At 40.5% G+C, this 72,089-nt stretch overlaps 1 protein-coding gene across 1 annotated transcript; it reads right to left on the reverse strand.

The window, feature by feature from the left end:
* Positions 1 to 17,914: 17,914 nt before the first annotated feature.
* On the reverse strand, positions 17,915 to 40,898 carry LOC127571789 (uncharacterized). Its single transcript, XM_052018494.1, has 5 exons — positions 40,756 to 40,898; positions 30,903 to 31,259; positions 26,926 to 27,099; positions 24,310 to 24,350; positions 17,915 to 19,569 (listed from the first exon to the last, which is right to left on the reverse strand). Exons 1-5 carry the CDS (start codon positions 40,832 to 40,834, stop codon positions 19,426 to 19,428), a joined length of 795 nt encoding a protein of 264 aa, XP_051874454.1. The 5' UTR covers positions 40,835 to 40,898; the 3' UTR covers positions 17,915 to 19,425.
* Positions 40,899 to 72,089: the final 31,191 nt, after the last annotated feature.

A 72,089-nucleotide genomic window follows, 5' to 3' on the forward strand; every position in this document is an offset into this window, starting at 1 on the left:
ACTACCCTAACCTGGACATACTTCACTGGTCTTCCATGGATGTGAGCCGACTGGAATTGCATTACTGACAGCACAATGGGAGTACGTTCAGCCATGGAATGTAGCAGCTGAAGAAGATCAAAGCTTCACCACTATCCCCTCAACCAGAGATGGGTGATAAACAGTCCTGATGCAGGGTTTCAACCTGAAACGTCAACAATTCCTTTCCTCCCACAGACGCTGCTTGACCTGCTGAGTTCCTCCAACAGATTGTTTGTTGCTCCAGATTCCAGTGTCCGCAGTCTCTTGGACAATGAATGTCAGCTTTGTCAGCAACATCCTTATCCCATGAACAAATTATATTTCTTAAAAAAAAGTCCTGCATTTCATTTTCTTATGTTCTCTCATCCTCTGTTGTATAATTTTATGATTTGGGAAAATAGGTTTGTTGAAAGAAAATGACACACAATGTGACATTTGGATCTGAGTGGAGCTGAAATATGCAAATTTGCTGGACATGGAACCTATTTACTTATCTATTTTAATTTTATCAGTAACTTGTTTGGTGTGGTTTAAATCTCTCATTGCTAGTAAATTTTGGCTAAAGCACAAAGCTGCTCACATTTCCAATGGTATCACACAAAACAAACACATAGGAAGGAAATGAAAACAGGAAGAAGACATTTGCTCTGTTGGTTAAGATCACAAACAGAGGAAACAGTAGAAACAACTTAAGCGTGGCCTAGATAAAAGTCTAGCTTGTTAACCACAGAAAGATGATAAATACTTATATTCGAGTTGATGTCTGTTGGTAATTATGTGGGTAAATGGAAAAGCAACATTGAGTCAGCCTGCTCTTATTTACAGGAATGATGTTGAAAGTACTTGCTGCTGAGAGGATTATTCCATCACTTCATTAAGTTCTGCATTAAATAATCAATAAAAACTTTTGTTATGTAGATCTTGTAGTTTTTAACTTCAATACAAATGAGAGTTTGTTTCTGCATGATTGCACAATAACCTGCTGTAATGGTTTATTCATCTGTCCCGTTGTATTCTGACTGCCTGACTCTATACACAAGCATCCACACATCAAATGCACGCTAAACAAACAGAGCCTGGAATCTCAGTCTAAGTCTGTTTATTCACTGCATCTGGGACATCCTTGGTGGAGCTGCCACCATTTTGGTTATCAGTCAGACCGTTTGTGCACTTCTGTAGTATAACCTCCACTCCTGTGGTATAACTTTCTACTAGAAAGAAATAAGTCTGGTCCAAGTGCATCACAATTCCATTTACTCACCAATAACCTGTTCACCAGCTCTGGGTATGGATTTCACCAAGGCAATTCAGCCCAGACCCCGTCACAGCTTTCATTCAAACATGGACAAATGAGCTTGTGGGTGAGAGTGAATGCACTTAACATCAAGATGGTGTGACTGTGTCACATCAAGAAGTCCTGATAAAACAGAAGTCAATGGTAATCTAGTGGAAAACTCTGCACTGGCTGGAGTCCAACCAGGTACAAAAGAAGATGATTGTGTTTGTTCAAAGAGAATCTATTCCAGGCCAGGACTTTCCTCTAGGGGCAGTATCCCAGGCCCAGCTATTTCAGCTTCTTCATCAATCACCTTCTCTCCATCAAAAGGTCAGAATGAGGAAACTTAATGATAGCATGTTGTTCAATTCCATTTGCAGCACCTCAGGAAATGAAGCAGTCCATGCCTACATGCAGAAAGAACTAGACAACATTAGACATGGACTAATAAACGCAAGTAACATTTCTACTACACAGGTGCCAGGCAATGATTATCTCCAATAAGAGAATCTAACTTTGACATTAAAATCCTGGGAGTTACTATTGACCAGAATTGTAACTGGACCAACCACATAATTATTGTGGCTACAAGAACTGGCCAGAGCAGGGAACCTTGCAACAGGTGACTTGCCTACTGACTTTTAAAGCCTTTGAACCATCTTCAAGGTACAAGTCAGTGGTGTAATGGAATACACTTTCTGGATATGCAGTTCTAACAACACTCTAGAAGCTCAATACCATCCACAGATAGCTTGATTGGCATCATCCATCACCTTAAACATTCACTTCCTCCACTAAAGGAAATGTCCCCAGCTGGAGCTCCGCAGGTTGGAGTCACCATAAAGCTGAGAACTTCATGGATAGCACGTATAGAGAGATGGTCACACTACAGTTTAAACGCGAGCAGACTAGGTGGAGCAGGCAGATGGTGCATGAGCCCTCTGTGTTAATCTCATTCACAAATTTTTCCTTTTGGATATTATTAGGGGTGATGGTTCCTCAAAGGAGTCTTGTTGGAGGCAGAAGTGTAGCACCATCAGTGGCTCAACTGCACAGGAAGGGAGGAAGATGAGTGAGAGAGCACTAGTGATTGGGGATTCGATAGCTGGGGGAACAGACAGACATTTCTGTGTCTCAGAAAGGGCCACAGCATGGTATTTTCTCCCTGCTACCAGGGCCAAAGCTGTCACTAAATGGCTACAGAGTATCTTGAAAGAGGAAGATGAACAGCAGAAGTCATTGTCATAGAGAACGTAGGTTTCGAGTAACGGAAAAGATGTTCAGAGGAGACCTTCATCCAGAGAATGGTAGGTATGTGACATGCACTGCCTGAGAGGATGGTTAAAGCTTGGTCACTGACAGCATTTAATAAGTGTCCAGATGAACACTTGAATCACTTAGGCACAGAGGACTATGGAAAATGTGCTGAGCAATGGAGTTAATACAGAAGGGTGGTCACTGGTCAGCGTGGACGAGTTGGGCCGAATGGCCTATTTCCTTTCAATGATTTATTGTTGATATTGGTACAAACATAGATGGAGAAAGAGATGAGGCCCAGTTTAGGAAAGAGGTTAAAAAAACAGGGCCTCAAGGATATTAATCTCAGGATTACACCCAGTGCTGTGTGCTAATAAATGCAGAAATAGGAAGATAGAGCAGATGAATGTGTAACTGGAGAGATGGTGCAGGAAGGAGAGAGGTCTTTAGATTTCTGAGGCTTCGGAACCATTTTCTGGGGCAGCTGGGACAGGTTGCACCGCGATATGACCAGGACGAGTATCCTGGTGATGGGTTAGGAGGGCATTGCTTGTACCATTAGGGTAGACTTTAGTCAGTTTGGCACAGATTAGGAACCTCAAAGGGAATTCAGAAGGGAGAAAAACAAAGCAGGAAAGGCAAGTTAGAAACATATTAAGTGAAATTAGTAAATGGCAAAAACTAACTCAGGCAGCAAAGGTGGTTAAAGTACAAAAAGGTTTTAAAATGACAAAATTAAAGACACTGTATATTGAGTCTAGCTTCACAGATAGATATACAGTACAAAACTGACTTGATATGCTATGGGACCAAGGATCTAGGATGATCTATATCCCAGAGTTTTGAAGGAGGTGGGTTTATCGATAGTGGCTTTCAGGGTCCTGTAGAGTCTGGAATTGTTCCTGTGTATTGAAGGATAGCAAATATAGCCTCACTATTTAACAAAGAAATGGGAGAAAAAGCAGGGAACTACTGACCTGCTGATCTAATGTCAGTGGTTAGGAAATGTTAGAATCTATAATGAAGGATGTAATAACAGAACACCCTGAAAATAATAACAGAGATGAGAAGATAAGTCATGTAGAATTAATCTGCTGGGTTTCTTTAAAGAGGTGACTAGTCGATTAGATAATGGAGTAACAGTGGCTGGGCTGTATTTGAATTTTCAGAATGTTTTTGATGACGTCCCATACAAGAAGTTGGCCATCAAGGTTAGAGTGCATGAAATCAGAGTAATACACTGACATGAATAGAGAATAGGTTATTGGACAGAAATCAAAGAGTGGGAATAAACAAACTGTTCTCAATTTGGCAGGCTGTCACTAGTGGTGTACTGTAGGGATTGGTACAAACGCCCTAGCTATTCACCATTTATATGAACAATCAAATGTCATATTTCCACGTTTGCTGATGATATAAACTAGGTGGGATGGTAAGTAAGGAGAAAGGTGTAAAAAGGCTTTGGGACATATGGACAATCTGAGTGAGTGTGTGAGAACATGGCAGATGGAATATCGTGAAAAACTAGGAGGGCATTTGCTTTGGTGAGTACAACAGAAAAAAAAAACAGAGTACTTGTTAAATGGTGAGGGATGGGATAATGTTGATGTTCAAAGGGACCTGGGCATGCTTGTACACAAGTTACTGAAGGCCAACATGCAAGTGGAGTCAGCATTTAGGAAGGCAAATGTAATGTTAGTCTTGGCAACAAGATGGTTTGATTACAGGACTAAAGAAATCTTATTGTAAACGTATAAGGTCTTGATGAGTCCTCACCTGGAGGACCATGTACAGTTTTGGTCTCCTTACATGAAAAAGGATGTATTTGCCATTGATGGATCACAGCAAAAATTGACAAGACTGGCAGGGATTCAGGGTCTGTCATGAGGAGAGATTGAGTAGACTGAGATTACATTCTCCAGGGTTTAAAGTAATGAGAGGAAATCTCATGAAAATCTACAAAATTGTAAACTTCGCAGGTAGGGAGGATTTTTCTTCTAACTCTTAGTCTAGGACCATGGGGCACAGTTTGAAAATAGGTATGAACCATTAAAGATCAGATGAGGAAAGAATTCTTCACTCAGAGGGAGGTGACCCTTTGGAATTCTCTACCCAGGAAAGCTGAGGAGGCTGAGTCATTTAGTTTATTCAAAATAGTGATTGATCAACAGTGATCAAAATTACTGGAATCAAGCAACAGGACTGAAACATGGTGCTGAGGTAGAAGATTAGTCATGAGCCTCTAGGTTGCAGCTTGGTGTTGTGCGAGAGCAGCTATCTCACAATTCCAGTGACTTGGGTTCTATTTTGACTTCTGTGTAGAACCTAACAACAGCACATCCTCCCTGCGACTGTGTGGGTTTCTTAAAAGTGTTCCAGTTTTCTGCCTTATCTTAAATATTGCTGATTGTTAGGTGCATTAGCCACTGTAGATTACTTTAAGTGTAGGTGGGACATTTAGTACTGGCTGTATAAAAATTTCCTTCAAATAAATACTGGGATGATTATAGCCATTGTCTTTCATTTCTGAGATGAACTCCATTCCTTAGCCTCTGACTTCATCCTTCTCCTTAGTAATGCTTTGAGGTTGAACCACATATTTACAATCCTGAGACACAAGAGATTCTGCAGATGCTGGAATCTGGAGCAACACACACAAAATGCTGGAGGAGCTCAGCAGGTCAGGCAGCGTCTATGGAGAGAACTATTTATTTCTCTCCATAGATGCTGCCTGACCTGCTGAGTTCCTCCAGCAATTTTTGTGGATATTTACAATCCTGGTGTCATATGGTGCCACTCTGGGCTTTTGACCAGATGTCCCTTCTATTACCAAGAAAAAAGTTTTTACTTGACTTACCTTATTGGTCCTGTCCATGCCTTTTGACCTTTAACCAACCATTGCAGCCTAGTCCTGGCTGGCCTCCCTTGTTCTATTCTCCATACAACTGAAGTCATCCAAAACTCTGCCATCTATGATCACACTCACGTTAAATCCCATTTATTCAGTACCCTTAGGCTGTCTGACCTGCACTGGCTTCCAGTTAAGCAACACCTTGAAATTCTCCTTCCTGTTTTCCCATCCTTCCATGGTTGCTTCCTTCCCAACCTTACAACATTTTGAGATATCTATTCTTCTCCAATCAAAAAGATGCTAGTGTCTAGAACTTCCACCCCCCCCACCCCAAGCCACTCAACCACTCTACCTCCCTTTTCTTCTTAGAGAAAAGCCTATTTCTTTGACCAGAATTTTGGTCACCTGCATTCAGGTTTGATAATAATTTGAAACTTTTGCTATGTTAAGGGTAAATGTAAGTTCTTGTAAATAAAAGAGACTGCAGATGCTGGAATCTGGGACAAACAGAAAGCTGAAAGAACACAGTGGGTCAAGCAGCAGTTATGGAGGCAATGAAGACAAAAGGCGTAAAGGGGCGAGGCGAGGTAGGTGACTTGAGTTAAGGAAGGGGTATGAGTGCGGTTTCCTGTACTCGGTGTCAGATGTGGGAGTTCCCGGAGTCTCCCTGCCTCCGGGAGGGCTACATCTGCAGCCGGTGTCTCGAGCTGCAGCTCCTGAGGGACCATGTTAGGGAACTGGAGATGCAGCTCAATGACCTTCGTCTGGTCAGGGAGAATGAGGAGGTGATAGAGAGGAGTTATAGGCAGGTGGTCACGCTGGGGGCATCAGAATCAGGCAATTAGGTCACAGTCAGGAGGGGGAAGGGAAAGGGGAAGGGGAAGAGTCAGGTACTAGAGAGTACCCCTGTGGCTGTACCCCTTGACAATAAGTACTCCTCCTTGAGTACTGTTGGAGGAGACAGCCTACCTGGGGGAAGCAACAGTGGCAGTGTCTCTGGCACAGAGCCCGGCCCTGTGGCTCAGATGGGTAGGGAAGGAGTGAGGAGGGCACTGGTGATAGGGGGTACTATAGTTAGGTGGGCAGACAAGCGATTCTGTGGATGCAGGAAAGAAACTCGGAAGGTAGTTTGCCTCCCAGGTGCCAGGGTCCGGGATGTTTCAGATCGTGTCCAAGATATCCTGAAGGGGGAGGGAGAACAGCCAGAGGTCGTGGTACATATTGGTACCAACGACATAGGTAGGGAAAGGAATGAGGTCCTGAAAAGAGACTATAGGGAATTAGGAAGGAAGTTGAGGAGCAGGACCTCAAAGGTAGTAATTTCCGGATTACTGCCTGTGCTAAGTGACAGTGGGTATAGGAACAGAATGAGGAGGAGGTTAAATGCGTGGTTGAGAGATTGGAGTAAGGAGCAGGGATTCAGTTTTCTAGATCATTGGGGCCTCTTTTGGGGCAAGTAGGACCTTTTCAAAGAGGACGGGTTGCACTTGAATCCCAGGGGTCCAACATACTGGCGGGGAGGTTTGCTAAGGCTACTGGGGAGAGTTTAAACTAGAATTGTTGGGGGGTGGGATCCGCACTGGAGAAACTGGGGAAGAGGCGTTTGGCTCTCAAATAGAGGAGGCTAGGAGTATGTACCATAGGCAGGTGATAGAGAAGGGACGTGCTCAGACAGGCTTGAGATGTGTCTATTTTAACGCAAGGAGTGTTGTGAACAAGGTGGATGAGCTTAGAGCTTGGATCAATATTTGGAGCTATGATGTGGTGGCCATTACGGAGACTTGGATGGCTCCGGGGCTGGAATGGTTGATTCAAATGCCGGGTTTTAGATGTTTCAGGAAAGACAGGGAGGGAGGGAAGAGAGGTGGGGGAGTGGCACTGTTGATCAGAGATAGTGTCACGGCTGCGGAAAAGGTGGACGTTGTGGAGGGACTGTCTACAGAGTCTCTATGGGTGGAGGTTAGGAACAGGAAGGGGTTGATAACTTTGCTGTGTGTTTTTTATAGGCTGCCCAATAGTGACAGGGTTATTGAGGAGCAGATAGGGAAGCAGATCCTAGAAAGGTGTGAGAATTACAGAGTTGTTGTGATGGGGGATTTTAATTTCCCAAACATTGATAGGCATCTCCAGACAGTGAGGGGTTTAGATGGGGTGGAGTTTGTTAGGTGTGTTCAGGAAGGGTTCTTGACGCAGTATGTAGCTAGACCTACAAGAGGAGAGGCTGTGCTTGATTTGATATTGGGAAATGAACCTGGTCAGGTGTCAGATCTCTCAGTGGGTGAACATTTTGGTGATAGTGATCATAATTCTATCTCCTTTATGTTAGCACTGGAGAGGGATAGGAACAGACAGACTAGAAAGGTGTTTACTTGGAGTAAAGGGAATAATGAGGCTCTCAGGCAGGAAATTGGAAGATTGAATTGGGAACAGATGTTCTCTGGGAAAAGTACAGAAGATATGTGGCAAATATTCAGGGGGTATTTGTGTGGAGCTCTGCACAGACATGTTCCGATGAGACGGGAGCCATATAGGATGCAGGAACCATGGTGTATGAAGGCTATAATAAATCTAGTCAAAAGGAAAAGAAAAGCATACAAAAGGTACAGAGAGCTAGGTAATGTTAGAGATCTGGAGGAGTACAAGGCTAAAAGGAAGGAACTTAAGAAAGAGATTAGGAGAACCAGAAGCGGACATGAGAAGGCCTTGGCGGGCAGGATTAAGGAAAACCCCAAGGCATTCTACAAGTATGTGAAGAGTAAGAGGATGAGATGCGAAAGGATAGGGCCTATCAAGTGCAGCAGTGGGAAAGTGTGTATGGATCCGGAAGAAATAGCGGAGGTACTTAATGAATACTTTACATCAGTATTCCCCACGGAAAAGATCTGGGGGATTGTAGTGGGGACTTGCAGCGGCCTGAAAAGCTTGAGCATGTAGATATTAGAAAAAAGATGGTGCTGAAACTTTTGGAAAGCATCAAGTTAGATAAGTCACCTGGACCGGATGAGATGTACCCCAGGTTGCTGTGGGAGGCGAGGGAGGAGATTGGGGAGCCTCCAACGATGATCTTTGCATCATTGATGGAGACAGGAGAGGTTCCAGAAGATTGGAGAGTTGCGAATGTTGTTCCCTTATTCAAGAAGGGGGGTAGGGATAGCCCAGGGAATTATACACCAGTGAGTCTTACCTCAGTGGTTGGTAAGCTGATGGAGAAGATCCTGAGAGGCATTTGGAGGGGAACAATATGATTAGGAATAGTCAGCATGGCTTTGTCAAGGGCAGGTCCTGTCTTACAAGCCTGATTGAATTTTTTGAGGATGTGACTAAGCGCATCGATGAAGGGAGAGCGGTAGATGTAGTGTATATGGATTTCAGCAAGGCTTTGATAAGACACTCCATGCGAGGCTTATGGAGAAGGTGAGGAGACATGGGATCCAAGGGGACATTGCAGTGTGGATCCAGAACTGGCTGGCCCACAGAAGGCAAAGAGTGGTTTTTGAAGGGTCATATTCTGAGTGGAGGTCAGTGACCAGTGGTGTACCTCAGGGATCTGTACTGGGATCCTTACTCTTTGTGATTTTTATAAATGACCTGGATGAGGAAGTGGAGGGGTGGTTTAGTAAGTTTGTGGATGACACGAAGGTTGGGGGTGTTGTGGATAGTTTGGAGGGCTGTCAGAGGTTAAAGAGGGACATAGATAGGATGCAAAGTTGGGCTGAGAAGTGGCAGATGCAGTTCAACCCAGATAAGTGTGAAGTGGTTCATTTTTGTAGGTCAAATATGTTGGCGGAATATAGTATTAATGGTAGGACTCTTGGCAGTGTGAAGGATCAGAGGGATCTTGGGGTCCGAGTCCATAGGATGCTCAAAGCAGCTGCACAGGTTGACTCTATGGTTAAGAAGGCATATGGTGTATTGTCCTTCATCAATGGGGGAATTGAATTTAGGAGGCGAGAGGTATTGTTGCAGCTATATAGGTCCCTGGTCAGACCCCATTTGGAGTAATGTGCTCAGTTCTGGTTGCCTCACTACAGGAAAAATGTGGAAGCCATAGAGAGGGTGCAGAGGACATTTACAAGGACGCTGCCTGGAATGCAGAGCATGCCTTATGAAAGCAGGTTGAGGGAACTCGGCCTTTTCTCCTTGGAGAGACGGAGGATGAGGGGGGGGAACTGATAGAGGTGTATAAGATAATGAGAGGTATTGATAGCGTAGATAGTCAGAGGCTTTTCCCCAGGGCTGAATTGGTGGCCACAAGAGGACATAGGTTTAAGGTGCTGGGGAGTAGATATAGAGGAAATGTCAGGGGTAAGTTTTTTACTCAGAGAGTGGTGGGTGGGTGGAATGGGCTGCCGGAAACGGTGGTGGAGGCGGATACAATAGGGTCTTTCAAGAGACTGTTAGGTAGGTACATGGAGCTGAGTAAAATAGAGGGCTATGGGTAAGCCTAGTAATTTCTAGGGTAGGGAAAAGTTTGGCACAGCTTTGTGGGCTGAAGGGCCTGAATTGTGCTGTAGTTTTTCTATGTTCTATGTTCTAAAATAGACTAGATGCTGGAATATGGAATGACAAACAGAATGCTGGAAGAACTCAAGGGGTCAAGCAGCATCCGTGGACTCAGTGATTTTTTTCCAGTGGTTTATTTTTTGCAATAAGTTGCATTTTAAACAGATTGAAAAGAGAAGCAATGAAGTTACTTGGGAGCTTATGACCAAAGCAAAAAATGTGCAGTTTGATTATATCACCCATCCAGTCTGTTTCCTAAATATGATGCCTGAATTCTCATGTTAAAGCAGTACCCTATTTCAATGCACTATCACGGGGACTATGCCAATCACGAATCCCATGAGTACATAGACTTAGAATAAATACCTTTTCCTGGCCACCAGTGGGTGCATGTCTTCCATTTAACGTGTTTTTTTCATCTTAGAAACTGAGCTGCTAAATTAAAGTTAGCAACATTTAGCAAATTATTTAAACAGATTCCTAGTTTCTGATTGGATGGTGAGCTATCTTTTTATTGGAAGGATGCAAAATCCCATCTATCAACCAGACACCTTGAAACCAGTGGATTACTGTCAATCCCCACTTTCTCCTCAACCTAAAACTAACTTGTGTTCTCACTTCCCCAGTTCTGATAAAGGATCTTTAACCTGAGACATTCACTCTGCTTCTCCTTTGACAGATGCTGCTTGACCTGCTGAGTATTTCCAGCATTTTCTGTTATTTTATTTCAAGATCAGAAGTAGGGAAAATCCTGGAATTTATTATTAAAAAAAAGTAGTGGCAGGGCTCTTTTAAAATAATAACGGGATTGAACAGAGCCAAAGAGGACTTATGAAAAGAAATCAGAGTTGTTTTCACCTGTTCACTAGTTAACAACCTCAGAACCCCAACAGATTTGTCAAATTGGTATTTTGGGAATTTTTTCTTGGTCTAATATTCAAGGAGAAAAAGCAATTCATGAAAATTTATTGGGAATAATCAAACTCAAACACAAGTACTCAGAATTGACAACAGTAAATCTCTTGGTCATCCTTTCTACTGAGGTTATTTAGCCTCAACAAAGATAATCAAGCCTTTGGAATATCATGTTCTGGTTCATGCTGGCTACTGTGCTGAAGAAAAAAAATGATTGCTTTTTCAGCCAAAATTTTGCATGTAACTAATTAGATTCATAGTCACTCCAATGAGTCAGTTGTGGTCACTTCAGCAAAATGTAAAAGTCAGCTATTTCATATGCATGTTTTTAAACATAACTGTACTGCAAAGATTTTTAGCACAATGTGTGATGATTCAGTTCAGAATTGCCATTGATTATATTTGTGGTGTGAGCCTCATCACATGCTTTATTGTTGGAAACATTAACAAGCGTGCAGCTAACAACTGCTGCAAGTATGCAAAGGCATATTGTGGCAATGATCTGTGGACAATATTGGTTTAGCACCATCATTGCTACTTTGGAGCTCAACACTCCAGCTAACACATTTTAACCTTCAGGAAGGACCCCAAATAATGTTATATAAAGGGACATTTAACACCTTTCAGTTAACCAGCTCTTTGATTATTGCTTGCTGTTACTATGATTGTCAGAATATTTTCTACACTTAAGATTGGTAAAATCTACAAGGTGTGGCAATTGCCAAAGGACTTTGTATTGACTTCAAGGCTTATGCACAAGCCTACTGCACCTAGACTTTGGTGCATTAAAAGGAGGAACAGGAATAGTAGTTGGAGTACAGTTTGACTGGGAGATTCAATGGAAGGCAACAGAGCAGGGAAACTGTGGAAAAGGAAGCTTCAGAAGTGGGAAAAGGGCTTTTAGAAGGGGTCATATGCTCCCATGATATGTAGGGAGAAATTCTCTCATCAAAATCTTTTCGAGGTATCTGCACTTCAGTAAGAACATGTTCTATCTGCTCCAACCACTACAACATTCTCAGAGGAGAACTGCAACGTCAAGGTGACCATGACCATTAATATGAATCCTTCCAGGCTGACGCTGGAAATATTTGCAGCATATTATAATTGCTATGTGCCATTGTGTAAGTGAGGTTATGTGGAAGTGTTCAAGGAGAACTGGTTATACTTTATTCCCTCTATCCAGAAGATAGCCAATAGAGTGAGTATGTGACTTTACAAGGATGGCAGGTTTACCTACGGTGCAACCTGCAAGTATTTTTCCGGGTACCCATGTCACTTCTAAGAAAGTGATTCCATGCCCTTGAAGTCCATCTCCTTTGTCACAATGGGCAGGTCACCGCCTGGCATATTGGCAGCAGTCATAATGTTTTCATTGGTAGAAGAGGACAAATAAAACTTCCAGAAATATTAGAGAACCAGGGACCTAGAGAGAATGAGAAACTGAAGAAAATAACTATTAGTCAAAGAATAGTACTAGAGAAAATTGTAACCTTGAAAGTTGATAAATCCCAATGAGTCCCAATGATATACATCCCAGATTCCTGTGGATTGGAGGGGGTAAACATGACCACACTATTTAAGAAAGGAGGGATAGAGAAAATTACTGACCTGTTGGCCTAATGTCAGTAGTAGGAAACTGCTGGAATGGTTAAGATCGAATAACAGAGCACCTTGAAAGAGAAATCATGTTTGACCAATCTACTGAAGTTCTCTGAGAATGAGACTAATAGAATTGATAAGGAGGAACCAGTGAATGTGGTATATTTGGATTTTCAGAATATGGATTTGGGGATAATTTGCTTAACTGGACTAAAAATTGTTTAACAGACATAAAGCAAAGAGTGGGAGTGACGAACCTTTCTCAGGATACCAGGTTGTAATTAGAGAGGTACTGCAAGGAGAGGAGGTGACATTGAAACACAAAATGATTACATGGGTTTACAGGCTGAATGCAGGGAGGATGTTTCCCTTGACTGAGAGGTCTAGAACCAGATGTCGCAGTATCACAATGTGGGGTAGACCCTTTAGAATTGGGATGAGGAGAAATTTTTTCACTCAAGGTGGTGATTCTTTTTTATTCTGTATCCAGGGGGACTGTGGGGCTTAGTCACAGAATGCAGAGATTTATATTAATGGAATTGAGGGATGTTAGGATACTTCTGGAAAATGGTATTGGGGTGGAAGATCAGCCATGATCTTGATGAATGTCAAAGCGGACACTCCTGTATCTATTTCTTTTGTTCTTATTATTCGGAGTCCAGTGCATTTAAGAAGCTGCTACCAACTAAAGGGTGGCTACAGGGTGATAAAGGCAATATGCTGACAGCAAGTCTCACAACTCCTGTACATAAACCACACTTCAGAAACATGCATCCAACAGAAATAATGCTGTCAAATGAAGTGTGATTGAGCAAATCCTTGGAATGTTGAAACAATGATTTCATTGCCTGGATCACTCTGTAGGAATCCTGCAGGACTGACCAAGTGGGAGTCAAGTTGACGGTGGCACAATATCATCATCTCGAAGTCATGGCTCTTCCCAATGCCTGTAAGACAATTAGCTGAGCAGAAGGAGGAAGGTGAAGAGGAAGGGTAGGGCCAGCTCCTTTATGACCAGGCTTTCCATGAGTGATTCACATTGCTGTCTAGCTCAGATCAAAAGAAAAACCCAGCTCAAAAAAAGCATACTGAATCAAACTGATATTTCAAAGCATGACGCGCAGCATAGAAGTGGCAAACTTCTCAGAAATAACTTACTTTGTGGGCAAGGGGAAAGCAATGTGTATTGTGGGCCAACTTTCCACCACACTCATCCGTCTCTGTACCGTTCCTTGAACTTTTCATCACAATGTTGTTTGATCCATTTGGTCTATTTCAAGTGTAATTTTGAAAACCTCAATAAAATTTTTGCAATACTGTATTTCCAAAAGGAGAAATTCTTTCATTTGCTTCATGTAACTTAAATTTCTTACAGCCAGAACTTCTTTGTGGCCTGCCTCAGTATCTGTCAAGGGCCATGACATCTTTACTGTGATTAGCCATTCAGACTGTGTTTGTTATTGGAGATAGGGTCTTGCTGACATACTAAAATCTAGCTGCATAATAAGGTCTCAAAACAGGAAAGATAAGTACCTAAGTCATTTTGTTGGCACACCCTACTCTCATCCTGCCTGGAAGAAGAACCTCATTGAAACCACAGCAATCTCAAACAGGAAGCATGTTTGTTACGAATTTACTAATTAACACAAAATGTAGAAAAATTTCAGTGGTGGTGGGTGGTGGGATTTCCACATGTTGGGTTGTACTGTTTTTACAACAATGGAATCAATTTTGTACTCTCAGTTGTCTGGGCTGATGGTTTCCTAGTCAGCTCATTTGAATATTTATTAGTCCCTCATAAAATTGGTGAATCTGCTAGGGTGCAAATGAAATTAGAGGCCAGCCTTAGAGATTTGCTCATTTGGCAGTCTGGGTTGACTGCCTACTCTGTGTATCTTTTTGTGCCACATTTCAAGCACACTTACTCTAGGAGCAGGTTGATGCAGGCAGCATGCCAGAAGTATCACCTATGCCTCTGAGGAGAAGTGAGTGCCAATTCTCATACTATCTGCAGGACCACGGACAAAAAAAATGTTAAATGAACTTACCGGGGTGGATATGCATTGATCTGACCCTTAAAAACATTAGTAAATCCAAATAACTCCCCAAACAACCCCACAACATTCATAAGAGGCAGAATTTAGTGAAATTCGAATAGACTTTTAAAGATTTAGCATTCATTTCAAACCAGCTGTGTATTTTACTAAATGTTTTGGGTGCATGTTTCATGCTTCTTTGGAATTATTTCTCTATAAATTAATAAATCTATTAGTCTTAACCTAATCAAAGCATTTTGATAGCATGGATGAAGCAATCTGACAGTATTTTTAAAAAAAATGAAAAAAAAAATTATATGATATGTAATCTGGCAAGGTATTTATTATAAACTATAGATTATTGAATAATAAATGCACTTCTTTTCAACACGTCCATCATTTGTAACCAATAATGAATGTGATGGGCAGAATTATGATATAACCAGCATGCAATATTTTCCACTGGGAACATAATCGGAATAACATAGCATCTGGACAGTAAAGACACCTACATTAGACTATTGTTTATTGACTACAGCTGTGCCTTCAATACTATAATTCCAAGCAAACTCATCATCAGACTCCGAGACCTGGGACTCAACACCTCCATCTGCAACTGGATCCTTGACTTTCTGACCAACAGACCGCAATCAGTGAGGATAGGCAGCAACACCTCCAGCACGATTATTCTCAACATTGGTGCCCCACTAGGCTGATGACTACGTGGTCAGATTCTACTTTAACTCCATCTACGAGTTTGAAGATGATACCAGTGTAATGGGCCATATCTCAAACAACGATGAGTCAGAGTACAGGAAGGAGATAGAGAGCATGGTGACAATGATGTCATGCCAACAATCTTTCCCTCAATGTCAGCAAAACAAAAGAGCTGGTCATTGACTTCAGGAAAGAGGGCAGTGTACATGCACCTGTCTACATCAATGGTGCTGAGGTCGAGAGGGTTGAGAGCTTCAAGTTCCTCAGAGTGAACATCACCAGGAGCCTGTCCTGGTCCAACCACATAGACACCACAGCCAAGAAAGCTCACCAGTGCCTCTACTTCCTCAGGAGGCTAAAGAAATTTGGCATGTCCCCTTTATCGTTCACCAACTTCTATCAATGCACCATAGAAAGCATCCTGTCTGGATGCATCATGGCTTGGTATGATAACTGCTCCGTCCGGGACCGCAAGAAACTGCAGAGAGTTGTGGACACAGCCCAGCACATCACGGAAAGCAGCTTCCCCTCCATGGACTCTCTCTACTTGCTGCCTTGGTGAAGCAGCCAGCATAATCACAGAACCCACCCACCTGGGACATTCTCTCTTCTCCCCTCTCCCATCAGGCAGAAGATACAGGAGTCTGAGGGCACATACCAACAGGCTCAAGGACAGCTTCTATCCCACTGTTATAAGATTATTGAACGGTTCCCTTATATCATGAGATGGACCCTTGACCTCACAATCTACCTTGTTATGACCTTACACCTTATTGTCTGCCTGCACTGCACTTCCTCTGTAGCTGTGACACTTTACTCTGTATTCTGTTATTGTTTTTACCCTGTACTACCTCAATGCACTGTGTAATGAATTGATCTGTATGAACCGTATGCAAGACAAGTTTTTCACTGTACCTCGGTACAAGTGACAATAATAAACCAATACCATTACCAATACATTTTTCTTTATTTTATAATTATTAGCCTGCATTTATGATTAAAGCTAATGATTGCACAAGTGTCTCATTAAGTCACCAAAATGCCTTTCTGTTGTTTCACAATGCTAGGATATGCATCGTGCAGCCAAGTTCACTTGGTTCCAGCTCAACAGGTAATCAGCAAAAATGTGTAACATTTGGGGAAATAACTGTAGTACTTTGGGAGCTGCTGGAAATATTTATATCACATCAAGAGAAAATACATTTACATTGTTTTTATATAGTGAATAAACTTAGTTTCTCTCTTACGGTAATCTTGTTTTAAAACACCTTATACCACAGACCTTATTGCTGATGCAGCATCAGAGATTATGTAGAATAGTACTGTGCATATACTGGGAAACAGAAGTGCAGCAGGTTTACATTGGCTGGTCGACTGAAACTCAACCACAAATGTGAGGCTGTGCAACTACTTCAGATGTTTATCTAATACACCATATGAAACAAATGTTCAAATCTTAGCAAATGTCACAGTATAAAGAAGAGTTTGATGTCAGAGTCTAAAGAAGAACAAGGATAAAGTTTAACATTGTCAAGGCTGGAAGATGGGTAGCAACAGATTAGCTGGCTGTCATACAGCCAGTCTGATGTACCTGTCAGTACTTCCTTCTCCTCCCTCCCTCCAACCCCTCCTCCCACTGTCATCCCACTGCCTTGTCTGAAATGACTCAGCCATTTTGGGATGTAAAGGTGGAATTGTTTAAAATGATGAAAGGAATTCATAGTGCGGATGCAGTGAAACTATTGCCCAAGGAGAAAAAGCCAGAATAAAGTGGGATGACCTTAAACTTAAGTCTAGGCTATTCTAGATAATGTCAGGCAATACTTCTTCATAGCAGAAATCCTGAATTCCTTTCTCCAAAAAAAAACTGATTCTAGGCCAATTGAAAATTTCAAAACTTTGGGACCAATTAAGTTTTATTAAGCAATGATTACAATAATTACACAATGGGTACTTGGAGGTGAGATACAGTTCAGCCACAATGTGGTTGAACAATCCGGAATCATTTAATTCTTTCTGGGAAATATGCATTTGGAAGACAGGAAACTTACAGCTGTAAAGCTGTAGGCTGTCACTTGTACGTTTAGGACTGCCGTCAGTGGGCATTCAATAAGCAGGTCATAGAAGGCATAACAATTCATGGAAATTTGAAGATTGATTTTTAAATTGCACAACTGAAGAGTCACAATTTCCTCACTAGAAAGAGTTAGAAAAAAACTGCTTAAAATTTAGTAAGCAAGTTCAAGTTAGGTATGGTAGCACAGTGCCTAAGTTGCTAGATTCACAGCCAAAACTCTAAAACATTAGAGATGAGAATCAGAGTGAGTTCAGATCCCATGGGAGCAGCTGGGGAATTTAAAATCAAATAATTAAATAAACCTAGAATTGAAAAAATCAAGTCTCAGTAATGGTAACCTCAAAACCAAGTGATTGTTGTAAAGCCCATTGCTAATGTTCTTCAGGGAAAGAAATCTGCTGTCCATACCAGTCTGGCCTTTATGACACTCCAGGATCAACAATGTGGTTAACTCTTGACTGCCTCCTCAATTTTGGGGAGATTAGGGATGAAGGATAAATCAAGCATTGCCAATACCATGAACAAATAAATAAACTATACAAAACACCATGGAGACAAAAGATTTTCATCTCAAATAAATTTAATGATGGAAAGATGTTACATTGTTGCATCAACATTTTCCCCACTGTATATTTAATAAATAGGCTATCTTTTATTTACATACATTTCTCAGAACATTTGGTACGACCTTCCAAGATTTGATGAAACCAGGATGGATGGATTTGTGAAAAACCATTCTGATCTAATGACTTCCAAGCACAACAAGATGTTTCACATTAGACTCAAGGAAGTGAAATGGTGCACCATTAGACTTTAGACTGATCTAATCCATAACTCAAGCTCCCAAATACAAAGATCTCTGAATTTGGATCTCTTGTATTATTAAAATCTTGTAAATCAATTTTGATTTGTACTTTAAAAAAGTGAACATGTGAAATCATAACCATCTGGTCATGGGGTACCTCTTTGTAAACCAGACACACTGAATCGATTGCTGATGTCCATGGACAGATATTTCTATTGCAGTAAGTATCAAAAGGTTTGAATCCTAATGTGACTCATGTCTTATAGAATGTAATTAATTAATTAACACAATTAACACATGTTTTGTAAGAATTGCAGTCTATACTGGCAGCAAGTGCAATCTGAAGTATTTTGTAAACATGATCCTGTTGGTCATGTCAATAAAGACACTTTCAGAAGAGCTATAGCTTATCAAGCGTAATCTCAAAACCCAGGCACCTGGTTCCATATAAAACACACACTCTAAAACAGGCTAACAATAAACTGCATTAATTGACTTGATTGAATCACAAGGTTTTCAAAGCACAGATACAATCCTTAAAGGTGTGGGCACCTGTAATATCAATGTTGAATTTCAGAATATAATTTTACAGCTTACAAGGTGCAGGTACATTTCCAGTATTATTGTGTGAGACACCTGAATGTGCTAAGGTGTTGTAAAGTAACTGGTATCTATTACAATCTAATATGTTCTTCACATCGCAGGTTAAGTGAAGAATATTTTAAATATCTGACATTGCTGTACAAAAATGCCATTCAATTTTAGAGGCACTACAAATATGTGCAGTGTTATCGATAGAGATTTTAATCCATAGAAATAAAATCCAGCACCCATTCTATGAGATCATGACTAACATGAGCAATGTTTAGAGTCCATTCAGAGCTAAGGATGGGGAAGGTTGGTAGCAGCAGACCTTGCAGTGCTGTACGTTCCATCTGTCTGTGAATGAATGATGTTTCAATGATATCATCTTGAAGCTGTCGCTAAAGAATTTGACATGTCCCTCCTGCACCTTCTGAAGGCTCCCTCTTCCCTCCAGGATCAGTTAATTGTTCTCACCTCAGGAGGATTGTACGATGAAGGATCTTTGACATAAAATGTTAAATTTGTTTCCTGTTCCACAAATTCTGTTTCTAGTATTGTCCACTTTTATATAGGATTGTATGGGTTAGGTATTTTCTCCCCCAGTGGTTAAAGTCTCATTCTCGGCTTAAGTTGCGATGTTTGAGTAAAAGGGTATAAGAGAAGGTCATGTGATTATATAATGTGATGTCTGAGACCTCACAAAGCTAAGTAGTCAGGAGTCACTAAACCAAATGCAGAATTCTCTCTGTTATCACTAGCAATTTTCTGCCCTGGAGTTTGCTATTGAGGGGCAAATATAATTGTAGCATAGTACGAATCATCAGAGGCGACAGAAGTTGTTAGATTCTGCCGAATATTTTCCTCAGGGACCTGGAGTACAGCATAGTCGATGGAGTACACGGTGGAAATGGGATCGCTCTGTTTCTGAAATACAATTGAAAGAAATTGAATATGAATAAGAATTGCCTTTAGTTAGTGCATTGCACCAGAAGTCTGTAGTTCCTTTTCAATTGTTTGCAAATACTATCAGACTGAAAAGGCTTGTTGTGTTTGCAATAGAAATATCCATTGAGCATTTTGGGGTGCAATTCTATTGCCACTTCTACTTTATTGCAAAATGCTTTTAACAATGCATTGAGTTAAGTTAGCATCTTGTCAGTACCCTGATTCCAGAATGCACCATTGTCAAGTCCTGAGTGATCTCCTCACATCACTTAGATCTGTCATCAACTGGACTGTAATAGACAAGAGTCTGGGCTGGAAGGAGATCTATTGCACCTCCTGGGACTTCCTCAATCTATTGCACCTCCTGGGACTTCCTCAACCTCTATCCAAGAAGAAGTCGTGGTTCAAGAAGAGAACTGAGCACCACTCTCGAAGGGCAGTTATGGATAGGCAATAAATGATGGCCTTTCCACTTACACTCACACTCTGCAAAAATAAATATAAATAGACTTGCACAAATTTTATCCAAAAGACAAATGCTGCAGATGCTGGAAATCTAAAATGAAAACAGAAACTTCTGGACGTTCAGCAGGTCAGACAGAACTGATGAATTACCATTGACCCGAACCATTAACTGTTTTTTTTTCTCCACAGGTGTTGCTTTGCCTGTTGCATATTTCCAGCACTTTTCTCCTTTCATGACTAGACTATATGTTTGGATAAAGACCTGAGTAGAAATGGGGCTGCATATAATCTGAGCCAGCCTGACAAAGTGTTGACCAACTCTGGGATCAGTGTACCAGTCATTTCCAGGGTGGGCTCCAGATATCAGGACCATTACTAATAGGGTGCTGGCCCATTGGAGAGAGGAGGGAACTGGCCTAATTAACAAGACTTATGGAAACTTATAGAGAAAGGCTTTGTTATTTTTGTGTCTGGAGGACTGTGGTGAGCCTCCACATTCACCAGTGCAACAATGGAGGTTGTGCAGTATGAAGTAAAGCAGAGGAGATAAACACATCACTGTAGGTCCCACAGAGAGTTAATGAAGTTTGAGAAAGGAGATGTCTGCAGCAACATTGCCAACTCCCCTTCTCTGACAACCCAGTTCTGAGAAATATACAACAATCTTATCAGATTAGAGAAAATAAGAATAACATTTGAAGCAGTTTTGCCACTGTGACTTCCTCTAACTCTTTGTTAAAATACTTGAACTGCTTAACATCACAGATGCTGAACGGCATTCAGTTCCTTCTAATTTTCTTTTCAATTCACTTTTCAGGATCTGGGCATTGTTGCCAAAGTCAGCATTTATTGCCAATGAGAACATGATGGTGAGCTGTCTTCTAGAACTGCTACAGTCATTCTGGTGAAGATGCTCCCACAGTGCTGTTGGATGGGGAATTCCAGGGTTTAGATGAAGAAGGAATGGAAAAATATTTCCAAATTAGGATGGTGTGCATCTTGTAAGGGTGATGGTGTTCCTGTGCACCTGCTGCCATTGTTCTTCTTGGTGGTAGGGATTGTGGGTTTGGGAGGTGCTGCAGGAGAAGCTTAGACAAATAGGTGTGGTGCATTTTGTAGACAGAACACATTGAGCCACTGGGTAGTGAAGGTGGAGGTAATGGATGTTTAGGGCAGTGGACGATGTACCACTCAAAGTGGCTGCTTTGTCCTGAACATTGACAAATTACTTGCGAGTTTTTGAAGCTATACTTGTCCAGGCAAGTGAAGAGTTTTCCAACACCTTTCTGACTTGCGCCTTGCAGATGGTGCAAAGGCGTTAAGGAGTCAGGAAGTGACTCACTTCAGGATTCTCAGCCTCTGACCTACTGCTATAGTCACAGCATTAATTTATCAGGTCCAATTGAGGTTTTGGTTGATGGTGATCTCCAGGATGTTGATCGTGGGGTACTCCATGTTGGCACTGTTATTGAATGTCAGGGCAGTTGGTTAAACTCCCTATTACTGGAGGTGATCATTATCTGACACTCTTGGGACGTGAATGTTACTTGCCACTAATCAACTCATGCCTGAATGATGTCAAGGTTTTGCTGCATGCAGGGATGGGCTGAGGACTTGCAAGTGGGAACACTTTGCAAACATCAGTGAACATCCCACTTCCGACTTTATGATGGAAGGAAAGCCATTGATGAAGCCAGGCCTAGGACATTGCAGTGGGAAACTCCTTATGTCTTGTATCTGGAATGACTGACCTCTAACAACTAAATCATCATCCTTCGTGCAAGTTATGTTCCCAACTGTCACAGTGTTTTCCCACTGTTTCCAATTGACTTCAGTTTTAGTAGGGGTCTTTAATGCCACACTCAGTCAAATGCTGCCTTGCTATCAAAGGAACTAACTTTCACCTCACCCCTGGAACTCAGCTCATTGTTCCTTGTTTGGAGCTGTGTTGTGAAGACGTCTGGAATGGAGAGATCCTGGTGATGCCCAAATTGGGCAATGGTGAACAGTTAATGGTAAGTAATTGCCATCTAATAGCACCATGGAACAAAACCTTCCTTCACATTGCTGATGATTAAGGATGGAGAGATAGTTAGGGTGGCAATTAGCCAGATTTGATTTGTACTACTTTTTGTCAATTGGTATGTTCCTGAACAATCATAGAACATAACAGAACAGTACAGGCCCTTCAGCTCATAATGTTGTGCCAACATTTTATCGTGCTCTAAGATCTATCTAACCCTTCCCTCCCTCATAGCCCTCCATTTCTCTATCATTCATGTGACTATCTATGTAATCCTCACAATATCAGGCAGATAGATACCAGTGTTTAATTTGTTTTGGAACAGCATGTGTAGAGGTGCAGCTAATTCTGGAGTGTAAGTCTTCAGTACTACAGTTTTGGTTTTGCCTGGTCCTATAGCCTTTGGTGTGTCCAGCGCTTTCAGACATTTCTTGATATCACATGGAGAGAACTGAATTAGCCGAAGACTGACTTCTGAGATGTTGGGAATTTCAGGAGGAAGTCAAGATGGATCATCTACTCAGCACTTCTGGCTCAACATGTTTTCTATTGCTCTGGTCTTGACTTTGGCACTTATATGCTTGGATATGCCATTGCTGAAGTGTAGGATGTTCTTGGGGCTTCCTCCTTCGATTAGCTTTATTCATCCAGAAAGGTCTCACATCTGAAATGGTAGTATCCAAATGTTTCTCAAATTATTCTGGATTTAAACCTCTAATCCTCTCCCTGGAAGTTTATTCCATACTTTGATCACTCTTGAAGTGTGTTCTAAAGTCAGCTCATTTGATCTGGGAGGGCTGAGCTGTTTAAAGGAGGTCCACAGATGTCAGCAGTAGGCATGCAGGGATTTTTTCTTAAAGCTTTTGTTCAGGAGTTGAGAAGCATAATTTTATTACATATTGCTTTCCTTCTAAACTCTGGTGGAAAAGACCACAAATTCTACTTAAATTATGTTCACTAAAATACAGGTGGTAAATGAGTCACAACCAACCACAAATGATCACAGCCACTCCACAGAGATTGAACTCATTGCTGTATACTTAGCTGTCGATACTTTATTGTGTCAAACTCCATGCATTATTTGAAATCAAAATGTTCTTTGATTCCTTTAATTTCTGTAATACTGGTAAGAAACTGATTAAAATGGGATTTTTTCAATCAATTTTTAACTTAAGCAATTTAATTTGCTACTTCAAGAACATTTAGCCATGGATATTATGAGGTAGAATTTCTGGACAGGCACAGTAGTGCAGCAGTTAGCATAACGCTTTACAGCACCAGTGACCCGGGTTCAACTCTGGCCACTGTCTGTAAGGAGTTTGTACGTTCTCCCCGTGTCTGCGTGGGTTTCCTCCGGGTGCTCCGGTTTCCTCCCACATTCCAAAGACATACGGGTTAGGAAGTATTGGACATGCTATGTTGGCACCGGAAGTGTGGTGACACTTGTGGGCTGCCCCCAGAACACTCTACGCAGAAAGATACATTTCACTGTGTGTTTCGATGTACATGTGACTAATAAAGATACCCTATCTTATCAAAAGAAAGAAATGCAGAAAAACTGACTGCCAATTTCCATACAAGGACGTTGTACAATCAGTAGTGTGATCATACCCAGATGTGATGTTGGTTGTGGAAAGAACATTGGCCAGTATTTTGGGGAAGACTCCTCTGCTAGTTATCAAGATGAAGCCATTGGATCTTTTACATGGCAGGATGTTATTGGAAGGACAACACCTCAAACAGTGCAGCATTCCTTCAGCCCTGGAGAGGAGTATTAACCTTAGATTTGTGTTCAGGTCATTGGAGCAGGACTTGAAACCACAAACTTTTGACTAAGAGGTGATAATGTTACCACTGAACCACAGGTGACAATGACAAGGACTCCCACTTATATACTGTATATGTACACACACGCGTGAGCCTTAAATTTGTGCATCTACCTTGTCCTTAACAATAAGTGCACATTAATGCTATTCCTCATGATATTGCGGGTGTGGACACAATGGGGATAGGTTCCAGCTTGAGTAGCCCAGTGTAAATGGGGAGAGTAACAGTCTGAAATGACTATCTACACCATTTACATGGTATTCCAACCCAGCATTCCCAAAGAGACACTTTAATGATGGTCTGTGTATTGCTTTCTCTTTTCCTCTCCCTCTCCCTGCCCCTCTCTCCTATTCTCCTCATGATACTTTCTGATATTATACAATAATCATCTGAAAGGTATTTACCTGACAATTGGTATTCGCTGTAGGGGGACTGGCATCTGGATCTATAAAGGGAAAGAGAATTGTAAAATACTTCTTCAAAAGCTGGGTATAATAGAACATGGAGGACTAACCATCTCCAGCCATTATCTAGTGCCAGAGCATTTGTAGAAATCTCCTGTAAAAATAAAGCCCCCAACACATGTAAAACTGAGTTCCATCCCATCCAATTTCTGCAAGTTTAGTAAGTGGTCACCTTTAACACCAATACCTTATTCCTATATTTGGCAAGGTGGGTTTGTGTATAACATTGCTGATCAGGCATTAGACTTTTTATTTTTGAACAAGTTGTTTGCAGAGCTTTGGAAAAACTGAATAAAGAAATGATGGGGCACTGTTGAGGTCATCTTTCTTGCTCTGTTAGAAAGAATAATGTGGAGCACTCTAACATCTTTAAATCAGAATGAGGCAGCTGAAGTGGAATCAAAGCACAAGTAAATATTGAGGTTAACAAGGAACTAAATTAACATATTGTCTTTGCTACAGACTTACTGGAAGCTAATATCTCATTTCAGAAATGATGGTCTACTTTTTAATCATTATTCATTCTCAATATTCAAGGAATTCAGAACATAATCACTCTAAAAAACATTGGGAGAGACAATAAATTTATACCAGCTGCATGGTTCCAATGTGAGGTGCTGCTAAATTCTTCGTATATATTTTGTAATGTTTACACTTATGAGAGTCTGAGACTCATCAACAGTGATGGTCATTTCAAGCTCTGTAAACAAACAGAATAAATTAATCTCTGTGTCTATCTTTATATTTTTGTCAGACTAAATTTCTCAATCAACTGGTTTGCTGCATTAGTTCAGGAGACTGTATGGAAAATTGTTTTAATGAATGGTAATTATTTATTAGTTAATTCAATGCGGGCAACACAGGCTAGTCCAGCACTTATTGCCCATCCCTTTTTGCCCATTAAGCTGACTGGCTTCTTAGGCTATTTCAGAGGGGTGTAAAGACTCAGCTGCATTGCTGCATCTGTCTGAGTCATGTACAGATCAGACTGGGTGAGGGTGGAATTAGTTAAACAGATGTGCTTTTATTGCAATCCAGTAGTATTTTTTAAAATAATTCTTAGTTCATTTATATTAGTAATCCAGAAACCTGGTGTCAGTAAGAAAGTTACAATAAAATTGTCAAAAGCCAACAAATTTATTAAAGTCATTTTGGGAAAGAAACCCAACTTCTTTACCTGGTCTCTCCTAAATGTATCTACAGTCCCACACTGGCATGGTTGATTGCCCTCTGAAGTGTCTTAGTAAGGCACTTGTTATATTGGTAGCTGTTCATGGCAAGTGGGGTTGAGCAATAAACAATGACTTTGCCAGCAATGTCCAGGTGCCAAGCATGGATGATGGTGAACAATGGAACAGCATCTGGGCCTCATAATAACTCGTTCATTTTGTCAGATTGAAACTAGTTTTCATTGTAATTTAATCTGTCTGGGTAGAAATAATTTGGTTCTGAGGAAATTATAACTTCAGGTTGTTTTGTGTTTTAGTTTATCTTCAGTGGCATTGTTGGTAATTTTAGGATCTTCTTTAAATCTTTCCTTTTCTACCACTTGCCCCCCTGATGGGAAGGATGATTTATCCAAGGTCTGTGCCAGTCTCATTCTGATTGCAAAAACAGCCCAAGCTGATTGGCTCCTAATTTTAGAACATAGAACTTAGAACAGTACTGCACAGTACAGGCCCTTCTGCCCACGATGTTATGCCGACTGATATAAACCTACTCCACGATCAATCTAATCCTTCCCTCCTACACAGCCCATAACCCTCCATTTTTCTTACAACCATATGCCTATCTAAGAATCATTTAAATGTTCCTATTGTATCAGCCTCTAACACCACCCCTGGCAGTGCGTTTTCATCCTTCTTGCAAGGAAGAGCCTGTCTTCCTCCATTGAGGTATGACCTTCCTTCTTTCTTTGTTCTTTCGTTTCTTTCTAGATTATATTAAGTCTGGTGTGGTAGTCCCATCTGCATTGGAAAGTAAAGGGACTGGATTATATTTACTATATGTATCTGTAAGGGGCTCCAGTCAAAAATATTTAATTGTTGGTCTTTGCACCAATAATGCAAAATGTTCAAGGAGAAATTTTTAAAATCAATTCGAGGAAAGTCTTTTGCTTTGCATGATTTATAACTAAAAGTTAGGTGATAAAGATAAAACCTGGCCAAATGTGAGCTCTTTAAAGAAGCTTTTCTACAACATATAGCAACAACATCACTGTCTGTTTCTTTAATTTTTAATGAAACAATGTTAAACGAATGATGCAAATGAACGCTATAGATAATGCGAATACATTTGATGGGGACTGTGTTCATTTATGTCAGGACAAAAATCTGCAGGAAACCTGGGAACGATAAATGACCAAAGATAGTGGGGAAAGTAATTGGCATTCCATTCTGCTTTTTCATCAGTACAATATAGCTGCTGGAATTTATTTGTGCAGACAATACAAAATAGACAAGATGTGTATCAGAACAAATTTTTTTAAGGCAATGAGCAGATTATTTACTTGAGCTGTTGAATTAGTTCAATAGAAAAAAAACTTATGCAACTCACCTTGTTTTTTTGGTCGGTATCTGATTAAAATGAAAATTAGTAGACAGATGATGACAAAAGTAGCTATTACTGTTGCAAGGATTATCTGAATATTTGCTCCCTTTTGCAGGAAATCTGTCACATTATTCGTGCTGTTCGTACTGTTTCTTTGTTCTGGAACAGTCAGCCGTCCCTCTACAAAAAATGAACAATTTCTCATTTCATTTGATAACAACAGCCTTATACTCAATTTATAATATTCAGTAGATTGAATTTAATTCATGTAATGAATTTCATTCAAACTGTAATCCCAGTTATCATGCCCTATTATAATTCAGCCTGATACTAGCATTTATTTACCTGGAATTGAAATTGGATTTGATTAACTTGTATCGTTACTTGTAATATTGGGATTGAATATTTAGTTAACAGTAAATTTAAATATTTTTCCCAGAACTTCCAGCAGTGACCTTAATGTGAGCGGGTATTGTAATGGTCTCTGTCAGGAAGAAAGGAATTGATAGAACTTATATTCAGTGATTGTTTTAAGCAATATATATGGGTAGTTGGAAGCAGATCAGATCAGAACAGATCTAGCTGGGGAGGAATAGGGATAAAATAATGAAGAGAGGGCAATGTAGAAATAAAAAGAAATTCCAGATAAAATGCCATTGAGGAATTTTTTTGACTGCATTAATGGACATACATTTGAAGAATATCTTGATTGATAATTGCATTCTTCATTTCAACATTTCCAACTTAATGAAGTTTAATTTTTCTAACTGCATTTTCTATTACAAATATTAAAGCAGTTATATAAATTCCTACCTGCACCATTTAACTTACTAATAATTGCAATAGAATATCTCCTGTGGGAACCTATGTAAGTAAATGAGCAGGTGCACTGAAAATAGCATTCTCTGAGGGAATTAAACCTATCAGTGTTTGTTTACTTGTACTAGTCCTTTAATGATGTTCAAATTAGAATGGGTGACCAGTTAAAGTGACATGCAACTGGAAGCTCAAGATGGCAGTTGTGGCAGAGTGCAGATGCTCGACAAGACAGTTGCTTAATCTATGCCTATGTAGAGGAGGCTGCATTGCGAGCATTGAATGCAGGTTGGAGGAGGTTCATGTGAATCTCTGCCTCACCCGGAAGATCTGTTAAGGTTCCTGGATGGTGGTGAGGCAGGAGATGAAGGGATAAGTGTTGCACCTCCTCTACAGTGGAACAACTATTTTGCAGAGCCAAAGATTATAATCACATTCCTGCAAAGCAAAGACTGCATGTTTTGAAGGAAATGCATGACACTTTGTATTCAGGTGAAGGCTATAGCCTGCAGATATTATACATGCTTATAACATTGAGCTTCCTTTGTTGTAGTGCTTCCTGTTACATTATAGAGATACTCAAACAAGAAAATTTTAGCAAAATACTGACAGCTGAAAAAAAGTCTGAAGGTTTGGAAAGGCTAAATTTCTCCCGTGATTGAGCTTTTCGTGGAAACTATCTCCCTTGCAAGAGTATCCTGGAATTTGATACTTGAATAAAATGTAGGCTCCATTATTAGCTTGTTCAGTCTAATTCTTCAATTATCTGGCATTTTTATTTTTAGCTAATAGTATTTACATTGACAAGTCCTATCTGTTTGATTTTTGTTTTAAGCCATAACATGTACTATAACTCATAGAATAATTGACAAGTCCAAGTTATATAGCATATAAATGCAATTTTCTACAAGTGGGTATTGTGTCTAGTTAAGAATTTATGTAGTGTGCTGGGAAACTCCTTTACCTGTTATTCTACACAGTGTGTGGTTTGAAAAACCACGGAAACTGCTCTTTCCTTAACAAGGTTCGAGGCAACGTTAGCTCATTAACCATTTTTGTACTTTAGCCCACGTATGTGAACTAATGAATGGAATATTCATTGAGAAAGAATGATTCTGGAGGATGTTTACTAAGATATAGTACACTGACTTATGACTCACAGCCTCCCTTCACAGATTTATAGATGTATCTAATTATTAATAATCATGAGTAATATCTTCAGTGAGTAATGTTAATTTAAAGTTTTCCTGCTTGCTTCTCATTTTCAATAAAGCCATTTGCCTGACTTACATTAGTGTACAAAATAAAGGGACTTGAGGGTGGTGGGTATATAGAATAAGCTGTCAGAGGAAGCTGTAGAGGCAGGTATAATTATAACATTTGAAAGACATTTAGAAAGGCACATGGATAGGAAGGGTTTAGAGGGATACGGGACTAGCTTGGGTAGACAACTTGTTTAGCATGGATGAGTTGGGCCGAAGGGTCTGTTTCCATGCAGTATAATTCTATGAAAATCATTGCTTTCTCGTTGATTGAATATTTTGGACCTAGTATTCAATTATTCTTAAACAAAGGAGAGTAATACCACTTGAATTTTGGGAAGAGTTCTCTGCATTGTGTATGGATTAATGTATTAAAGCAAGAGGGAAGGCCTGTTAAATTTAGTAATTAGAATCTTAATAAATAAATAGCTGGTTGTTTAGTCAGCCAAAAAATATGGAAGGCCATGTTATTTACATGGCATTGCTCCAAGGAGACTGGAAAAGATATCATTTCTGGCTAGACTCTGGATTGGGGTAGTGAATCTGCTCTTTGTAAAAATGCTCTAGATTACTCCATACAAATGGTTACTTTATCTTTAAGGATACAGACCTAATCTAGGAATCCAATGTGACAACCAAGGATCGTGCATGTACTAAATACTCAATATAATGGGTGTTGGAGTTTGCTTTGAAATGTTGTTTCCATTGGCTCTGATAGAAACAAATTTCAGACAAATTACTATTGTTCCACTGGTAAGAGGACCACACCAGAAGCAATTTCAGTCTGTGTATTTTAATTAAGTTATTAAAAAAGTCAGCCTAAGCCAATGAATGTAATATGTTTGTCTTGACAAGGTATTACCTCAACAAACTCCTTTAATTGTCCATGTGATACAACTTGCTCTTTGTTCCGGAGCTAGGTCTATCCCCAACTAATCCCAAGAAGCACAAAAACCCATGTCCATTTTAATAAACACGCGGAATTGAATACAGGCGTCTGGTCAAATCAGGGTATTTTTAAAATTATTTCTATAAAATGAGTCATTTGTTCTTAGAAATGAATATAACCCAGGAGGAATATTAAGTGGAAACATTAAATAGATATTGACAAATCCATGTCGTAACATGTACACTTACTTCAAGAAGATTTAAGTAACATTTTTGAATTGATGCAAGCTTTGATTTCCATCCTAGGATCTCATTCTATATATATTTCTCTCAAAAATTATGAAAAGAAACTCTAACATGTATAAATGAGAAAAGCTTATAACAGTAAACCTGTAAATATTAAACAGTGGAGATAATTGCCCCAAATTTAGAACAGTCTGGAGAATATCAATTGCAAGTAATAACATGCTTTTTACAATATTGCATGATTTCAAACAATCTGCACTAACCTCGGGGACATTCAAGAAAAGGATGAATGTAATTTAGCAAATGACTAAGTGCAATTTAGTAAATAATGAAAGAAAAGTGGGATAACTAATATGAAGCAGAGTTTAACAAAGGGTTTGAGAGGAAAAATGACTACATTAAAACTCTTACGATTTAATTTGAACTTCTTTATCTAGCTATAAAGCTCACTGTATGGTTGTGATAAATTTTCGCAAATACTCCTTCTGATTACTAGTGGAGTTGTTAATAAAGTTTGTGTGTAACTTGAGCTCTCTTTTCCACTACTTTATCTATGATACTTTATCTTTGAGTAATGAATTAAGAAAGCAACCAGTCTACTGGATTTTACTCTATGAACTGCAAGATATGTTAAACTGTGCTCAGTGGAATTTAAACCATAAAATAAATCATCTTGATAATTTTTATATCTTTCCTCAGTGATAACCTTGTAGCAAGATATGCAAAGATTTATAAACAATTATGAGATACTTGAAGCAGCTGTAGACATACCAGTAAAGGTAACAGTGATGTTTGTTGCATTGGCTTTGCTAATTTCCACACCCTCAGCAACTGAAAGCAGCTCACAACCATACATTCCAGAGTCATTTGCCTTCAGTTGCTGAATTGACATTTTTGCTGTGTAGTTGCCATCATCCCATGACAAGCAAATTTGGTCAATAGCTGTGAAGTTTCTTGTATTTAGATTGATTTCTCCAAGCTTGTTTTTGTCCTTCCATGTGTACTTATACCATACCAGATTCATATTTTCATTTATTCTTTCTTTGGAAAGATTACAGAAGATAGTAGCTGATTCTCCATGGTTCTTCTCAATGGTCGCTGGGTACTGCCACAGAATAGGTGATTCACCTACCAATAAAAACAACATTCACATAATGAGAACATAGAACAGTACAGCACAGTATGGGCAATTCGGCTCACAATGTTATGCCAGCCTATATAAACCTACCCCATGATCAATCTAACCCTTCCCTCCTACACACCCCATAACCCTTCCTTTTTCTTACATCCATGTGCCTTTTAAATGTTCCTATTGTATCAGCTTCTACCACCACTCCTGGCAGTGCATTGCAGGCACCCACCACTCTTTGTGTAAAAAACCTACTTCTGACATCTCCCCTAAACTTCCCTCCACTGACCTTAAACTGATGTGCTCTGGTATTGGCCATTGCCGCCTGGGGAAAAGGTGGTGTCGTCTGCTCTACCTATCCCTCTCACAAAAATAATGAGATGAGGAAGCTCAAAGACCTTCCACAAATGTGGTCAATTAGCAGCCCAGCTAAATTAATTCAAAGAATAAATTGATAATCAAATTAAAAAAAAAGTAATGTGGATGACTACCAGAAACAATTGTCCACTCTCTGACTCATGAAGCAGGTTATTTCATACTTCTGTTGGCCAGATTAATTGTTTCCATTGATCTCTGCAGTTTTTTCCCTTTTCTATAAATCAAATCAGTTCTTTGAATACAATGAAAGTCCTGTACGAGATATGTACTGTTGGATGAAAATAAAAAAAAACTGCAGATCCTGGAAATCTGAAATAAAAGCAAAAAATTCTGGAAATACACAACAGTTCAGTCAGATTTTGTGGAAAGAGAAACTGAATTAAATTTAAAGTCAAAGACTCTTCATCAGATGAGAGAAGACAAGTTAGCTTTAAGTTGCAGAGAGGGTGGGGAAATGCAGAGGCCAAAGACAATATCTCTAAAAGGGTGAGATCAGGGTTGCCATGCAGATAAGCTATAGACGGAGTCATCCATTTGATAGGTTAATGAGGGCAGTTAGAGAGAGAGAGAACATGAACAAAGGAACATAAAACTGTGATGTGAGGGCAGTTAGAAAGAGAGAATACAAACAACTTAATGGAAAGATGTATGAAATGCCCAGATGATGCTAATGGAGGTGGATAAACTGAGCCAATATTATGGGTGGATGCCTACAACAAAACTGGCCAGTTTTGATACAAACAGAGAAAACAAGTTATTTGAAGTTGTAGAACTCGATGTTGGGCCCAGGTGGCTGCAAAGTGCTCACACGCAAGATGAGAGGTTGTTCCCCTGGCCTGCATTGGGCCTCAGTATAACCATGCAGGAGGTCACAGTCAGAAAGGTCAAAGTGGGAGTCAGATAGAGAATTAAATTTGGAATTGATAAATTGGTTTGTTATTTTCACTTGTACTGAGAGACAGTGAAAAACTTGTCTTGCTTTCCCTTCATACAGATCAATTCATTACACAGTGCATTGAGGTAGTACAAGGTAAAACATTAACAGAATGCAGAATAAAGTGTAACAGCTACAGAGAAAGTGCAATGCAGGTAGACAATAAGGTGCAAGGTCAAAATGAGGTAGATTGTGAAGTCAAGAGTCCACCTAATTGTGCTAGGGAACTATTTAATAGTCTTATAACAGTGGGATAGAAGATGTCCTTGAACTTTTCAAGCCCTTGTTCCTTCTGACCAATGGTAGAGGGGAGAAGAGAGAACGTCTGGGGTGGGTGGGGTCTTTGATTTTGCTGGCTGCTTTATTGAGACAGCGAGAAGTATAGACAGAGTTCATGGAGGGGAGGCTGCAGTAGGAAGCAAACAATAGAAAGCAAGACTAAAAGTCATGAGCAATAGGAAGATAATATTTCTCCAATATATCTTTGGCCTGAAATGTTAACTCAGTTCCTCTTTCCACAGATGTTGCCTGACCTGCTAAGTGTTTCTAGTATTTTCTGTTTTACAATACAATTCAATTATCCTCATTTTCCATTCATTTTCAAAATGGATTTGTATTGTAAAATTGGCACTGGATGTAACATGCACCTTTAAATAGGTATATATGAGAAATACTACTGAAATATGTGAGGCTGATTTAAATACTTTTTCTGTAAAAGTGCCCTTTAATGTTAAATAAAATACATTCTGTTGAATAAAGATTGAACTCAGGCAATACACTTTTGAATAGTCAAGTGGTGCTGTATGAGCTATGTTTTTTTTAAACTTCATGGTACTGTTGTTAAATGACTAAAATTATCTGGAGAACAACTGAATGACATTTCCACAGCGGAGGGATTGCTGCTAGCTTTTACTGGTGGAGCCATGTTATTTAAAGTGTGATGCAGCATGTTTATTTATTTGGTAGCTACTATCATATTACAAATAAAAAGTGGACAAAATGAAGTGTTGTATGTCTGTTTTCAAATTGTTGCTGGTATAATTTGATAAAATTGCATTAAAACAATGGTGTTCAGTATTACACAATGCACACACTACTTCTACGGTAGTGAATTACCATGTGTTTAGGATTTAACAGGAAAATGTGCAGTGTGCATATATAAACTTTAAAGTAATATTAAAACTATTAAGAGAAATCTGTGGAATGATGAATGTTTATCAGGACTTTGTTGATTTCTCGTTGACAGCTTGACTTGTGTTGGTATTGTTAGCATGTTGAAAGTTAATTTGTGGATTAGTTGGTAGGAATATTGTTAAAATGGTTGGCATATTCAATGCACAAAAATATTAAATGGTATAAGATTTTATGGTTAGGGAGGAAATCATATAAGAAAAAACACAGATGGATGTTGAGATAACGTTCTTTGACTTAAATGTTCTAACACTTTGTTAACGGATCTCAAAAAGCAAATGTTTGCAGCGCTGATTACCAGGTATTGCGAGGACACAATCCTCTGAAGAAATAGAATAATCACAGTATGCTGGCTGGAATGCAGTTATAGAGAAGAGAGACTCTGACAGAGAGTCATAGAGCTATACAGAACATATACAGGCCCTTTAGCACAACTCATCTGTGCTGACCAAGATGCCTAACTGACCTAGTCCCATTTGAGAGGATGGTTGAGTTGGTGGCATCAGAGAAGGCTTATCAGAAACATCTGAATAAGCAGAGCATATCAAGAACACTTGAATAAAGCCAAAGAAAGAGGAAAGTTCACAACTGCATTACCTAGACAGGGAGAATCAACTAGGTTATCTATATGTTTATGGTTGCTTCAACAATGGACTAAGGCAACAATAATTAATGAATATTAGACTATTGCAATAGCGTGTTATGGAAATCATATCGTTAATATGCCAGCTTTCAGTTGGATTTCCGATTTACTTCATAACTACTATTTCATCAGTTTTTTTAATGTGATAACTAATTTGGAAAAGTAATCACAAAAATATTGCATTTGAGAATGATGAAAACAGGTAAAGGGGATAGAAATTCTGGTGAAAATACATGCTTAACGGTTGTCTCTAATGCTATCACGTTCGAGAATGGGACAGATAAAATTTGAAACTGCAATGTACTCGGGTTTCTTGCTTCTGACTAATGAATATCAGTAGAAATGCAGATCTAAATTCCCTGTTGAACTAACTGCCTGCAATTGACGTTCTTCAGATTAACCATTTTTTAAAAAATTAACATGTACTTATATTTATTCTGCCTTTTGGGAAACACAAAGAATGTTCTAAAAATTGATGTTTAGTGGCTAACAATGATATAAATTTCAAAGTTATTTATGATTGCAATATACTTACATTTGAAGTTTACTTTAGTATACCACATAGCGATTAACTTTTGTGATAAATTTCAAAGATTGCGAGTACCATGAAAGTAACACCTTTTATAATTAATATCATGATTGCACCCACCCAGATTAGAAACCAAACTATTCATTGTAAAGAGTTGTTCCTTTAATATAGCCCCAGTAATGAACTTTAATGTGAACCACAGCAAACTATCCTCTTCTTAATCAGAATCAATTTACATTTCATTATCTATCCCAGAGGCTTTTGAAGCGGTCAACATATTGCCAAATTGTTGAGTATTTTATATTATAGATTGTTGAGTAGATACTGCCTGCACTCGAGATTCAAGTTTTTTTTATTGTAGATTGTGAGAGTGGTTGGATTTAACGCAGCCTTTAATTCACTTGTTCTCAATTGTAGATTGCAAAGTTCTAATTGCACTGTTGCCCTGGACATGGAACAGATCATGTCCCAGTCAGTCTGCTAATTCAATAAAAGGCAACTTTTTCACTTGCTGGTTTGATGGTGAGTGAAGTAATAAGGGACTTGACACGAATAAAGGTCTTCTACCTGAAATGTTAGCTATGGTTCTTTTTGCACAAATGCTTCCCGACCTGCTGAGTGTTTACAGCATTTTGTTTTTGTGACATGGATGAGTGTGATCAGATTTTGAAATGTGAACATCAAAACCTATTTGCTAAATCAATTTGGAAACCTGACATGTTATCACTCATGCCAATGAGCGGGGAGTTGTGAGACTCCTCTACATAATTACAATAAAGAAAACAATCAAAATCAGGTCAGACTAACACTGCCATTTGGTTTTACGTACCATATCTCATGTATATTTTTATGCTGCGTATAGGTATAAAGTAAGCATAATGTAATGCAGACCAGGGCCCAGTAAAAATATGTTGATGATCTTGGGGCAAATGATTCATGCTTTTGATCTTGGAACTGCGTCTATTATTAGCCTAGGTTTTTCTGTCAAAATAATGCTGAGAATATTAGCACTGTTATTTGAGGTTAAGTGATGCAGCAGCTTTAGATGACGGGTAGATAAGGGAATGCATGTCACCACCTTATAAAGTTTCTGTCGAGTTATGGTGCTTCGCCGTTAAGTTTGGGAAAAGGGAATCTCATTGTCTGCCTAATTATTGAATTGTATTGAATGGCATGGTTTCTGTACTTAGATGAAGTGCAGAATCCATTTCTTCTCATATTAGCCATTATAGATTTTTTAACACGTAATTTAAAACATTTTCTTACTTTTTCTATCTGTTAACATTTTATTCTCTCTTTCATCCAGTCTTTCTTACCTTGCTTTATTTCTCTTTCTGTATCCCTTTTAACAATGAAATCACCATCCTTGGCTTGGTGGAAGGAGACAGAGGGTGGTAGTGGAGGTTGTTATTCAGAGTGGAGGTTTGTGACCAGTGGTGTACCATAGGGATCAGTGCTGGGTCCATTGTTGTTTGTCATCTATATTAACGATTTGGATGACAATGTTGTTAACATGATTAGTAAGTTTGTGGATGACACCAGAATTAGTGGTGTAGTGGACAGTGAAGGTTCCAAAAGGATCAAGATGAACTGAGGACGTGGGCCAAGGATTGGCAGATAGAATTTAACTCAGACAAGTGCGAGGTGTTGCATTTTGGTCAGTTAAACCAGGGCAGGACTTAGACAGTAAATGGCAGTGCCCTGAAGAGAGTTGTAGAAAAGAGATAGCTAGGGGTACAGGTACATAGTTCCCTGAAAGTGGCAACACAGGTAGACAGGGCGGTGAAGAAGGCATGTGGCACGCTTGCCGTCATCTGTCAAGCACTGAGTACATGAGCTGGGACGTCATGTTGCAAATATACAAGTCATTGGTGAGACCAGTTATTCTGCACGGTTCTGGTTGCCCAGCTATAGAAAGGATGTCGTTAATCTGGAGAGGGTGTAGAAAAGGTTCACAAGGATGTTACCGGGATTGGATGGCTTGAGTAATAAGGAGAGGCTGGATAGGCTGGGACTATTTTCCCTCGAGCATAGGAGGCTGAGGGGTGATTTTATAGAGGTATATAAAATCATGTGGAGCATAGATAAGGTGGATGGTCAGTCTTTTTCCCAGAGTAGGGAGTCTAAAACAAGAGGGCATAGGGGAAAGATTTGAAGGTTACCGATGGGGCAAATTTTTCCACACAGAGGGTGGTGGGTATATGTAATGAACTGCCAGAGGAAGCTGTAGAGGCAGGTAGATAGAAAAGGTTTAGAGGGATAAGGGAAAAATGCAGGCAAATGGGACTAACTCGGATAGACATCTTGGTCAGCATGGATGAGTTGGGCTAAAGGGCCTGTTTCTGTGCTGTATAACTCTATGACTCTAATTTTCATTTCTTTCTTCGTTATTGCTATGTCTGTTTTTTTAAAATTCTTAAAATTAAATCAATCAGATCACAGATTACTTTGTTGCCTTCATTTTCAGACCCTGCACGGAGCTCGAATCTGCATAATATGCCACAAGGAAGTTGCAGAAACACCATTTCCTGCAAATATGGGTTAGTGATTACTATATATTTAAGGAAAAATGCAAGAATATAATTTATAATGTTCTCAGAAATGAACAGCTCCTCCTTTAAAGGATATCGTTATTGAGGACTGAAAAGTTTACAATACCCTCAAGAAAATGCATTAATAAAATTTACTGCCGTTATTTTATGTTTTTCATTAAAGTATTACAAAAGTGGTAAAATATACTTTGGTAATGGCTTTTTCCTATTCATTAATACTGAGCAAACCACCTCATTCAAAGAAAAGAACAATTTTTGTGGAAAAGGTTGCAGTTAAAATTGTTGGTTTTAAAAGATTATAATATAAAGGTACATTAAGTGAAGGATATATTTTTTTTCTTCTAGCTTTCCAGAGGGAAGCTTGATTTAACCAAAATGTACTTCCTGCATTAGCACACCTTTCTTTTACATTTCATGTTGCAAAAGGGTAGGCATAATAGGTTTCTCTGTGGAATTGGACATCGTGTTTGAAAAAAAAGAGCTTCTTTCATGTTAGAACTTTGTTGTAAAATAATTTGGTGGATCTTTAATGGGAATGTATTTTAGGAGTAAAATTCTTACTAATGTTTCTCCTGAGAAGCTTGTATAATATTATTTAGATTTGACATAGTACAGAAGGAGAGAGCTTGAAATTATCTGCTATCTTGTCGCATTTTCACATTTTGAAAGTACTTCACAGCCAGTGACATACCAATTAAGTGCAAGTCCACAGCTCCCTGAAAGTGGCCGCACCAGTCGATAGGGTGGTAAAGAAGGATTATGGCATGGTTGCCTTTGTTAGTCGAGGCATTGCGTTCAAGGGTCAGGAAGTTATATTGCAGCTTTATAAGACTCTAGTTAGGCTGCATCTGGAGTATTGCATTCAATTCTGGTCACCTCATTATAGGAATGTCTTGGAGGCTATGGAGAGGGTGCAGAGGAGGTTTACCAGGATGCTGCCTGGATTAGAGAGCATGTGCTATAAGGAAAGGTTGGGCAAACTTGGGTTGTTTTCTCTGGAGCGACGAAGACTGAGGGGAGACCTGATAGAAGTTTATAAAATTATGAGAGGCTTAGATAGAATAGACAGCTGGTATCTTTCTCCCAGGGTGGAAAAGTCTAATACTATAGGACATGCATTTAAGATGAGAGGGGGAAAGTTCAAAGGAGATGTGCGGGGCAAGGTTTTAGCTTAATTTCTTCTGCACAACATCATGGGCCGAAGGGCCAGTTCCTGTGCTGTACTGTTCTATGAAGTTGGTTGGTAGTCAATGGATGCAGTGTATGAATTTTATTTGATGTTATACTTTGTTGTCTATAAATTTAGATAGAGTTAATTTAAATATGTTGAATATTATCTAGAAATTCAATCCTGCTTGGCAGTGCTATTTGCAAGTTATAACCATGTCAGTGTGTTGTACTCTGTCTCCAGAATTGAAAGCTAGAGTCTTACATGCTGATGTGTTGTGGTTAGCTGTACTAAGTGAGGATGAATTTCTAGGCATTACTATTTATGTTGGAAGTTAAATTATGAATGAATCATGTTACATTTTCCTTCAATATCTCAGTTCAATACATTCAGCCTGGCCTCTCCTCCACCCCATTCTTCCCTTTGTACTACGAGTTCAAACACCTACACAGGGGTTTTCCTTGACATCTGCATAATTCATGAAATCTAAAACTTGCCCAGAATCTCATTCCCAGTACAAAAGGAATATTTATCAATGGCATACTTTATACTCCAGCCCTGAAATTTCATTCCAAAGAAGTCAATGGAACTGAATTTCTGAGAGTTAACACCAGAGGACATAGATTTAGGGTAAGGGGTAAGAGATTTAGAATGGATCTGAGGGCGACCTTTTTCACCCAGAGAGCAGTGGAAGCAGAGTCACTGACTGAAGTGTCTAGATGAGCATGTGAATCGCCGAGACATAGAAGGTTACGGGCCAAGTGCTGGAAGATGGGATTGATACAGACAGGTGCCCACTGGTCATTGTGGACATGGTGGGCCGAATGGCCTGGTTCCAGATTGTTTGACTCTTCAGGACTTTAAATGAAATGCAATGTCCTGCTGGTATGATATAGAACGTTTAGCAACACAGATACGGGTTTTGGTCACATTCTTACTCTTTCACATAAGACTGTGTGCAGGGAATTTAAACTTAATCACTTTTCCTGGTATACGTTAAATACACATACTGTATGCATTCATGTGGCATCCTAATGATTCTAGTGTAGGGTTGGGGGGGGGGGTGGGGTGCAGCTGATTGTACATGAGATGCTCCTCTATGAACAAAGGTATATATTGCCTTATCCCACCCCAATTTCAAACCTTATCATTTGTTTGCTACATGATAGCAGCACAACAGCTAAAGTAAGTCAAGGAAGTACTGTGACACAGATGTTCAACCACAGCACGCCATGAAAAGATACAGCAAGGGGAAACAGTACTGTTTGCCATCCTGTTTTACTTGCGACAGCAATCTAAAAGCTTTTTTAATCTGTTAAGCTCAATTATGGGTTGTATGACCCATTTAATGCTAACTTAGTGATAAAAGCCTGAGTTCTTTCTCATACCCATTATTCAGTAATATTGATTGAATTAGTGCTATCTAGTAACGGATTTGTACGTGAGATACCTTTTATGACATGTGAACAGTCATATATTTTATATTAATTATATTCTTTTATGACATAGAACATGGTCATTTGCCCATTGAGTCTGCGCTCAGAGATCTCCCATTAATCCCATTCCCCTATAGTATACATTCATCAATAAAATCAGATTCTCACATGTAAAGTATTAATGGCAAAAACCCCATTTGACAATTTACAATTGAAACTCTCATTATGCTTCATGTTGTAAGAAATCCTTTTGATGAATAATTGAGAATCACTAAACCTTTGAGCTTAAAGTAAAGGAGAACTGATCTTTGACCTCGAAATTACCCTGACTGTTATTGCATGGAGACATTGCATCACTGTCAAATTCCACTCTTTGTTTTTTCAGAACACCTTCACATTCCAAAGAAATTAATGCTAAATTGGAAAGAAATCCAATGAAAGTGCAAATTGATATTTCTGTCTGTAATTTCTGGGATAGTTTGCAACTGAAGTGCGATAAGCAAAATACATTTTGATACTTAGAATGAATGGACTTTACTCATAAATGAATTTCACAGTATTAAAGCAGCAAAAGTGACAAAAACAAATCTACCTCCTTTGAATTTTACATTTCTTCTCAACATTGAACATATCTAAAAGTCTACGAAATAAAACTTGCACTTACCCAGAGCATTTTGCCACAAGAACACAGAGAATGCTAGAAAGATTTGCTGAGCAAATGGTATTATGGCCATCTCTTTCATAGCTTCAGGGAGACTAAACCCATAGACAAGTAGAACTATCTGAGCATTGCACTCAACACTTAGGATGACTGCAAGTTAGTTTGCTCCACAAGTGAGTAATAGGCATACCTTGGTTGCAACCTCCCCCACAAGCCGAAGACAAACCTCCTTGCTGAATGGGAGCTTCCCCTCTTTGATTAGCAGGTCAATTTTCATGCACCACAATTAACTGAGGGCGGCCTCCAACATGACGTGATCTTCCTAATAGAATGTGTACCCATTACGATATTTGTTGATAGTAAACCCCTTGCTATTGATTCCCGAAACAGGTAACACAGTTATTGCACTGCCTAACCATGCACTTCCCCAAACGTTCCTCCACAGTAACCAGAACCTCAAACAAAAAAATATTACACCTGCAAATTGGGAGATCCCTTTGGGGGAGCATCTCTTTTATTAGTGACTGATAAGCAATAAACTGTGCTGTGCTTGAACACTTCCATCAGGGACTCCCAAATACCCAGCTATGATAAAACAGAAGGATCTAACTTCTGCTACTGTTCATCTACAGTTTGAACTAAAGTGGTTGGTTGAAGAAAGGTCATCTTTCCAATGGGGAGTTTTTGGGCAGTAACAAACACAGTTTTTGGGAAGTCTACATCAAACGCCAGCCACTGCTGCAACCTTTTCACTATGTTCAGTGTTTTGATATCAGCCTTTTTATTCTGTTAATATTTTATTGTGAGAAGAAAATCACTGAAGCAATTAGATTATGGTTCACAATCTCATCTTAGCCAGCAGCTACTTCCCATCAACATCCTTTTGGGAAAGTTCCTCATTCAGGCATGGTTACATCACCTTATTGCTGGAAGCTTTTTGCTCGGAGTCCTAGGCCACTCAGGGACAGCAGTGGACTACAAGGTAAGAGGTAATGAAATGCCCTTTTGCAAAAACCCTATTTTCAAAGAGCCTTTAAACTTCCAGCTATTTTTTGATGTAAATACTCCTGTCTAGACATTGGACCATGTAAAGCTCAGTTGCAGTGTGATCCAAAATCACTCCAGCAATCATTTCTGGGTGAAATTGCACCGGTTGTGAAACTTCTGGCTAGGATCCATGTTACTACACTGGATGTTTTGCCAGAGAGATGAAAACACAAAAGACTGCAGTTGGTGGAATGTGGAGCAAAAAACAAGATGCTGGAGGAACTCAAGGGGTCAGGCAGCACCTGTGAATGGAAATGGACAATCACTGTTTTGGGTTGAGACCCTTCATCTGGACTGTAATGTTTTGCTTGCATTATCATTCAACAAATGTTTCCACCCATTCTGACATAAACTGGAGCTTAAAGCTCCAGAAAATAACTATCGAACAGCCTCAAGAGGAGAAGGAGTGCAGCATCCCTCATTTATTCAGTATTTAAAATGTTCTGCTAACCTGGGGACAGATTGCAAGGCAGGACCAGAACTGACAGCAGCTGCTGAGACTCTTCCCAGTGTCCTGAGTGTGTGCTCACACCAGCTGAAAGTGCACATTGCAGCTTTGAACTGCTGAGCTCCTCATTCAACAGGTGCCTCACTGATAACACTGCTAACAGCTAATCTTATCAATGGAAGCTTCAGGCTTAACACCACAAGCCAATCAGGAAGGATGGTGATGACAGAAACAATGTCCTGTCAAGACCCTATTCGAAGAGAGCTTTTAGGTCATATCAGGATCTCTCACAATAAGCTATGTTCATAGGCTCAGTTTCCCAAATCAGTAATAACTGAGACCTGTGACATTCTGCAGGCACATCTTTAGCCACATTCTCATGCCTGGACTACTCCCTCAGTGGAGGTCCATGTCACAGTAGCCCTCAACTTTCTGAACTCACAAGGTAACAACCAATAATCTTTGCCACATTCCTTAATTTGCTGTTCATGGTAGTGTTAGAGTTGTCGCTTAGGCCCTGTACTCCCAGAGGGATGACTCCATGTCCTTTGACTTTAGTGGGAAGCATCTGATGCACTGGGATTTGCCAGCACTGTCGACTTGCCAAGATCTAGGCAGCCACTAACTGGCCTCGTGTTCCTTTGAAGAGCTCTAATCATTTCATGGTGAGAAAATATTTCCACTTCATAAATTTACAGGCTGGCATAGACCTTAAGAAGAATGACATTTCTTTCCGGGAGCTCTCACCACTCCCTATTCAGAAAATCCACACTACCTAACATTTTCAGGGGATGCATTGTGTAAAGGAATGGACCTTGGTGACCTGGCCTTCTCTCTACTTTTGACTCCTGTTCCACTCTAGCCGAGGGTCAAATCAACAAACACAGAGCAATGTAAGCAATTGTGGCGAATACTATAGGCCTTCTGAAACTGCAGTGTTTTCATCAATCTGGTAGCACACTGTAGTACAAACCCAACTGGTGTGGAGACTTCATTGTGGTGTATGCTTGTGGCATGTCTGGGTAAAAAGAAGACAGATCTAGTGCCTGAGAAAGAGTATCCAGAAGACCTGGAGCCTGAGGGCCATGAAGCACAGACAAGACCAGCAGCAGCCTTCACTGCTCCTCAGAGACAGATTGTGCTCTAGCCATCTTTATGGTGATGCAGCTGTACTTTCTGATCAAAGTATTCCCCTCAGCTCTGTCTGAAAACAAAAACATTTGCTTTTGTGGCCTTGACACAGCTGTCATATTATATCTCCTTCACTCTATGATGTTGTGTATCACAAATAGCGATATAAGTGCTGGAGAGGTCTCATCCATTTCAATGAGGTTAGCACTTCAGATGCCATTGGCTTTCAATGCTACACGACACCAGAAACAAAATAGTCTGCTAGCTTAAGGTTCCATTCAAAGTCAGTAGATTTCCTGGAGTTAGATAGCTCTTGTCTGTTCTCATTAACGTGGATGGTGAATTCATTAGGTAAACCACATTGATCACTGCCCATGATTCAACAGTAACAGCTCGAGGTCCATGGACCAGAACTAAATAGAGAATCCTCTTATTATAGTATTTCAATAGACTTTTATAAAGGAAAAAGAATTTTAAGATGGTATAAAAAAGAAGTGGTTGCATGTGATTAATCAAATCAACATTCACAACCTGTACTTATTCACAGATATGCAACTGCAGCCTATGGTAATCTAATATACACCATAAGGCTTTTTCAGATAGTCACTAGATGAGGCCTGGGTCTCTGTCCAAGACTGGCAGCATTCTGGAGATGTGTCAGAAAAGGGGGACCTTGGACTTATCCAAAATTGGTCCTTAGTCCTCAATCAGATACTCAATGGCATTTTGTCAGTTTGAAAAAGATTATGTTGAATTCTGCTAACTCACCATTAGTGGCCTCCTTGTAAATCAGAGACGAGAAGGGTGAGGTGACAGGGATGTTTCCCCTTGTGGGAGAATCTAGAACTGGGGATCACTGTTTAAAAAATGTGCCACCCATTTAGCACAGAGATGAGGCAAAATCTTTTTTCTGCGAGGTTTGTGTCTTTGGACTGTCTTGCTCACAAGGCAGTGGTAGCTGATTATTTTAAACATTTTATGACAGAGGTAGATAGATACCTGATAAGTAAGGTGATGAAAGGTTGCTGCAGGTGGACAGGTATGTGAGGTTAAGGTTGCAGTTAGAGCAGGCATGATTTTATTAAATGGCAGAGCAAGCTTGAGGGACTGAGTGTCCTACTCCTGCTCCTAATGATACAGTGGGATTGAATACAATATAGTGCAATCAGAGTACAGCCTTGTGAACTGGGTGTGGAATTGGGGCTTGTGTGTGGCCTCCATTGTGCGACTTTGTATTGCCAAAAATGGTTGGTTCAGCCTCTCTGAATATTCAGCAGCTCTGGGCACCTCCTCCATTCCTGCACCGAATTGTGTCTAGATATGTGCTAATATCTCTGGAAGGTGGTTTGAACTTTCTGCCACAAATGTACTTGGTGTTCATGTAAATTCTGCCATGGAGACACCAGCATATTTTTCCCTCTCCAGGTCTCAGCCCCAGACTTTGTACTGTCAAATCAATCTCGGCCAAGTATTGCTGGCCAGCTCATCTTCTGCTCAGTGTTTATCTATATCCTCTCACTTGACCTTAAACACGTTGTCAGCCCACGCAGCCTTTTGCTTTATGTGCACTGGACTTCTGCTTTATGTGGAGTTCGCAAGCCCTGAACTCAAAAATATTTGCTCTTCATACATGGGGTGTTAAACACGTGGAATAGACTATCAGTGGAGACACACTTTCAACTTGCTGCAAGGCATCAACATGTCTTCATTCAGCCACCACATTGCCACTTGACTGAAATCAGAAGCACTATGATTCCATACTGGGTGGTACGTTGAAAATATTACTCAGTCAGCAAATTCAGGTAGGAGTGGTGGAACATTTTATTCATGAGATAAGGAGATGGTCTGATGTAGTATGGGACTTATTGAAGAGTGTTACAGTCTTCTCTGATTCTATGTGTACTCAGTAGTTTCTTGTAGTTTCTCTCAAGCTAGTTGTTGAATGACAGGAACAGGATTGTAAAGTGAAATGTCTGTTAAGTACAAGGACAGTCAGTAATACAAAACTAACAGCACACAGCAGGTGTAAGTTTAAGCAAAATGCCTACAAGATTGAAGTAATTTGTTTACTAGATCTCCACATTTTCTAGTGGGATGAATAGACCTTATTTTCTGATGTACAGAACTGCTAAAGCATGTGGCAGAATCTAGCCACCGAAGACATTTTGCTGGCCTTTTTCTTAAGGATGTACACTTTCTCCTTTCGGTGGGGTTTCAGTCTATGTAAGAGGGTCGAAACAGAAATGAAAACTGAATGCAGGAGCGGTGATGGAAACATTTATACCATACATTTCTTCACATGATTATTACAGAAAGTGCCATCTAAGCAAACTGTTTCAAGTCCCTGTACCTCTCCCACTAACATCTGAGATTAATTGTGAACATTCTAGATGTTTAGCATGGGAATTATTGCTGATGAATTTAATGCAATACTGAAATCAATGCGGTGAGTTGCCATAATTACTTTTAACAAATCAGTGTGGGTCTATGCAAAAATAAATTCAGATTGAACAAAACAATTTTCAGCTTTAACGCCCACAGCGTTGTTAGTTCACAGCAGTTCTGACAGTAACTGGTATATAGGAAAATTATTTGCTATTTTGTATGTTCTCTACAGTACTGCAGCGTGGGATTGCATGGCGACTATTGTGGGAGGGAGTGGGGAAAGCTTTTAGCATAACAATGCAAGTATGAACTAGTTTTTATACAATTCTATTAAATAGATACTAATGGGGTTTTTTTAGTATTATGCTACATCAAGACTATTTCCGTAGGTTTTTCTTCTGTACTTTATGTTGGTTTGTTAGATACTAAACATAAAATACTCTTTAATCCGACATAGTGCAAAGTAAAGATCTCCCTCCTCCCTAATTCATCAATATGCAGCTTACGAGAAGCATCCAACGTGTACCATGTGATGTAGTACTCTGTATCTCATATCCAGTGTTCTTGTGTCCTATCTGAGCAGAGGACAAATTTCTCAATTTATACCAATAATCCTCAGTTTTACATTAAATCTAATAGGAAGCAATCACAAAATGCTTCAAGTGTATTTTGTTCAAATTCGTAAAAGCCAAAGATGAAAAGGGAGATTAAGAGAGAATGTGGGTGTGGTTGGAGATGGTTGAAGGTTGGGAAATGATTCATAGATTCATAGAACATAGAACATAGAACAATTACAGCACAATTCAGGCCCTTCAGCCCACAAAGCTGTGCCGAACATGCCCCTACCCTAGAAATTACTAGGCTTACCCATAGCCCTCTATTTTATTCAGCTCCATATACCGATCTAACAGTCTCTTGAAAGACCCTATCGTATCAGCCTCCACCACCATTTCCGGCAGCCCATTCCACGCACTCACCACTCTCTGAATAAAAAACTTACCCCTGACATCTCTTCTATATCTGCTCCCCAGCACCTTAAACCTATGTCCTCTTGTGGCCACCAATTCAGCCCTGGGGAAAAGCCTCTGACTATCTACGCTATCAATACCTCTCATCATCTTATACACCTCTATCAGGTCCCCCCTCATCCTCCGTCTCTCCAAGGTGAAAAGGCCGAGTTCCCTCAACCTGCTTTCATAAGGCATGCTCCGCATTCCAGGCAGCATCCTTGTAAATCTCCTCTGCACCCTCTCTATGGCTTCCACATCTTTCCTGTAGTGAGGCGACCAGAACTGAGCACAGTCCTCCAAGTGGGGTCTGACCAGGGACCTGTATAGCTGCAACAATACCTCACGGCTCCTAAATTCAATTCCCCGATTGATGAAGGACAATACACCATATGCCTTCTTAACCACAGAGTCAACCTGCGCAGCCGCTTTGGCATCCTATGGACTCGGACCACAAGATCCCTCTGATCCTCCACACTGCCAAGAGTCCTACCATTAAGACTATATTCCACCAACATATTTGACCTATAGAGCTATACAGCATGGAAACAGGCCCTTTGGTCCAAGCTAGCCAAGCTGCCTATCGATGCTCATCCCACTTGCCTGCATTTGTCCTATATCCTTCTAAAGCTTTCCTATCCATGTGCCTGGCTATATATCTTTTAAATGTTGTAGTTGTACCTGCCTCTACCACCTCCTCTGGCAGCTCACTCCATATATCCATAACCCTCTCTGTGAAAAACGTCCCCCTCATCCCCTTTAGATCTTTCTCCTCTCACCTTAAACCTATTCCCTCTTCTGCCCTGGGAAAAAGACTGTGATTATCTCCCCTGTCTATGTCTCTCATGACTTCTCAGCCTCCTTCACTCCAGGGAAAGCAGTTCGAGCCTATCCAATTTCTCCTTGTAGCTCAAGCCCTCCAGTCCAAGCAACATCCTTGCGAATCTCTTTTGCACCCTCCCTAGCTTAGTCGCATCCTTTCCAGTAGCATGGTGACCAGAACTGCACATAATACTCCAGCTGTGGCTTAGTCAATAAAGTCAGTGGAAGGCAACAAGGGGACAGCCTCGACCCCAAGAGACCATGAGTAATTGGAGGCAGGGGGAGGGGAATGGAAGGGCAAGGGGATGGGCAGGAATGATGGAGCGTTGGGAGCAGAGGTGGGAGTGCAACAGAAATAGGGAGAGAAGGAGAGCTGGAAGATGGGAGGATGCAGAGGTTGAGTGAGAAAATGTAGAGAAGGGAGATCAAGGGGTTGGACAGAGAAAGTGAGAGAGAAGGTTGAGGAGAGGGGATAGAGGAGACGAGGAGCTTAAGCAAATATTGAGAGGTGTGAGGAAGTGGGTATGAGCAAGAGCATATGTGTGTCTGTGTACGCATAGATGTGCATGCATATGTGTTTGTATATAATTAAATGTATATAGCTAATAGATGTCCTCCTCCAAGACAGCAGCAGTCATGGTGTTTTTGTGGACTTATCTAATGTCACTGTTTTGATCATTAGGCAGCCACCATATCTTTGTAAGGGCTGTATTTGCAGACGTGCAGTCAGTGGTTTGAAGAAAATGAATGGATGGATACTCAGCTTCCATCTTTCTGTATGTTAAGTTATAACATTTGGTAACAAGGAAAATTGTTCCTGAAATCAGCTAGGATGGAAAAGAAACCCTTTTTTTCAAAAAAAAAGCCTGGGAAAGAGAAGGAAAGTCCAATATTGATCTGATCTAAAAACATAAGGAAATTAAAATGGCTGCAATAGTAGACTTGATTGCAACATTTAACTCTCAAGCACAGAAATGGGAGGATTATTGTGAGACACTGACATATTCCTTTGCTGTAAATGACATTGATGATAAAATAAGCAGAGATCGATCCTAATTATTGTGGTGAGTGCCCCTTTATATAGTTTAGGGATAAGCATGCTGAGTCTGGAGAAACATAGTAATAAAACAAAAAAGGAATTTTTGGATTTGTTGAAGAATCACTTTAACCCAAAGCCAAGCAAATTTGTGCAAAGATTTTAAGTTTGATTCATGGTTAAGAAAGCCTGATGAAACAGTGGCTGAGTACGTAGTCAAATTGAGGAAATTATCACAAGACTATTACTATGGCAACACTCTCCCAGATGCTAAGGGACAGGTTAGTGAGTGGAGTCAATGATTACCAGATTTAGAGGCAGTTGTTATGTGAAGTGAATCTAACATTTGAGAACACACTGAAAATTGCCCAAGTAATAAAATAGGCAAGTAAAAAGATGTAAAATGGTTGTTCCATATAACAATGTGCATGTGAAACAACGGCAGTGGAGGGAAACATATGTTTTCTCCACTATCCACTCTGAGCCTTGGTCACTATCTCCACCCTTCCATCTCCCACCTGGTTTCATCTGCCCATCAATCCCTCCTCACCTGGATCCACCTATTGCTTGCCAGCTCCTGCCTCAACCCTCCCACTCACCTGGCTATTTCCCCTCTACACTCTTAGACCTGATGCAGGGTCTTAACCCAAAACATTGACTATCCTTCTACCTCATAATGCTGCTTGACACATTGAGTTCCTCTAGCAGATTGTTTTTTGCACCAGATTCCAGCATCTGTAGTCTCCTGTGTCTTCATATGCTGTCTGAATGGTGGTTCAGGCAAGAAAAGTCTCCCAGATATGATTTGAAAGGAGACGAGGCCAAAACATGTAGAATTAACCATAAAATTGAACAAACGACGTGAAATTAAAAGAAGGTTCTCAGAATGTCAGAAGTTTCCATCTTTATCACATGTAAAGAAATCAATTGAAGACCAACAATAGCAATACTAGCGATGGTATTCACAATGTCTAACGAGAAAAAGGGCTGACTTAACAAAAGTAGAACCACAGATTGTTGTCAGGAAAGTCAATGACAGAGACGTGACATTTGAGCTTGACACTGGGTTGAGTTACACTGATGAACCAGACTGAATACACAACTGGGTGGCCAGGAAACCCAATCTAAAAAGGCATGGCTAAGTCTGAAAATCTCCATAGATGGAAACGTTGAAACTGCTGGAATTACTGATGTGACAGTGGATTACCAAAGACAGGTTAAAACTTTATCACTCATGGTTGGCAAGGTGCTGGCTGAAAGAAATTCCCCTGGATATTTAATCCAGGAGAATTCATCATGGTAAGATGAGTGAGGCTGGAACTTTGGAGGAGGTGCTAGGGAGATATGAGGAGGCTATGAAAAATGAGCTGAACATGTTGATGGTCACCCAAGCCAAAATTCAAGTTGATCCTAACTCTTCACCAAGCCAAAGAGATACCTACATGAAACTAAACAAATTGGAAGTTTCTCAGAGAGAAGCAAATTGAACCAATTGCATGCATTTGGTTAGTGTGCTGCACCAGTTGTGCCAATGTTAAAGCATGATGGATTTATGAGGATTTGTGGAGATTACAAGCTGACAGTTATCAAGTCTTGGTGGTGGAACAGTATTCCATTCCTAGAATAGAAGGCTTGTTTGCAGTTTGTCCAAAGGGAATTGAGTTTGATGCAAGACAGTGTTAAAGGATGAGACGAAGAAGTTTTTGACAGTCAACACATGCAAGGGCTTGTTCACAGATATCTTACCGCTGAGACTCCAACTGCTGAGCTTCAGAGAACAATGGAGGAGTTGCTGCAGGTCATTGCCTCAGATACAGGAGCCTTGAGAGACAACTTACAGTGGAACTTGGAAGAAGCATTGAGCAGACCAGAAAAGTCAGGCCCTGTGTTTAAAAAGAAGGATGTGCACTTTCTTCATAAATGAAGTGCATTACTTAGATGTTAATGGACTAGACTCAGTTCAAGAGAAGACAGAAGTCATTATCACCGTTCTAGACGCAACAGAGAGAAAGATATTTCTGGGGTTGTTCAATTTTTATCATAAACTCCTACCAAATCTTCTAGCAATCTGCTTAATAAATCACTGAGTACTTTGAGTCTCGCCCATATGGAGTCCAAGCACAAACAGTGGAAGACTTGTCCAAAGAAGCAATCAACACATCAACCTGCTTCATCAAGATCTGCCTGTCCCACCCGTAATAGAGTCAGATACAGGACTAATCACTCACCTCAGAATCCAGAGAATGGAAGAAAATCATCCTTAGCTCCAAGCAACCTCTTAAGAAGAGCAGTTACACATATATATGGACTAAAACAAGTGAAAATCCATGGGAGAATCATCCTTTATGGCCAATTGAGGTATTACATTGGGATTAGGGAGGGATTTTTTTTGTTTTTATTTGTGATTCAGTCCGAGGGATTTCTTTCAGTTTTGTATTAGTGTTCGAAAAATCAATTAATTTTGGTAATTGATAATTATAGTTATATATGAATAATTATGTATAAATAATTATAAAAACCTTCTTTCAGTAAATTGTATATTCATTTGGCCTCTTTTGATTTCCTTAAGTGCAGCTAAATTGAAATAACAGCAACATAATGGGGTAATGTGATAAATCTGTGTACTGATTCTTCAGCCTGCTGCTGAAGTTGTTCCATGGTTTGACATCAACTTTGCCTGTCTTTAGAGGAGTAAATGTGTGGGTTCCTGGCCACTTAATGGACATGGAGAAAAAGCCTCGATAAGAATGTTTCTCATGCCTGGGAAGTCTAGAACCAGGAAGACACAAGAAACTGCAGATGCTGGGAAAAACAATCTGCTGGAGGAACTCAGCGGGTGGAGCAGCATCTGTGGGAGGAAAGGAATTATCGGCATTTCCAGTCAAAACCCTGCATCAGGTGCTGCTCGACCCACTGAGTTCCTCCAGCAGGTTGTTAATAAGTCTAGAACTGGTCTCAGGATATGAGCAAGATTGAGATGAAAAATTTCTTAACTTCTGAATAGCCTACCCCCACTCTATATTTTTCCATGTTCCAGGTTTCTCATGCTACCTCTTTTAAGGTATATTGGGTCAAAGAGTCGTGGAGTCATGCAGTGCAGAAAACAGGTCCTTTGGCCCATAGCAACAATCAATCACCCATCTGTACCAGTCTTTTTCTCCAGGACTTGGCCTGTATGCCTAGATAATATTTAAATGTTGTGAGGATACTTGCCTCCACCACTTTGTCAGGCAGTGCATTCCAGATTCCAACCAATCTGTGGGTGATAAAAAATCTTTCTCAGATCCCCTCTATAGGAGTTAGTGGATTTTGTTATTCATGCTACTTTACCCAAACATCCTCGCAGTCATGTTGTCCTGCTGGTCTACTTTAACCAAGACTGCCAACCACTTAATTTAATAATGGAAGTTGTTTTTTCCTCTTTTCTATCTACACTTATTTCTTTTCCACTTTTTCGCCACTGATGCACCACGGACCAGAATAACCCATGAGTCAGTGGCACTAGTCCATATGCATGCTTTGAATGCTGTGTGCATTTATTGTTAGCACAGAATTTTATCAGTGAGAGGATAAAAGTGATTCTTCCAAGCTGGTCTTCAATTATTATTGGTTAAAAGCAAAAACAAATCAAACCCTAATTAAGACGTCCAAGTGGTTTGTTTGGTAAATGTTGTTAAATGATTGCCATGTGGTCCAGTCAGAAGATAGATGTAACAGAAATGATATTAACAATGGATTTTAGAGTGTAAAGTAAAGCAAAAAGTACTATTACTAAAAGAGAGGTAGATCTTATAGATCATAGTTATTGAATAGAACAGCACAGATCAACAGAACAATAAAATGAGATGGGTCAGACTCAATGATAGATTGTGATGTAACACCAGCATCAATATCAAAACATCAAAGTCCAAATTTACTCTTAAAGGAAATAGGCACAGGGTGAAAAATATAGCCTTAACTTTCAACAACAATTAGGACATAATATTGGTATATACATGAAATGTTTGTGAGTTAAAAATTGCCCTGGTCTGAATCATCGGGCAGCATAAAAATAACTACTAGACTTTGATTGATGTAACATCATTTCTAGAAATCCAGAGCGCATTGATATGTGGCACCAAATCAAAGGGACTATAAATAGATTGTTTTTCCCTTTCTTGCTACTGTGTACGAATGCTTTCAACGTTATCAGTAAAAATGAAATAGTTCATTATCGCGGGGAGTCCCCGCATATGAGGAAAATCTGATGGGATTCTGACTCATGCACATCAACTGCTTGGGCTCTGGTCTATCTGACTCATCCCGCAGCTTAGCTGTAAAACAAAGTTGTGCAGGAATACAAAGCTATGTACCATTGGCATTGAGCCCTTCACCAACAGAGATCTTTTACTGTATGGATACAGAATGTCTCTTTTGCACAGTAATCACATGATTGTGTTAAGAGTAGATTTCCTGATACCACCTGCTGGTTTAATTTACAATATTCCTGGTCAAATATTTGCATATTCCTGTTTGACTTCATAGTTCTTGAATCCGTGGAGAAATGACACCTGAACAGAATGTTTCCATGTTCTTAAATAGGATCAAATATATCTAATAAAAGAAACAGGACTTCAAAACGTCACTATAGAAGTTCAGTGCTGCTTGCATTTTATGTTTGAAAGTCACTTACGGACCTAATATGAGATGGCTCAATACGGTTAATCAGAACAATGTCATTGGATGACATTAAGGACATCAAAAGGATGTCATTAAGCTGGAAAGGATGCAGCAAAGATTCACAAGGATGTTACCGGGACTGGACGGTTTGAGTTATACACATGAATGATAGAAAAATAGGGGGCTATGTGGGAGGGAAAGGTTAGATAGATCTTAGAGCAGGATAAAATGTCGGCACAACATTGTGAGCTGAAGGGCCTGTACTGTGCTGTAGTGTTCTATGTTCTGTAAGGAGAGACTGGATAGGCTGTGGCATTTTTCCCTGGAGCGTAGGAGGCTGAGAGGTGGCCTTATGAAGATCGTGAGGGATATAGATAAGGCGAATGATCTCAGTCTTTTTCTCAGGATAGGTGAGTCTAAAACGAAAGGGCATAGATTTAATGTGAGAGGGGAAAGACTTAAAGGGACTTGAGGGGCAACTTCTTCACACAGAGGGGGGTGGGTACATGGAACAAGCTGCCAGAGGAAGTAGTAGAGGCAAGTATAATTACAGCTTTTAAGACATATGGACAGGTCCTTGGATAGGAAAGGTTTAGAGGGATATGGGCTAAATGCAGGCAAGTGGGACTAGTTTAGCTAAGCAACTTGGTAGGCATGAACCAGTTGTGCCTGTTTCTGTGCTGTATCACTCTAGGACTCCATAACAAAATTTCATCATGAAGGAAATCAATACTTTGGAAGTCATTTGGCATGTCTTGCAGAGCAAAATGTTACAAAATCCAAACTATACCTCTCTGCATCACTACAAATGATCACCTCATTTTGTGTGTGTGTGCATGTGTGTGGCATATGTGTGTCTGTGTCTGTGTGTATGTCTCTGCCGAATGTGACAGTGACTGCAGGAATCAGCATATTTTGGTTAAAAGAAGTCTGTCACTCAAAAGGTTAAATCAATCGGCTTTTTGTGATTATAGTATTATTACAGTCACACCTTAGACTAAGTTTAGGTACTGAAACCCCTATAGTTGATGCCATGTCTGGAAAATGCTGTTGTCTAGCCATGGCTGATACCAGTAGTTCTAAAATAACCAGGAAAGTTAAGTCTCCCCGCCACCACTCAATTTTTTCCACTCACACTAGAACATTTCTTTATTATTCAATCTCAATTTCGGAAGGTGAGAAATCATTAACAACCTCTTGTTGCCGACTCCCAGCGATTTCTACTTGATTGTTACAAAATGAATATGTATTGAATTATAAGAATCCTTACTGTTGCTATTAAAAATGAAATGTATTTCTTCGAGCATACAGATTAATTGGCTCTAAGTATTCCCATAACCAGCCTATATAAAGGTCGGAAATGAAGCAGAAAACATTTAGCGTGGACTGATAGTTTCAGTTGTCCAAATTTTGTCAGGGTCATGCGACAACTGTTTACATCATCTGCTTCTCAATGTGCCCTCACCATAGAGTGATGGATCATCTCATCCCCTCGATATCTGAACAATTTATTTTGCTGCATCATTTAGTATAAATTGGCATCAAGATCAACATAACATTGTGGGCTGAATGGCTTATCTAGTGCTGTATAATATCCCGACTGGAATCAGTGAATATCTGCTGTGTATAATGTCAAAGCCCTAAAACAGCTTTGATTCTAAAAAAAATTCACATTTATTGTAACTTTAAATGTAGGTGGAAATCCTGTTCCTCCTGCAAGAGGCTGGTTATTGTGGTCAATTTGATCCGATAATGGATATTATGTAATTGTAAAATGACATTAACCACAGGATTGATACAGCAACCTTTTGGTGACACATGATTCTGCATCAGTAGAACTAAATGTTAATCTAAGTTAAAAGTTACACATGCTATTGATACAAAAAAGCTAACAATGCAAGTTTGGGGTTAAAAATACTGTTTGTATTGCTGCTTGCTTCTCAGGACGCACCAAGAGGCAACTCAGTGGAATAATTCTAGTAATGTTAACAGTGATACAGCTATCATGTTGTGCAACTTTTGAATGGTAGACAAAAGGAACATGGAACCTTACATATCCTCTTTGAACACAATAGAAGCAATTTTAAACATCCCTGCTTGTGACCTTTTATATCTCTTCTTGATGCTTATGAAAAGTCCTTTCATAACAAATGCTCTGTTTGCCAAATATTCAGCAATCACTTACAACTAGTAGGAAAGTGAACCAAGGACTGATCTCTAGGCTACATTACTTCCACCCCTACAATTCAAGCGCCAGACAGTGACCTAATTCCAGCAGACAGTTTTTGGACCACTCTGCGTCATTTTCTAACAAGAACCCACAGCAGGCACTTCCTGAAAATCCAAATGCCTCACATTTATTACATTCCCTTTACCTAGCCAATAAGTTAGATCCCTTTTTCAAAAAAGTTATTAAATTTAAATACAACTTGCTTTGAACAAATTTGTGCCAGTCATCATTTATTCAAAACTTCTTATTAGTTTTATCTCAAGTTATGTCACACAGAGTTCCTAATATTGATATTGGTTTATTATTGTCACATGTACCGAGGTACAGTGAAAAACTTGTCTTGCATACCGTTCATACAGATCAATTCATTACACAGTGCATTGAGGTAGTAACAGTGTAAAAACAATAACAGAATACAGAGTAAAGTGTCACAGCTACAGAGAAAGTGCAGTGCAATAAGATACAAGGTCACAACAAGGTAGATTGTGAGGTCATAGTCCATATCATTGTATAAGGGAATCGTTCAATAGTCTTATCACAGTGGGGTAGAAGCTGTCCTTAAGTCTGGTGATACGTGCCCTCAGGCTCCTGTATCTTCTACCCGATGGAAGAGGAGAGAAGAGAGAATGTCCCGGGTGGGTGGGGTCTTTGATTATTCTGGCTGCTTCACCAAGGCCGCAAGAAGTATAGATAGAGTCAATGGAGGGGAGGCTGGTTTCCATGATGTGCTGGGCTGTGTCCACAACTCTCTGCAGTTTCTTGCAGTTCTGAGCAGAGCAGTTGTCATACTAAGCCGTGATGCATCCAGATAGGATGCTTTCTATGGTGCATCGATAAAAGTTGGTGAGTGTCAAAGGGGACATGCCAAATTTCTTTAGCCTCCTGAGGAAGTAGAGGCGCTGGTGAGCTTTCCTGGCCATGGTGTCTACGTGGTTGCACCCGGACAGGCTATTGGTGATGTTCACTCCCAGGAACTTGAAGCTCTCAATCCTCTCAACCTCAGCACCATTGATGTAGACAGGTGCATGTACACCACCCACTTTCCTGAAGTCAATGACCAGATCTTTTGTTTTGCTGACATTGAGGGAAAGGTTGTTGTCATGACACCATGTCACTAAGCTCTCTATCTCCTTCCTGTACTCCAACTCATCGTTATTTGAGATACAGCCTACTACGGTGGTATCATCTGCAAACTTGTAGATGGAGTTAGAGCAGAATCTGGCCATGCAGTCATGAGTATATAGGGAGTAGAATAGGGGGCTGAGGATGCAGCCTAGTGGGACACCAGTGTTGAGAATAATCGTGCTGGAGGTGTTGCTGCCTATCCTCACTGATTGTGGTCTGTCGGTCAGAAAGTCAAGGATCCACTTGCAGAGGAAGGTGTTGAGTCCCAGGTCTTAGAGTTCAGTGATGAATTTGCTTGGAATTATAGTATTGAAGGTGGAGCTGTAGTCAATAAACAATAGTCTAACGTAGATGTCTTTACTGTCCAGATGCTCCAGAGATGAGTGTAGGGCCAGGGAGATGGCGTCCACTGTAGACCAGTTTTGATGGTAGATGAATTGCAGTGATTCGAGGTTTTCCGGGAGGCTGGAGTTGATGCGTGCCATGACCGGCCTCTCAAAGCACTTCATGCTGGTGGATGTCAGAGCCACTGGTCGGTAGTCATTAAGGCATGTTACCCTGTTTTTTTAGGCACCGGGATGATGGTGGTCTTCTTAAAACAGGTGGGAATCTCAGACTGAAGCAGGGAGAAGTTAAATATGTCTGCAAATACCCCCGCCAGCTGATCAGCACAATATCTGAGCACATGGCCAGGGACAACATCTGGGCCAGTTGCTTTCCTTGGGTTCACTCTCCGGAAGACTGATCTTATGTCATTAACGGTGACTGTGGGTTCAGGTGCAATGGAGGCTCTCAGGGTGGGTGGTAACAAACCAATCCCCTTCTTTTCAAAACGTGCATAGAATGCATTAAGCTCATCAGGAAGGGACGCGCTGTTGTTGGCGATGCTGCCTGACTTTGTTTTGTAGCCCGTTATAGCATGCAAGCCCTGTCACAAATGACCTCTGGCCTAGGACTGTATTCTGGACTGGTATTTTCTCTTGGCATCTCCGATAGCTTTATGGAGGTCGTATCTCAATTTCTTGTAAAGGTCAGGGTCACCTGATTTGAATACTGCAGTCCTCGACTTCAGTAGGGAGTGGATCTCCCGGTTCATCCATGGTTTCCGGTTTGGGAACACCTGTATTGTCCTCTTTGGTATACAGTCCTCAACACACTTGCCGATAAAGTCTGTGATGGTGGTGACATAGTCATCTAGGCTAGCTGCTGAGTCTTTGAACATGGACCAGTCCAATGAATCAAGGCAGTTGCGTAGAAGCTCAGCTCATCGATTTCCTCAGACCAGCACTGCACGACTCTCTGTACTGGATTCTCCCATTTCAGCTTCTGTTTGTATGCAGGGAGGAGGAGCACAGCCTGGTGGTCTGATTTACCAAAGTGAGGGTGGGGGTGGCTCAGAAGGCATCTTTGATGGTTGTATGGCAATGATCAAGGGTGTTTGGGCCCCTGCTGGGACAGGAGCTGTGCTGATAGTATTTTGGCAACACAATCTTGAGGTTGGCCTGGTTGAAGTCATCTACAATAATGAAGAGGGCCTCAGGGTATCCTGTTTCAAGGCTGTTGACCACTCTTAGTTCATTGAGTGTGATACTCCAGTGGATTTGTAACATAGACCTGGAGCTGGATTGTACCCAGAAGAATGAACCCCTCAATGGCGCTGCTAGGGTTAACTGAAACAGAAGCATTTTCAAACCTTCGGTTGTTTCATAACTCAATCTGTAATTAGTACTTACAGAAACGGTTGACGTTCTGTAACTGAAACTGGCTGTTTGCAATTTGATCTGTAATTACAGGAATACTTAACTAAAATTAAGCAGTAGATAGGAATTAAGCACAATAGACAGACAATGCTTTAGCCTGCTTCATTCTCTTGCTGAGCAGAAATGATCAGACCACGGCAAAAATCTTTTGGAGCACACTGCAATTTTCCACAATGGTGTATGAACACAGAGGTAGGGTGTCAGAGCGAATAATGTTTTGAAACTGATTGCCACAAATTGCATTAGAGTGCCTGAGTTATGAAAAAAAATTAGCCAAGCTTTCTGTTCCTGATTGCCGTCCAGATTGGAAACTCTCGTTGCTTCTCTCTGGGCCTGCAGCTGGTGTACATTATCAACCTTTATTTCGACCAGCGTTCACTGCGTAGAACGTGTACGTATGAAATTCTGTGCAAATTAGTACACTTTTTACATAAAGAATAACCCGGTTTATTATAGCATTTCCAGGGGGACATCCAATGTTTAACAGGCTGCAGGAAGTGGTAAGCAAATAAGAAGATGAAGTAAATTGGTGATCGTAAACAGGAATTACCAAGCTCCCACACATAATTCATGGAAAATAATAAGCCACAATGTAGTCAATAAACAAGGTTTGCTACCATTTCCGATAAAAAGCATTTACATATCTCAGGGTGAGCACAGTGGAGAACTGATTCTTGGTTCATCCTCATTATCTCTTGATTGCTTCTGCTTAAATCAGACTGAGTATATATAAAATATACATAATACGCACATCCAGATAAGTTTTAATTACTGCCACATACGCTGGTTGTTACAAAACTTTTGACAGTTTAGAACATTTGGGCTTGGACTTATTCAAAAGGCACATTTGTTTTCATTTCCAGGAAAGCTGTCTGGAGACTGGAACATGGTCAATCATTTCTCTGTTCAGAGAAAATATTTCTCTTTTATGGGGTCAGAGGGGATCTGAGGAATTTTTTGTTTCACCTAAAGGATGATTGGAATCTGGAACACACTGGATGAGAAGGAGGTGGTGGCAAATACTCTTACAACAATTAAAAAGCACCTGGATGCGCCCTTGAGCCACTAAATTGTAGTTGACTAAGAAACAGTGTTGGTAAATGGGATTAGTGCAGATAGGGACTTGATGGTCAGCGTGGACATGTGGGATGAAGGGTCTGTTTCTGTGCTGTATGACTCTATGATTCTATGAAATGGTTACCTGGTGTCAAAGCAACATTGTGGCAAAAATCCTTTCTTCATAAAACCACATGGCCTCAATTGATTAATAACTCTTAAGAACATAAAGGGATAAAAACATGAGTAGGTCATTAAGCCTGTCAAGCTTGTTCTGCCATTGAATGAGATCATGGTTGTTCAGTGGCACAATGTCCATACTTGCCTTTGCCCAATATCTTAACACCTTTGGTTAACAAAGGTCTCCCAGTTTCAGATTTAGATTGAACAATTGACTGAGCTCCACTTACTGATTGTAGAATAGAAGTCCAAATTTCTTTCCCCATTTGTATGTAGAAATGTTTCCTAACTTCACTCACGTACTCATAGAGAGGCACAGCATGGGAACAAGCCCTTCAGTACATGGAATCAGCACCCATTGACTGCCCATTTATTCTAATCCTACATTAATCCCACTTTTATTCTCTCTATATCCTCATCAACTGCCCCTAGATTCTACCACCTAACTACACACTAGGGGGCAATTTACAGAGGCTAATCAACCTACCAACCCACATGTCTTTGGAATGTGGAAGGAAACCCGAGCACTCAGGGGGAACCCACACAGTCACAGGGAGAACATGCAAGCTCCACACAGACAGAACTAGAATTCAGGATTGAACCCAATTTTCTGGCACTGTCAGGTAGCAGTTCTACCAGCTGCATCACTCCTTAAAGGCTTGCTTCTTATCTTCAGACTGCCTATTCTAGTCGTAGATTCCCTCACTAGTGAAAAAACATCACAAATACAAAGTACTGAAATAAAAGCAAAAAATGTTGGACGTGCTCAGTGATAGGTCAGCAGTGTCTACAATGATGTCTCCTTCTGTAAGGATGCTCTTTAGAGATGACCTACTTTATATTTCCAGTTGTTTTTATTCCAGTGGTATTAGTTTCTCTCTATCCACCCCTTATCTGTTCCCGTAAATGTCTTGGGCTGGATTTCATTTGACTTTTCCAATGGTTTGGATCAAGTTGCTCACACTCAGTTGAACAGATGTGGACTTGAATTTCCATAAATGACAGCGTCTGTCTCTGGACTTTGTCACCAGTTTCCATAGGGCCCAGCTTTCCTTGGATTTCCCATCATTAAGCTGGGAAATTGCCAATCAGATCTACACAGAGTCCTGTAGATCTGATTGGCAAAGGGCAGCAGACATTAAAGAGCAAAATTGGAACTTTTACATTAGTATGGGAGTCAGTGAGTCTTACAGTCATAAAGCACAGATGCAGACCATTCAGCCCACTCTGTCCATGCTAGCCATCAAGTACTTATCTATGCTAATTCCATTTCCTAGTACTTAGCCTGTAGCTTTCTATGCAGGGCGTTCCAAGTACTCATCTAAGTATTTGTTTAATGTTGTGAGAATACCTGCCTCCACCACCCTATCAGGCAGTGACTTCCTGATTTCAACCATGCTCTGGGTGAAAAGATCCTTCCTCAAATCCCCTTTAGACCTCATATCCTTTGCATTAAACCTATGCCCTTTGGTCAAACACAACCCTGCCTCCCACTCTCTTCAAACCTCCACAAAGAACATATCTGCTTTCTGAATCTCCTTTGTAACTATTGAGGCAGAGCGATCTGGGATGACTCCCAGCTGTGATAGGCTTCAGTGGACAAGTACCCTTCAAGAGGCCTAAAGTTTGTTAACATGGTATGAGGTCCACAGGTGCTTGATATTTGTAAACCAGCAATTGTTTAACGCACAGCAGTAGGCAAAACAATGTGCCACACATTTACACTGGGGTTGCAATTGAAAACTGGATTCCAGCAACATTGGGATTGACAGGCCCAGCTTACTCACACAGTGCCAATTTATCACAGCAGTTCAAGGTCCTTTCGCCCCAAAAAATCTTTATACGCAAAAGGAAAATTTTGCTGATGCTGAAAATACTCAACAGAGCAGAAGAAGAAAAATTATAAACGTTTCAGACCAAAGACCTTTCATCAAAACTGCCAAACGCTCAAGACATAATAGTTTTACACAGAGGCAGGATAACTGGCGAGGGCAGGAAAGAACAAGAACAGTGGTCTGTGACAGGGTGGGAGGTTAGAGAGATTGAATAAAGAAAGGAATGAAAGTGCAAGTGAAAAGGGTCCAGTAATGAGACAAGTACAGAAATAAAGGTTGGTCCGGAGGAAGTGTAAATGATAACAGTAGAATCATAGCCAACAGCTGCCGTGTGGAAAATGGGAGCCGTGGATGTGATTCAGAATTGTTAAACTCTTTGTTGCAATCAGAACCCCACCATTCCTATTGCATTATTCCTGTTTTCCACTCCATCAAGAAGCAGCAATTTGTCCTTTCACCATCCCAACTTTTCCTATCTTCTTACTCATCCAAAAACCTATTGCATTTCTGCTTCTTCTGGTTCCAATGGAAGCTCACTGACCTGAAATTGTGATCTTATTTCTCTCGCCATAAATTCCACATGACTTGGAGACTTACCACCATTTTCTGTTTTTATTTCTTTACTGGGCATTTATGTGCATGGATACCTATTGTAGAATAAAACCATACATGCAGGGTTTGATGAATCCAGCGTTAAACGGATGGCTGTTATGCTGTCTGTTATTAATCCAACAATAAAAAAAGATTATATGGAGGCGTGCATAAATTGTTAAGCCACCAGTAACAGCTCCATCTGCACAGCTTCTTAATGGCAACACTGGTGGGAGGAGAGACAACCGCAAACTCAAATGGTTTTCAATATTTGAGCAGTTAAAGTGTGATATATTTTTATCTAACTGCAGACATGTTAATGCAGTTCTCAAGCCATTAATGAAATCATGAACACGTTTTCATAAGAAATATTAGAAGTGGTTTTGTCCTCCTTGTTCCTGCTTGAGAATGGGATTGCTCCGGGCAGAAAATTGGCTAACAGCTTTTGTTATCTTCTCCCTCTTGCCTTGACTAATTATCTGATTTTCCAGAGAGATAATTCTCAAAATTTCTTCCATGAGCAGGTGGGGGCATATATTCAAATTGGCATTGAGTGATGCTAATACAGTATATGCCAATAGTTAATACTAGGTCCTGATTTTCACCTCAGCTACTTCTAGCCATGGCCACAGTGGTTTATGGGGGTGTGTGGTGTCATGGTTACAAGCTCAGCGAATGCTATTTCCAATACTATTCTCGCGTAATGTTGCACGGAGGTGTTTGAAGTCACTTTCCTTACAGTAAATTGTGGGTGTTTGATCATAAATGCTGTAAAATGATTGCTAAGGTGGGCTCCTGGCTCCTGTTAAATCTGGGCTTCTGCCAACACCTGTTAATAGAGGAAGATTCCTTTCCATGAACGTGTCTCTGTGAAAAGAGGCGAAAGAGCACAAGGAGGAAGTGAGAAGAAGAGGAGAGTATTAGTGGCTGGATGGAGAGCAAATTGAAGGCACACGTTGATATGAATCTTTTCCATCTCTGCAGGTATCTCATGCAGATCTCAGAGTGATTGTGCATTAAATAAGGCAAATGATCCCTTTCTGTGTCATAATGATTCCAAAATTCTTTCCTATAAAGGGCCTTTGATTCTATTTGCAAAGAAGCTTTGCCACAGCCTGCAAGGAGATGTACAGCCAATTGCTAGTCTGATGGCAAGCCTGATCCTCTGTCTTTTCCTCCTTCTGGGTTACCATAGGGGTTTTCAGTAATAGCAGTCAGTCTGCAGTCCACTACAACAACCACAACTTGTAATTATTGTCTTTAACACAGCAAAATGTCCCACAACACTTCTTTCTTAGGCAGTCCATGCAGAATGAGAATAATTTGCTTCTATTCCAGATCTGTGGGTTCCGAGGTAAGTCGTGTGACCTATGCATCATCTGCAGGAGCTGCTTAATAGGGTTGGCGGGTGGGTCACTTGGGAGGTCCTGTGCTCCTCTGCTGTTGTCTCTTGGTCTCCATGTGCTCTATCAACGAGACTTGAGTGCTCAGTACATTCCCAGATGCTCCTTCTCCAACATAACTCACTGTGGGCCTGGGGATTCCCATGAATTGATGAAGATTTTATTCTTTTTTCTTGGTGCCTTTGAGAACAACCCAGAAGCATTTTCTCTGACCTGGTAATCTCTCGCCAGGATGGAGCTCATGGTAGAGTGTCTGATTCAGAAGTCTGATGAAGTGCATGTAAATGAAGTGGCCCCCAGTCCTCACCTTTCACCCTATGAGCCCCAACGTCCAGCATATCATCCTGCATCATTTCCGCCAGATGCAACAAGATCCCACCACCAGCCACATCTTCTCATCTCCACCCATTTCCGCCTTCCACTGGGACCTTTCTCTCCATGACTCCCTGGTTCAGTCATCCCTCGCCTCTCATCCCACCCTGACTTCTGGCATTTTCCCCTGCCCTCACAGGAGGTGTAGCACTTGTCCTTCCACCTCCTCCCTCATCACCATCATTCAGGGACATAAACAGCCCTTCCAGGTGAGGCAAAGGTTCATGTGCACCTCCGCCAACCTCGTCAACTGCATTCGGTGCTCCTGATGTGGCCGTTCCTACATTGGTGAGACCAAGCTCAGACTGGGAGACCATTTTGCAGAGCACCTACACTCGGTCTGCAATGGCCATCCCGAGCTCCCAGTTGCCTGTCAGCTCAATTTCGCTTCCCATGCCCATTCCTTGGCCTCCTCTATTGCCAAGGTGAGGACCAATGCAAACTGGAGGAACAACACCTCATATTCACCTGGGTTGTCTACAACCCAATGGCATGAATAACCCACTGCAGCCTCTTGCAATCTTGTACATTGGAGGCTCCATACCAGGCGGTGATGCAACCAGTCAGAATGCTCTCCACTGTACATCTGTGGAAATTTGCAAGAGTCTTTGGTGACGTACCAAATCTCCTCAAACTCCTAATCAAGTAGAGCCACTGGCATGCCTTTTTCGTGATTGCATCAATGTTTTGGGCCCAGGATAGATCCTCTGAGTTGTTGACCCCCAGGAACTTGAAGTTGCTCACCCTTTCCACCGCTGACTCCTCAGTGAGGACTGGTGCATGTTCTCCCGACTTCACCTCCTGAAGTCTGCAATCAGTTCCTTGGTCTCGCTGATGTTGAGTGCGAGGTTGTTGTTGGGACACCACTCAACCAGCCGATCTATCTCACACCTGTATACCTCCTCATTGCCATCTGAGATTCTACCAACAACAATGGTGTCATTGGCAAATTTATTTCTATCATATCCGCTTCCACTCTGACTATACTGTGACCTATTAGCAGTATATAAAATTATACATGGCCCTCTATGCCGCTGATAATTTTATATACTGCTATCGGGTTGACCCGCAGCCTTCGACTCTCCAGAGAAAAACAATCCAGGTTTGCCCAACCTCTCTTTATAGCTAATATTCTTTAATCCTGGTGAAACTCTTCTGCACCCTATCTCAATCCTCCACATCCTTCCTGTAATGCAGTGACCAGAACTGCATACAGTACTCCAACTGTGGCCTAACCAAAGTTTTATACAGCTGCACTATGACTTCACAACTTTTATACTCAACACCCCAACTAATGAAGGCAAGCATGCCACATGCCTTCTTTACCACCCTATCTACTTGTGTTGCCACTTTCAGGGAGCTATGGACTTGCACCCCAAGATCCCTCTGTACATCAATGCTCCTAATGGTCCTGTCATTAACTGTTAAATTTGACCTCCCAAAGTGCAACACTTCACACTTATCCAGATTAAATGTTATCTGCCGTTTCTCTGCCCACATTTCCAGTGGTCTATACCCTGCTAAATCCTTTGACAATTGTCCCCACTGACCAAAACAATGCCAAATTTTGTGTCATCTGCAAACTTACTAATCAGCTCACCTCAGTCATCCAAATCATTTATGTATATTACAAACAACAGAGGTCCCTGTACTGATCATTGCAGATCACCACCAATCACAAACCTCCAGTCAAAATAACATCCCTCCACCACTACCTTCTGTCTTCTATAGCCAAGCCAATTTTGAATCCAATCTACTATGGGTTTAGATTTAGATATCTTTATTAGTCACATGTACATTGAAACACACAGTGAAATACATCTTCTGCGTAGAGTGTTCTGGGGGCAGCCCGCAAGTGTCGCCACGCTTCTGGCGCCAACATAGCATGTCCACAACTTCCTATCCCGTACGTCTTTGGAATGTGGGAGGAAACCGGAGCACCCAGAGGAAACTCTCACAGACACGGGAGAATGTTCAAACTCCTTACAGACAGCGGCCGGAATTGAACCTGGGTCATTGGCACTGTATTAGCGTTATGCTAACCGCTACACTACTGTGCCTGCCATGTGCCTTCATTTTTATGCCACTGTTACATCCAACCGTTCTATCCCACTGTTATAAGATTATTGAATGGTTCCCTTATACAATGAGATGGACTCTTGACCTCACAATCTACCTTGTTATGACCTTGCACCTTATTGTCTACCTGCAATGCACTTTCCTGTAGCTGTGACACTTTACTCTGTATTCTGTTATTGTTTTACCCTGTATTACCTCTGTGTAATGCACTGTGTAATGAATTGATCTGTATGAACGGTATGCAAGACAAGTTTTTCACTGTACCTTGGTAATAAACCAATACCAATGCAAGGGCAGAGATGTTATGTTCCAACTTTATAAAAACATTAGTCAGACCTCAGCTGGAATGCAGCATGCAGTTTGGTCACCACACTACTGGAAGGATGTGACAGCGCTGGATAAGGTGCAGAGGAGATTCACCAGGATGTTGTCCGGGATAGAACACTTCAGTTATGAGGAGAGACTGGAGAGGCTAAGTCTATTTTCCTAGAACTGGAGGAGGTTAAGAGGGGGCATGATTGAAGAATATAAAATTAGGAGGGGTAGAGATAGGGTAGATTGCGAGAAACATTTCCCCACATCAAAGGCAGATAAAACTAGAGGACACAGATTTAAGATAAGGGGTAAGAGATTTAGAGCTCAGTTGAAGAGGACAATTTTCACCCCAGAGAGTAGCAGAAGCTGAGTCACTGACAGCATTTAAGGGATGTCTGCCAGGCACTTGAATTGCCTAGGTATGGAAAGCTGTGGGCCAAGTGCTGGAAGATGAGATTAATGTGATGGGCGCCCATTGGTTGGTGTGATCCCAGCAGGCTAAATTGCCTTCCATGATTCTATGACTCTATGACTCTAGCTGCCTCCAACAGTCTTCTCAGTACATTCCAGATTCCAACTACCCTCTGGGTGAAAACAATTCTTCCTCCAATCCTGTCTAAACTTCTTCCCTCTTACTCTAAACCTATTGACTTCACCTTCTTTTGTCTTTTCCAGTCCACCTTTCACAGCCCTTACTACATTTTCATAAGCCACTTGAGGCTGGGCAGTGTGGAGCTGGGCACACATGTTTGACTCCATTCCTTCCAGGGAATTAAGCAAATTCAGGACAGGTACAAAAGAACAAACTTCTGGAGGAACTCAGCGGGTCAAGCAGCATCTGTGGAGGCAAAGGGATGGTCGACATTTTGGAAATGGAGAGACTAGGTCTGTTTTCCCTGGAGTAGAGGAGGTTAAGAGAGGACATGGTTCAGAACTGAGAGTATAGAGGGAAAATAGCCAGTATAAAAAGATGAGAGGGAGGGATGAAACAAGGACTGGTGGCTGATAGGTGGAAACAGATGAGGGAAAAAAAAGTAGTCAGATGGAGCCAGGTGGAACGAAGGGAAGGGGAAGGGAGAGGCAGAGAATGGAAGGTGATAAGTGAAACCAGAAACCAGATAAGGGAGGGAGAACAGGCAGGTGGAGATAGGTGTGTGTGTGCGTGTGTGTGTGTGTGTGTGTGTGTGTGTGTGTGTGTGTGTGTGTGTGTGTGTGTGTGTGTGTGTGTGTTGGGGGGGTGGGGTGGTGGGGGGGGGGGGTTGTTTTGAGACAGAGGCTGGTGGGTGACAGGTGGAAACAAATGAAGAAACAAATTAGACAGATGGAGCCAGGAGTGGGGAGTGGATGAGGAAGGAAAAGACATCCTTCCTCTATCTGGTTCCACTTATCACCTTCTAGCCTCAACCTCTACAGTCACCACCCTCCCAGCAAGCTCAATCTGATTTATTTCCTCATCTGTTTCCTCATCACCTACCAGCCTCTGTCTCGCCCCTCCTTCCACCACTTTACACCGGCTATTTTCCCTCTACATTCTCAGTCGTGATGCAGGGCCTTGACCCGAAACGTTCACCATCCCTCTGCCTTCACAGATATTGCTTGACCTCCTGAGTTCCTCCAGCAGTTTTTTTTTTGCTCTAGATTCCAGCATCTTGTGTTTTAGGATTGGTGAAGTTGCTTCCATTGTCCCTCGCAAGTATCTCTGGAAGACCACGTGTAGCAAAGATCATTCTCCAATTTAAAATTGAAGCTTGAGATGTGGGAGTACTACAGGAAATGCTTCAGTCCACCAAGAAAGTGCATTCACCACAAGCATCATTTTTCCTGTAAAGTGACCTGCAAAGTCCACATGTATGTTCCTGGTTCGTTCAGCCAGTATCAGGGGTTGAGAGGTTCTACTGCTGGATCTATGCAATATTCTTGAAATTGATTAGATTTCTTCACAGTATCCTCAAATTGCTCATCTATTCCTAGACACCTGCATAACCTGCATAATGTGAGACAGAACTGAGTGTCAGAATAAATGCTCTGTCTTGTGGTGAAGTAACTCTGAATCCTCAAAGAGCCACACCATTCTCCATACTTAACATGTACCTTTTCCTATAATATAGCATCAATGTGACATCTTCATATTCCTTCTCCATCTGTGCTGAATCCATTCATGCATGTGTGAGAGAGTAAAGTAATGAACTGTCATGGTAACAAGCTGTTGGATTCCAATGATGCCACAACCTCACCTCGTGTTAGTGTCTCACAGGGAGGTGCACTTATAGGCAATCAACTTGATGCATCCACATTCTAATAGTTAACATACAGCCAGACTGGGTGAGCGTGGTGGATTCCAGTCGTCTCATGGTAATCATTTGCAATATTAGCTTTTTATTCCAGATTTATTTCATTCATTTTAAATGCCCCAGCTGCTGTTGGTCTGCTTTATGACCTAGTATCTGGATTTCCAGTCTACTAACACAACTGCTGCACTATGTAGCCCATTTCTGACCCCTTCTTCAGAGCCTCGGGAGTGAGCTGGTTCAAAGATTAGTTGGATTTCCATATCTCCTGATCACTTGTGCCAGGTGTCGCCCCCTAGCTCTTTAGCCCTGTGAATCCCAGTGTGCTGGTGCAAAGTGTGGTAAGAGCAAGTGATGGCAGATCACCATAAACATTGTCACTGTTAGTCTGTATGGGCCTAGTAAAAGGGACTAGGATTTACTTTTGAAGGCAAGAACTTAGAGTCACTTAGAGTAGGATTTCATACCTAATGGTTATGCTTATCCATAGATACAATGTAGGAACTGTGCAGACCTTAGAAACACCCAGGGCAAGGTGATTATATCTTCATTGTATGATATTGGCTTGTCAGCAAAAATCTTGACCGTAAGCATAATGAGCTTCATGATAATACATGCTTCCTGTTGCATATATTGCTAAGTTTGCAACTTTATTTTGACGATCTTCCCATAAAACGGATGTGACATTTAACTGTTGGGCTATTTTTAATTGTAACCAAAGCGATTGATGAGAAATTATTTACTTATAACTGGATTCTTATGTTTGTTAAAAGTCTCAGCCACTGAAACCACAATATGAGTATTAAAATGATATAATGAGTGTTTCGACAATGCATCAAATCCTTCATTTGAGAATGCTAAATATTGAATGTCAAGATACATTGATTCAGTCCACTCTGGGTTTGACTACACTATATATGTCTGCCTCTGCAAGAATCCTGTCCACAATGGTCTGTTCATACACTGGTTCATTCCACACTGGCTCACTACACTCTGGACCTCTTTGTGTGGGCCCTCTTCACACTAGTCTGTCCAGACTGGTTTGCCCACACTGGTCCTGTCCACATAAGTGTACACACTGGTTATATGAATTCTATTTACAATTACTCTTTTTTGCCACTATGGATCCTAATCAAGGCAGATCATCATTAAGTATAAACTTTGTGATGGTTATCTTATCCAGCACATGGAACCATTTTAAGATGTTATATCAATAAGAAGAATGACTTAGATTTTTAGAGTTAGATAATGTAATCTGAAGACAGATCCTAAAACTGTAATCCAACAAAAAACGGACCTCAAGCCAAAGAAAGAGTACCTTCGAGGAGTGACCAAGGGGTGAATGTTAAAGAGGTTCTTAAAGGAAGAGATAATAATCCAAAGCCAAAGACGTGTAGACTCTGGACTCCTTAATGCTCTCCTGATAATGGTGGGGAAGGTACATAAGAGGCCAGGGTCATACGATGGCAAAATTCTCGGAGGGCTGTAGTGCTGCATGGGGATACTAATGGAGGGAGGAGCAAGACCTTGAGGGAATTGGAACATAAAATTAAAATGAGAATTTGACTTTGAGGAGATGTAAACCAATACTGGTTGATGACTATAAGGAGGATAGGTGAGCAAAGGAGGAGGGAATCAGCAGCACATGGGCAGAGGGAGGGCAGCAGGTGGGTAATATATCAAAGCAGGAAATAAGTAGTCCTTGTGATGGAGAGGATCAGAGTCAGAAGCTGAACCCAAGATTCATTAAAAGACCTGGGTTGCAAACAGTGTGTATTGACCTGAAACAGTGGACAGGGAGGGGGATGGAATCAGAGCAGCTTGACAAAGTTTGTGATGGAGAAAATACTGTAAGGCTCCATACGTTTAACTGGAGGAAATGTAGCCTATCCAGGAGAAACTAAAGTGTTAATACAGATTCCATGTATAGTCAGTGCCCTTGTAAAGTCATATTTCTCCTCCACAATACAATACTAATTTTTACTACATTGTTAGTATTGAAGTAACTTAATCATGTGGTCAAACAACCAGAGAAATAGATCTTTATAAATGTTCAGAACCACCATGTTATCAGATAATTCTTCCTAGAAATTACTTCTTGCAAAAGCTGTAGGGTTTGGGTTATATTTTCATTGAACTTCTTCACTAAGTCATTCTTTGTAAATGCAGTGTGATATTAAATTATCAAGGAATATAAGTTTGATCTCAATATCATTATACCTTTTTAAGTTAGATATATTTAGAAATATCAAAAAAAAACAATTGAAGTTTGAAATGTTTGCAAATATACACATTTCTACCATGATTATATATGCAGTGAATGCTTGGAGTGTTATTTTGGTGCAGTATGTTAATGCTCAATAAAAAGCCACAAGATTATAGATAATTATATAATTGTAGATAATATAATAATTATATTATTGGTATTGATTGGTAAATAAACCTCCACAAAGATATTGCTAAATTAAGTGAGGAGTTTGGCTGCAATGATCCTCTGCCATAAATATTGTGGAAAGTATCCTCAGCACAACACAGGGAAATAACATCGACATTGCCTACAGCTTTTCATGCAGCAGGTGACAGTACTGATCCAGTAGGATATTCTTACACATCTCTTCAGAAGGGCTTTTATTGTTATATGCTGTCTATAGTGACTATGGGTAATATCTAGTTAAACACATCCTCCTTAAAAAGTAGTCAACTCTCCTTCACTCAACTATGTGTTGCTTCTCTTTCTTCTTTGTGACAACGATATCAAGGATATGACCATGGGGACTGCCATTACCACCTCTTCAAAACCTATGGATGGGGGTAAAAATCTTCTCGAAGTTACTGAAGAGGTAAGAGCTAAATGTCAAACTACCAAAAATAACAAAACACTTACAAGTCATTCCTCACTGCAGAAGATACTTCTGAAAATCTGCATGCCCCTTAAATTCAGTAACTCTTCACTTCCGCTTGTGCTGGTTCATTCGATCAGCCAGGGGGCTCAATAATTCTCACCTTGTTACGCCACGCATCTATGAGTACAAAGGTAGGAAACTTAGATCTGAAGAATCACTGACCATGGTGGACTTTTATTTAATTGAGTCATTCTTAGCTTCTATCCCACTGTTACAAGACCATTGATGAGTTCCCTGTTATGATAAGATGGACTCTTGACCTCACAATCTACTTCATTATGATCTTGCACCTTATTGGCTACCTGCACTGCACTTTCTTTGTAACTGTAGCACTTTATTCTGCACTCTGTTATTGTTTTACCTTGTACTACCTCAATGCACTGTTGTAAAGAATTGATCTGTATAAGTGATATGCAAGACAAGTTTTCCACTGTACCTTGGTACATGTGACAATAATAAACTAATTTACCAATTTAGTTTGGTGGACAGACAATAGGACAAACCGAAAACCACAAGAGAATTAAAGAGACTGAGTTTGGAACACAAACTCTCTATAAACAGCTTTCAAACCACTCTACTGACAAAATAGAACTCAGCTCAAAAAAAAAGCAAAAAAAAAAGCATTGGGTTAATTTTTCTGTAATTATGTGACCTTTAAGTTGTTA

Source organism: Pristis pectinata, chromosome 6, assembly GCF_009764475.1.
Source record: "Pristis pectinata isolate sPriPec2 chromosome 6, sPriPec2.1.pri, whole genome shotgun sequence".
NCBI classification, from domain to species: Eukaryota; Metazoa; Chordata; class Chondrichthyes; order Rhinopristiformes; family Pristidae; genus Pristis; species Pristis pectinata.

Bases quoted from the DNA above. Each gene is read 5' to 3' on its own strand.
- LOC127571789 (XM_052018494.1), bottom strand. From the start codon at position 40,834: ATGAAAGAGATGGCCATAATACCATTTGCTCAGCAAATCTTTCTAGCA. The intron at 27,100-30,902 runs GTATGTCTACAG...CATTTTTTGTAG, and splicing joins CATCACTGTTACCTTTACTG to AGGGACGGCTGACTGTTCCA. The intron at 24,351-26,925 runs GTGAGTTGCATA...TTCCCTTTATAG, and splicing joins ATACCGACCAAAAAAACAAG to ATCCAGATGCCAGTCCCCCT.